General features: G+C 30.7%; 5 protein-coding genes across 9 annotated transcripts in view; 2 read left to right on the top strand and 3 right to left on the bottom strand.

The window, feature by feature from the left end:
• The first annotated feature begins 30,764 nt into the window (after nucleotides 1–30,764).
• Nucleotides 30,765–31,935, top strand: LOC112755843 (protein GLUTAMINE DUMPER 1). Its single transcript, XM_025804144.3, has one exon. It carries the CDS (start codon nucleotides 30,941–30,943, stop codon nucleotides 31,523–31,525), a length of 585 nt encoding a protein of 194 aa, XP_025659929.1. The 5' UTR covers nucleotides 30,765–30,940; the 3' UTR covers nucleotides 31,526–31,935.
• A 9,051-nt stretch (nucleotides 31,936–40,986) lies between these two features.
• Nucleotides 40,987–41,472, bottom strand: LOC112757844 (pectinesterase inhibitor-like). The gene has a single exon (XM_025806395.1). It carries the CDS (start codon nucleotides 41,470–41,472, stop codon nucleotides 40,987–40,989), a length of 486 nt encoding a protein of 161 aa, XP_025662180.1.
• A 2,454-nt stretch (nucleotides 41,473–43,926) lies between these two features.
• On the bottom strand, nucleotides 43,927–48,760 carry LOC112755842 (probable protein phosphatase 2C 59). Of its 5 annotated transcripts, none has more exons than XM_029293727.2 (10): nucleotides 48,651–48,751; nucleotides 48,441–48,535; nucleotides 48,006–48,329; nucleotides 47,297–47,424; nucleotides 46,513–46,611; nucleotides 46,248–46,406; nucleotides 45,739–45,825; nucleotides 45,567–45,658; nucleotides 45,105–45,179; nucleotides 43,927–44,466 (listed from the first exon to the last, which is right to left on the bottom strand). In XM_029293727.2, exons 3-10 carry the CDS (start codon nucleotides 48,086–48,088, stop codon nucleotides 44,308–44,310), a joined length of 882 nt encoding a protein of 293 aa, XP_029149560.1. In that variant the 5' UTR covers nucleotides 48,089–48,329; nucleotides 48,441–48,535; nucleotides 48,651–48,751; the 3' UTR covers nucleotides 43,927–44,307. The 5 variants fall into 5 exon arrangements, with proteins under 5 accessions (XP_029149560.1, XP_029149559.1, XP_029149561.1 ...); XM_029293726.2 differs by having other exon boundaries at nucleotides 48,449–48,535; XM_029293728.2 differs by lacking the exon at nucleotides 48,441–48,535 and having other exon boundaries at nucleotides 48,651–48,760.
• An 18,944-nt stretch (nucleotides 48,761–67,704) lies between these two features.
• On the top strand, nucleotides 67,705–68,836 carry LOC112755841 (probable small nuclear ribonucleoprotein G). Its single transcript, XM_025804142.3, has 4 exons — nucleotides 67,705–67,916; nucleotides 68,047–68,069; nucleotides 68,299–68,420; nucleotides 68,541–68,836. The coding sequence occupies exons 1-4, from the start codon at nucleotides 67,882–67,884 to the stop codon at nucleotides 68,598–68,600; spliced, it is 240 nt and encodes a 79-aa protein (XP_025659927.1). The 5' UTR covers nucleotides 67,705–67,881; the 3' UTR covers nucleotides 68,601–68,836.
• A 2,592-nt stretch (nucleotides 68,837–71,428) lies between these two features.
• The window catches only part of LOC112755840 (uncharacterized), a 3,076-nt gene continuing 2,415 nt past the window's right edge, over nucleotides 71,429–72,089 (bottom strand). The window contains exon 6 of the mRNA XM_025804141.3: nucleotides 71,429–71,642. Within this exon, the coding sequence (XP_025659926.1) occupies nucleotides 71,604–71,642 (39 nt within the window). The 3' untranslated portion in view covers nucleotides 71,429–71,603. The remainder of the gene's footprint in view (nucleotides 71,643–72,089) is intronic.

The raw sequence follows: 72,089 nt of genomic DNA, 5'->3' as shown, positions 1-72,089 counted from the left end.
ACATACATTTAAAATAGTCTTTAGTATTATTTGAAACGCCTCAAATTCATCTTAGTTCATGTCTCCTTATTCTAAGAGTTGCAAGTTACTAATATAAGCAGAACAAAAATTCCTCCTTAATTAGCATACGAAAGTGATTTTTAGAGTAGTTTATTATATCGGTTGAACTCAAAGTTATCGAACTCGCGAGTTAACTCGTAGACTCGTACGAGTTCATTTGTTGTTTATATATATATATATATAATTCTAACCCTTTAAAATTAATAATATCAATCTTAAAATACATAATAAATTAAAATAGTAACATACTTTATAACAAATATTTTAAAATATACATTTAAATTTCCTATAATTATTCTTATACAAATACAACATAGAACACACAAAATTAAAAATTCTAAATCTGTAATAATAAATCTTTAATTGAACATTGGACAATATCAAATAATCAAATTAACTCTAATCAAAATAATTAATTACTAATCAGTCATGAATGGATGAACCATCTGGCCATCTAACATAAACGATAAGTAATAGGCTAAAATTAGAAGTAATAAAATTTAAAAAGAAAAAAAACTAAATCAAGAAGCAAATGCTCAAAAAAGGGCAAAAGACATACAAAAATAGAGGATACAGAAGAAAAGAAGGGGCAAAGTCTCAACAACAGCAGATCGAAGACAAGGGTGCAGCAAACAACGGTGATGAGGGTGCAGCAACAGCACGAAACGACGGCGACAAAGAGTCATGGATTTCACGACGGTGCAAACCATAGCAGAGATAGGACTGTAGGAGAAGTAGTCGAACTCGTGAACGGTGATAGCATGATGGAGTTGCGGATAGTGGAGATGTGAAGAAATACAAAGCAGAGGGCAACATAGGTAAAATTCACAAAGACAATGGCGCAAATCAGAGCAGAGGTAGTAGTTGCAGGCGAACAGCGGCAGCTCGACGGGGAACAGCGACTGCGGCAGAACATGGAGAAAGTGAAACTTGAGAGAAACGACGCAGATAAGTGAGTTGTGAGTGAGTTTTCTTTCATTCTTTGGGAGTTATTATAACCCTAATAAAAAAATATTTTTTTGGTTTCAAAATGACGTTGTTTTGAGCAAAAATGAAGAAAAACAGAAACTCGCTAACCCGATCCTAAATTCACGAGTTTGTTCGAGTTTGACCGAGTCTAGCCGAGTTTACTCATGAGAGAATCTATGTCCGAGTCAACTCGTTTTCATATCTAAACTCGTAAACTCGTACGAGTTTACGAGTTAACTCGAGAGTTTGACAACAATGGTTGAACTTGATCACCTCTTGAATTCGACAAACATTAAAAAGATAATAATAGGTCATTTAATATTAGGGTTATGCTAGGTAACTAATGACTTTCTTAAACAACATGAACAACCACCAATCAAATAAAAATACACTACACTTTTAAATTATCCACCTAAATCTTAATATTAAAATAACTATCCGTACACCTAGTGAAATGAACATCCGATATATCTATTGTTCACATTGTTTATTATTTTCATTGTCTACCTATACTTTTTCTTAATTATTATATAACAACCATGAATTGGTTGTTAGAACATCTCCAATATTAGTTCTAATTTTATTTTATTTTAGGTCCTACAAGAATATTTGTGAGACCATATATGTTATAAATAGTATTTTGAAATTAAAAATAAAAGTTATTTCTCATTATTTTATCAATATAATTATACGAGTAGTAACATTTTATTGATTTTCTATCAAGGTGATATCGTATCTCTAAGGTGATACCGGTTTTATTTCATAAATCAACTCCAAATATAAATTTTAAGGTAGATGCTACCCTATACCCTCTCTAAAATAACACGTAAGTTACCCTCTCTGATGTGTCACATTCTAATTAGATGTTTATTTATTTTAATTTTCTAGTAAATTTTGTTGGATGAGTAATTTATCCAATAAAATAAAAAATAAGAAATTAATTTTGGATAATTAAAATTTGTTGGAAATTTAACAAATATTCTTTGAAAAATAATGTTATATATTATTTTTTTATTTTTCACACAAAATCTCTTATTTTTAACAAAAATTAAATAAAAATCCAGACCTTCATAAAAAAATAATTGCAAATTAGCTATATTAATTTTTTAAAAACAAGATATAAAGTGTTTCCATTTCTTTCTTTTTTTTCATATAATTTGAAACCAAATTGTATAAAATAAATTTCTAAATTTAAAGATCTACTTGATACAATAAACTTTTTAAATTAAAAATTTTTATGATGACACTAATTTGTGTTTTTATTTTTAATTTGTCATATCAATATTTTAGTTTAGAATTTACTTTTAGTTAATATAAGAATATTTTTAAATTAATATTTTAATAAATATATAACAAATATATTAAAATAAATATTTAATTAGAATATGACACATTAAAAAGGATAATTTATATATTATTTTAGAAAAAATAAGATAACATTTACCAAATTTTAATTTTAAATCAATTTATTTTTACAAGTATAAAAAATAATATTTTAAAAATACTCTAGAGATGCTTTTAGAGAAGTGAAAGTTACGTGCTTGACAAAATCATGAAAACACAATATGAATGCATACCCTGTATATAATGGTATACATGAGGTAAAAAAAGAATGGTATTATAGTAAATTAGTAATTTATGAAAATGATATGAGAGATCGACAACAATAACATAATTTCTTACTTTAATCATATTAGCGTGATCATTTCTTTATCATATATAAGTGGAGAAACTAAAACCTTTCAATATGAAAATTTTCGTTTCATGGTTATTATAGAATTTTTATTTTCTATCTCTAGAGAACTATTAACTAATTTTAGTTATACTGAAATAAATTGTATATAATAAAGAGTTACAAGACAGAATTCGCATTTTTCGATGATAATTTCATTTAGCAATTCATTAATTTATTCTAACAATATAAAAAAATTAATTAAAATATATCAATAATTTAAATCTAAAAATTGAAATTATAAAATAATAAAAAAATACTAATATGAATAATGTATTAAATATAAATTGAAATTATATAAAATGAGTAGCTTATGCATAATCAGTGATTATATTTCTAAGGGTTCTCATTTATTTTCTAAGTAGTATTGTATGGATCTAACGTTATTATATATAGTCAAGGAAGAATTTAAGGATTAACACTATATTGTAGAATATTCAGGAAGCCATAAAACTATTATTAGAAGTGTTCTACTATTGAAGGAGCTGAGGAAGCTTGATGCAAAAGAATGAATTTAGTTAAAGCAAAAGCATATATATGTAATAAAATATTATTCTTACAAGTCATTTGTGTTTTCCACTTTGATAAGAAAGGTCGTTTCCAACTTTTTATGCTTTAATAATTTGAGCCTAACTGCTTAATTCTAAGAGCATATATATGTGGCTCTAAATTATTTTCAACATGAAGAGATTCACATACAGATACTTTACTATACGTAACATTGGTTGTGGCCAGAAGTTATATATATCATAAGAAATTAAATTAATTTATATTCACTCTCTCTAACTTGCAATATTAGATTTGCGGATCTATACCTTGCATGATAAATATTTGGGCCCCGAAAATATATGAAACATTATTTATTGATGATATGATTAGTCATCTTGAGCGAGGCATGTGATGCCAAATTAAAGCAACTACGAGTGTTTATAATTTGATGCCTAATTTTTGTTTAATTTATTTTTATATTTTTAAAATTAAATATTAATTTTTTTTTTACTTTTTTACAGCAATTACTTGCACTTACACTACTAACTGAAACAAAAGAAATAAATTTGTCAAACGATGATGTCATGACGAATTGACAATCTCTTTTAAATTATTACTATGCTATTAAATAGAAATATCAAATATGATGGAAATGATTTTATATCTTAAAAATAATAATAACGCTTGTTGACATGGGTATATTTTGAAGTCTGATCATACAACATTAACATTTAATTTTTATATATTTACTTCAATGAATGTTATTTTAAAAATATAAGATAAAAAAATATCACGTCCAACTCAAAATATTAATAAGATAATAAGTTAATGAATTTTTTATCTTATTAATTTTCTACTATTCTTTACTTTTTTTAATGAAAAACTAATTCTTATATACTCCTCACATTTGGTACTTAATAATTTTTTCATAAAAATAAAGAAAAATAAATGACGAGAAATTAAAGAAAATTTGACATATACAAAACTGAGGGGGAAATTTTGAAAAGAGAAAAATAATTGGTTTGACAGCAATAGTTCAGCTGGAATTATAGAGAATAAGAGAGAGACAAGAAGAATTTAAGATCCTTAATTGGTTAATCATTTAAGTGTATGCATGAAAACGACTACACCATGCATGCAGCTTGATTTGCAGCCAAAAGATTCATCAAGGGGAATAAAATAAAGGCAACTACTCAAATGAAGATGCTAAAAACATCTTTTTATGAAGATTCTTGTGTTAAAAGTGTACTTTGTTTGTTTAGCCACACTTTAAAAAAAATAACACTTTTGTAACACATCAAAATCAAACCATACATTTCATCATCTAATGGTAAAAAAGAAGCATCTTCATATAAAGACAATAATAAAATCTTCATGGTAGTATCCACCTAAAATAAATATATGAGGATGCTAGGTTCAAACACCATACAAGTGCCAGGTACTAGTTTTTAAAAAGGTTCTATATCAGAAACTTAGAGATGAAGAAAAGAGAAAAATAACCATAAAAAATAGAAGAGTAGTTTTGTTTACAATAATAACTTGCTAAACAAGAAATAAGTGAAAGAGCATTTTATTGAATGAATATTATTTCAAAGGTAAATGCTACCCAACTCCCTCTAAAATAACATGTAAGTTATCCTTTATTATGTGTCACATTGTAATTGGTCCTTATTTTAACCATAGTTGGGGCGCCAACGTCATCGTCATCTACTGCCCTCCCACACAACCTCTCTTCCTAGTATAGTCAGCGCCTCTTTTTGCCATGGATCACTTCTTACCCACATAATTAATGGTTAATTTGGTTATTAAATTTTTTTATTGAAAAACATATCTTTATTTAATTATGTGATGGAACATATATTTATATGTAAAATATAATATAATAAAATAAATCTATTCAAAGTATTTAAAAGTATAATTAAAATCATGAACATATAAATATAATAATAAAATTTCTACTCCAAACAAATAAACATATTTTTTTATCATACATATATTATTTAAAAAATAAATATATTATTAAAATTAATAACAGAAATTTAAAATGATAAAATTCAACTTTTTTACCGTATTTTTATAGTATTTTTATTTTTTTAATTTTTAATTTATTAGTATTTTATTATTTAATTAATAATTAAACAAATTATTTTTATGAAAATTTATTTTTTGTATTATATTAGAGAAGAGATCAATATAACAATTTAAAAAATAAATTGTATAAATATTTAAGAGATAAATATGAAATACATACCTAAGTAATGTTTAGTTTGGTTATTAAATTTTTTTATTAAAACAAATCTTTATTTAATTACACGATAGAACATATATTCATATGTAAAATATAATATAATAATTCTATTTAGAGTACTTAAAAGTATAATTAAAATCAGAAAAAAATATATTTTTTATCGTACATAAATTATTTAAAAAAAAATAAATTGTTAAAATTAATAACACAAGTTTAAAGTAATAAAATCTAACTTTCTTACAAGTATTTTTTATAGTATTTTTATTTTTTTAATTTTTAATTTATTCGTACTTTATTATTTAATTATATTTTACATATAAATATATGTTCCATCACGTAATTAAATAAAGATATGTTTTTTTAATAAAAAAATTTAATAACCAAATTAACCATTAATTATGTGGGTAAGAAGTGATCCATGGCAAAAAAAAAAAAAAAAAAAGAAGAGAGGTTGTGTGGGAGGGCAGTAGATGGCGATGAAGTTGGCGCCCGAACTATGTGACACATAATGAAGGGTAACTTACATGTTATTTTAGAGGGGGTTGGGTAGCATTCACCTATTTCAAATAATCTTAATTACAATTGAACGAGAGTGTGTAATGCTAGAAATATTTTACTCTAATATATACTAGCTGTCAAAGGTGTGAAATAACTATGTAAGCTACCAAATTTTATTACATTAGTCATAACCAACTCTTGAACTATTATTTATTTTCATTCTCAATTTTGGAGCTGATTTCTACCTTAATACCCCCTCAAGCTCAAATTGGGTTTAGGAATAATTCTGAACTTGAGTTGTACCTTGAGTTGTAATGTAATCAGGTGTTAAAGAATCAATTATACTTTTGATCTTTGTAATATAATCAGATACTATTAATTCATGCTTCTTGATCGTTTTGATTTGTACCTTGAGTTAATTCACTCGATATTTAGTTGATTCTGCAAAATATTCTTCTATCTTACTCTAGATTTCATTCCTAAAGAAAATGCCTACTTTTTTGTTCTTAAAATATGTGTCCATAGATGTCAAGAACCATGATTGTAAATTATAATCATCATGTAGCCACTGTTTGTAGTATTGAGATTCCTGAATATTGAGTTGATCTTGAAGACTCGAGAATCTTAGAGGAATTCGATCTTTGTAGAGATGATCTTTTAAGTCTTGACTTCGAATGAATACAATTGCTTGTTGTTGTCATGTTTTGTAGTTTCATTCATCAAGTTTGTCAGCAATTAGATTAAAAGGGCAGGAGTTGAAGAATTATGGTGGGAAAAAAAAATTTGTTCGAAATAATTATAACATTCTGATTTACTCCTAAATTTTAGATTTGTCAAAATTCGTAAAATTTTCAAAATTTATGTTTTCTATAAAATTATCTATGGTTGAAATAACTATGAGTTTTTGATACTATATAGAGGTTCTATATCAGAACTTTAAAAATAAAGAAAAAAAAGAAAGAACCAGAACAAATAAAAAGATAATTTTGTTTACAACAGTAATTTGCTAAACAAAAAATCAGTGAAAGAACATTTTAGTGAATGAATATTACCTCAAATTATCTCAATTATAATTAAATGAGAGTGTGTAACACCAAAAAGACTCTACTCTAATATATATTAGCTGTCAAAAGTATAAAACAGTTATGCAAACCATCAAATTCTGTTACACTAAGATAACTAACTCTTAAACTATTTTTTATTCTCATTCTCAATCTTGGAGTTGATTTCTGGCTTAATAGTTTTATTGTTAACATAAATAAATCCTTAATCTCTTCAATGTTTGATAGTGCTATAATTTATTACCTTTTATATAGATGGTTTTGATTTATAAAAGTAATTTCTTATTCTAATTGACCATATTTTTTTATAATATCGTATTTGCAATAATAAAAATTTAAATAATATCACATATTAAAATTTAAATATTTAATTTTGTTAGAAACAAAAGACCAAACTAAAGAAAGTGTTTTGTGTATTATTCAGTCTGATCAAAAGTATAATGTACAAGGGGTATATATAGGTGCCAGAAGAATCAAAGTAATAAAAGCATAGAATCCTACAATTAATATACAGATATGATATATAAATATAAACGATACTAACTGATCTAAAATGATTCTAATGATTCTCTAATGATTCTCTAACATCCCCCCTCAAACTCAAGTGGGAGCTAAGGATACCATCTTGAGTTTGGATAACAAAGTCCAGAAACGAGTCGGGTGATGAGCTTTCGTGAAGATATCAGCAGTCTGATCCAGTGTTCCAACAGCAATGAGACGAACAGCATCAATAAGGATACGTTGCCGAACAAAGTGACAATCAATCTCAATATGTTTGGTGCGTTCATGAAAGACATCATTATGTGCAATCTGAATAGCACTGCGGTTGTCACAAAAAACATCAGTAGGGGACGACTGAGGAGTACCCAAATCTTCGAGAAGCCAACGAATCGAGATAACCTCAGCAGTGGTGTCAGCGAGGGCACGGTACTCAGCTTCTGTGCTTGATCGAGCAGTAAATGTTTGCTTCTTAGCACGCCAAGAAATGAGAGCATCGCCAAGAAACAAACAGTAACCAGTAGTAGAACGACGATCAGTGGGATCACCAGCCCAATCAGCATCAGAGTATGCCTGAAGAGACAAAGAGGAATAGACAGAAAAATAAAGGCCATGAAATAAAGTGCCTTTGCTGTAGCGAAGAATGCGAAGAACTGCCACATAGTGAGTAGTACGAGGAGCTGACAAGAACTGGCTAAGTACATGAACTGGATAGGCGATGTCTGGTTGGGTAACAGTTAAGTAGACGAGTCCTCCAACTAGCTGTCGATAGAGAGTAGGATTATCCAAAACAGTGCCATCCATAGGAGTAAATCGAACATTAGGCTCAAGAGGAGTAGACTCAGTGCGACTATCTGTAATTCCGGCTCGAGCAAGAAGATCTGAAGCATATTTAGCTTGAGAGAGATAGATACCATCATTAGTGGATATGACTTCTAGACCAAGAAAATAGCTGAGAGAACCAAGATCTTTCATCTCAAAAGTACGCTAAAGGGACGCCTTGAGATCAGAGATACCATCAGCATCATCTCCAATAATGGTCATGTCATCAACATACAGAAGTAGAAGAACAACTCCACGTTCACTTTTACGAATAAAGAGAGCATTCTCATGAGGACTGCAAGTGAAACCAAGACTGCATATGGTAGTGTTGAACTTGTCAAACCATTCACGAGGAGCTTGCTTAAGCCCATAGAGTGCCTTGCGAAGGAGACAAACTTTGCCAGAAGAACAAGGATAACCTGGAGGGGGTTTCATATATACCTTCTGTTTCAAATCTCCATTAAGAAAAGCATTCTTCACATCCATCTGACTGAGAGACCATTTTTTGACCGCAGCAATGGCAAGAAGAGCTCGAACAGATGTGAGACGAGCAACAGGAGCAAAAGTTTCTTCATAGTCAATACCATACTCTTGCGTACAACCCTGAGAAACCAATCGTGCCTTATAACGGTCAATAGAACCATCAGAGCGAGTCTTGATCTTGTATACCCATCTGCTTCCCACAATTTCCTGATTAGAAGGAGAATCAACCAAGTCCCAAGTGTGTGCTTTTTCAAGTGCCTGTATTTCTTCCTGCATTGCTTGTTGCCAATTTGGATTTGTGGAGGCTTCTTTGAAAGACTTAGGTTCATGTTGATGAAGAATAGTAGAGAAACAATGATAATCAACAAGATGAGGAGGTGGATTTCTCACCTTGGAACAACGAGTGGAAGGAGGAGGCATGACGGTAGGAGTTGGAGCATCGTCCAGTCCAGAATCATCGGGAGATGGAGAAGGCAGAAGAACAGGAGGCTGTGGAGGGTGAATCGAGACAGAACCTGTAGAATCATCACTAGGAAAAAGATCAACATTGAGGTTAGAGAAAAAAGGTGACTGAGTAGGAGGAATAGACTCAAAGGAGGAGAAACGAGAAAACATATGATGCTCCCAGAAGACAACATGATGAGATATACGAATACATTTAGAGAGAGGATCCCAACAACGATAACCCTTGTGTTCAGTGTCATAACTAAGGAAACAACACATACGAGCCCGAGGTTCAAGTTTGCTATTCATGAGGCTGAAGAAGAACAAAACAGACACAACCAAAAACTCGAAGAGAACTATAATCTGGGGAGGTACGATAAAGACGCTCAAAGGGAGTAACATTACCAAGAACAGAAGAAGGGAGTCTATTGATGACATGAACATCAGTAAGAACAGCTTCATCCCAAGTACGCTCAGGACACGAAGATGAAAGAAGCATTGCACGAACAGAGTCAAGAATGTGACGGTGTTTGCGTTCAGCTCGGCCATTTTGTTGAGACGTACCAGGGCAAGAAAACTCAGACAAGGTACCCTGTTCTGCAAGAAAGTTTAAGAGTTTTGAATCACGGTATTCCATAGCATTATCACGGCGAAAGACCTTAATGACCTTGGAAAACTGAGTTTTAATCATAGTGGCAAAGTTAATATAAATCTGAGGTAACTCATGCCGATTGGCCATCAAATAAACCCAAGTAAAGCGTGAATAATCATCAATGAAGACAACAAAGTATCGAGCTCCTCCCATAGAAGCGGTAGGAGCAGGACCCCAAACATTAGAGTGAATTAGATCAAAAGGAGAGCAAGCAAGAGAGGAATTATTGTGAAAAGATAAAGCAAGTTGTTTGGCAGTTTGACAAGAAATGCAATCAAAAGATTCATTAGGAACCTGACCTAAAACACCTTGAGACACAAGAGGACGCAATTTTCCTAAGGAGCTGTGGGCAAGACGTTGATGCCATAAGTGAAGGGTAGATGGAGAAGAAGCAGCACATAGATTTGGTACAGGAGGAATATGAAGATTCTCGACTTCAAACAACCTTCCAACCTTACGTCCAGTCCCGATGACTTGTCCCATCCGACGATTCTGTACACGACAACCAGAGATAGAAAAAGTGACATCAAAATCCAAATCAACAAGTTGACCAACAGAAACAAGATTAAAGTTTAAGTTGGGAATAAAATAAGTATTAGGAAGATTAAGAGTAGACTGGGAGATAGAACCCTTGTGTGTTGCGTGCAAAAGGGAACCATTAGCAGTGTTGACAGAAGGTGCATTTGTAGTGGAAGACAGAGACGAGAAGAGATTACTCAATGGAGACATGTGATTAAAACATCCCGAGTCAAAATACCATTTAGAATCACCTGAAGGAGTCGAAAGAGCAGCAGGGGTATTACCAGAAATGGAGAGAAGGCGCCGAAGAAGAGATGCAATATCAGATAAAGAGACAGAAGACGGGTTGAGAGGTGCAGAGGTGGTAGATTCAAGAGGAGCATCAACAGCAGAAGCAGGCTTAGAACGTGGTGGGCGAGTAGGACAAGTAGTAATCAAATGTCCAGAGAGCTTGCAATAATGGCAGAAAAGTTGTGAACAATAGTAGCTAATATGACCTTTCTGGTGGCATGTGCGACATTCAACAGAGGGATAGACGGAGAAGAGGTGCCCAAAACTGTTACAATTTTGACCGAATATATCCTTTCTGTGTGTGGTAGCAAAAACAGCTGACTTTTCCATAATAGCAGATACAGAGATCACGGAGAGGAGAGAAAATCTGTAACTTGGGAGCCGAAAACGAAAAAACAGAGAGCAGAATCGGAAAGAGCTCACCAAAAAACTTTAGGGAGGGTCCCACAGCGTGCCACGTCAGCAACAAGTCAGTGCCACGTCAGTGCAAAGGGACACGTGGCGCTGCGTGATTGGAGACAGGGAGGCGCTGACCGGGCGGGCGAACACGCGGGTCGAAGGGCGGTTCGGGTCGGGCACGCGGGCGAGCGGGATCCGTCTGGCTGCTTGGTGACACGTGGTGCGTCTGGAGTCGTTGATCTAGGCGCTGATCCAACAGCGCTGGAGGCGTCTTGAGGGAGGGCTGCTTCAACTGGACAGCCAACTTTGACCGGCGCGTGGCGGCGCGTTCGGCGGCGTATGGTGGTGATTCTGGTGGCGTTGGAAACGTCGCAACGAGAAGAAGGCTACGGTAACGGCGGTGACTAAGGCTGGCAATTCATACCCTACCTGCGGGTACCCAACCCGGTCCAACCCGTTCGGGTAGGGTACGGTCCGGGTATGCCTGCAGGTAGGGTAGGGTACGGGTTTAGGGTGTACCCTACCCTACCCTACCCGCACCTCAAATATAACACATATTTTATAAAAATTAAGTATATAGTAAAGGAAGTAAGAGTTAAACTCACAACCTCTCTTATGTAATGACTTATAATAAGTGAACAACCACTAAACTAGTTGGTTAATTTAGTAATTTAGAGCATTAGTTTGTTATTTTTTATGTTATTAATATGTATAAAATTTGAAATGATTGAATTTTATATTTACTTTAAAAAAATTTGATATTTCTGCGGATAGGGTAAGGTAGGGTAGGGTTTAGAACTTTAGGGTGCGGGTAGGGTTAGGGTTGAGAGATTCTCAACCCGTGGGTAGGGTAGACTTTTAATAGAATTTTCAACCCGCGGGTAGGGTTAGAGTAGGGTCCAAACCCTACCCTACCCTACCCATTGCCAGCCCTAGCGGTGACGAACCAAAGCGTCGGGAAGAAGTCGAAAAGTGAGCACAAAGTACTGCCGGAGGAAACAAAATAAAAGGACTAGAAACTAATTGTTTCTGAAAAAAAATAACCTAATCTCTTGATACCATGTTAGAAACAAGAGACCAAACTAAAGAAAGTGTTTTGTGTATTATTCAGTCTAATCAAAAGTATAATGTACAAGGGGTATATATAAGTGACAGAAGAATCAAAGTAATAAAAGTATATAATCCTACAATTAATATACAGATATGGTATATAAATGTAAACGATACTAACTGATCTAAAATGATTCTCTAACAAATTTAATAACAACTTCAACCAATTCATTATTTCACTCCTTGAGGTTTTCGCCTTTGTAAATAATTCTAGCTTATATTCAATTTTTTTCCCCCGTAGTTGAACTAATATGATTTCATTTAGTTTTCTTTAATTTTTGGGAAAAGGTTCTACTTTAATGATTTTTACTAAAAATTGAGCGCAACAATCTTATTATTTAGAGAGACCTGCTACACATACAAGTTTTTTTGGCTTACAAGTCTTATAAGTTGGCACAAGCCCAACAAAAAACACACATTACACTCCCACATTCAAGAGTAAATAAACGCACGTTATTCAACCACTTCCTGTTTCCAAAGCGCGCTACTCACCATGCATTATAAACTACTCTTCTTCTTCTTCCTCGATGAAAACGAGTTTCTTGCCAAATTTGAAGATAATGGAACTTCATAAATACACCCAAACGATTACAGAAATACACTCAAACGATTACAGAAATACACCTAAAGGATTACAGAAATACACCCAAACGGTTACAGGAATTCACCCAAACGATTACAGAAATACACCCAAAGGATTACAAAAACTACACCCAAAGGATTTAAGAAATACACCCAAAACTCGTTAAAGTATACCTTATGCATAATTCAGAATTCTTTCTCTTTCTCCTCCTCATCTTCTGCTGCTTCTTCTTCTTCAAAAACGATTTCAGAGCTTGATGTAAAAAAAAATAGAAATCGAGAATAACGAAGAAAGAAAACAGAGAGAAAAGCACGTAAATGAAGAATGAGAAAGAGAAGACAAGAAATGAAAGAAGAAGAAGAAGAAGAAGAAGAAGAAAAACGTGCAGCAAGAAGAAGAAGAAGGTGCAGTGAAAACGTGCAGTAACGGTTGAAGAAGGAGAAAGAGAAGGCAAGAAACGAAAGAAAAGAAGAAGAAGAAGAAGAAGAAGAAAAAGAAGAAGAAGAAGAAGAAGAAGAAGAAGAAGAAGAAGAAGAAGAAGAACGTGCAGCAAGAAGAAGAAGAAGGTGCAGTGAAAACGTGCAGTAATGGTTGAAGAAGGAGAAAGAGAAAGCAAGAAACGAAAGAAAAGAAGAAGAAAAAGACAAAGAGGAAGAAGAATGTGCACAAGAAGAAGAAGAAGGTGCACTTGTAAAGACTTGTATAAAAAAACACTTGTATGTGGAGAATTTCTCTTATCTAAAATAATGAAGATTTTTGCCGAGTTAGGGTTGAGGCTCAATTTTTTCGATATGGAAGGTTTGTGCGTGTCTTCCCCAGATATGGAGTCCTGGAGTACTAGACCAATCTGTGGGACAATTTTTTTGTAAGTGTCAGGTCGAAGAACTCGGACCGTGCGAGTTCTTTGAATTTTAAATTTGGCTCAACAAATCACAGGGTCCGATTTGGAGCTGGTGAAATTTTGAATTTTCGGAAGATGGAAATCGGACCCTCCGTGTTAGGGCTGGAAGTGAGTCAAGCCAGCTCATAAGCCAGCTCGAGCTCGACTCGTTAACAGCTCGATAAGCTAAGCTCGTGAGCTGGTGAGCCAAGCTTGAGCTTGAAATTGAGCTCATAAATTAAATGAGTCGAGCTTGAGCTTGGATAAGCTCAGCTCATTAGCTCGTGAGCTAGCTCGATTTTATATATATATATATATATATATATATATATATATATATATATATATATATATATATATATATATATATATATATATAACAATCTTAATTATTTAATATTTATATTTATTTTTTACATATAATTTTAATATAGGACATAAATAAAAAATTTATAATTTATTGATAGATAAACAATATATAAAATTGATCTTTTCAAATATTTTTAAAAATATATAAGTTATAATTTATTGATATAAAATTATAGATTATGTATCTATGTTTCTCTTATTTGAGCCAGCTCGTGAACTCGAGCCAGCTCGTGAGCTTTTGGTGAGCCGAGCTTGAGCTTAAGAAATAAGCTCAATTGTTAACGAGTCGAGCCGTGAGCCAAGCTCAATTTTCGTGAGCCGAGCTTGAGCTTGGTCTAGCTCGGCTCACTTTCAGCCCTACTCCGTGTAGTTAGTAGTGTATAATTTTTTTGTGAGATGGGTTATGAAATCGCATGGTGCGATTTGAATAATTTATAATTTTTTTTTGAATGAACTAAACCTAATCGCAGGATCCGTGTTGTTTGTGACTTTATATAAAAGTGTGTGAATGCTGGATCAGAGTAACCCGCATCTTCTTCTCCTTCTTCAACGACTTCTTTCTTCTAGTTTTTTGTTTCTCTATTTCTTCCATGCTTGGCATGATAACTAAAAATCTAGTACTCAAGCTTATGATTTAGTACTCAAATTTTTCTAATATCTAAAATTATAATTTGTAATATTAATTATTTATTTATTATTATTTAAACACATATTTCTAAATTTTAAAAAATACTAATAATCATTCTCATTATATTCCTAAATTCATTTTCTAATAACAATAATAATTAACTTCCTAACCATGATAATTATAATTAACAAAAATTTAAATAATCGAAAAATAAACTTACGTACTTTTAAAAATTAATACTAATCATTCAGTTTTAATTCCTAAATTCAATTACTCACAACAACAATAATATTTAATTGCCTAACAATTATAACTAAAAATTTTAAAAAGATATCAAAAAAATGTTGTATAAAAAAAATAATAATTCGGTTTACACTTTATAATTTATTTTCTAAATATTAATAATTCACTTCCTAATAATAATAATAATTTAGGACGACACTGTTTGGAGAGTGACTTTTGCGTGATGTGTGTCCAGCACTCCACAAAACGGACCGTGTTGCTAGTACTCAAACCATCCGTGTAGGTATTAGAATTTCGCACGGTCCGATTTTTTGCCTGATACCATATTCATGTGAAGCCCCTCTCCTTTCCATAACCGAGTTCAGCACCAGCTCAGCTTCCATATACAAATTAAAAAGCCTAGGGTTGACTTAGTTACTTGATGAGTTTTTTCTATTATTATTATTATTATTATTATTAAAATTAATTGTTTAAAATAGATAAATAATTGCACCACTTAATTAAAGCTGAAGTTGTACTTGAAGTGCTATATAGCTTCCTTATATCTATATATAATGGGAGAAGCATATATGTCCAAGAATACCATTATATTTTGGGTACAAAGAGGAATATATATGATAATTTATATTAGTGAAACTTTACCTCAGAAATCCACCCAAATTTGGGGTTCCAACCAGTACTTAACTCTATCTATATCCATTTCTCTTTCATTTTCTTCATTTGCAACGACATAATAAGATTCCAACACCAAATAAATCTAATCTCTCAGAAATTATAATAAATAGATTACTTTGTACGCTAACTCATTGTTAAAACAAAATATAAATATATTACTCAACTATATTAGTGCTCTATCCACTTTTAATTATTGATGCCGCCGAATATATATATATATACACGCAGTTATAAATATCTATACATTATTATAAATAATTATTAGTACTATAGATGGTGATTCAATGAGGTCATGAACCATTTCTTATGCTCCAAATTAAATTTCAGGCATTCTATAAGTCACTATCCTTTTTGTTCATAATTGAGAGAATGAATAGAAAGAACAATGAGGATAGAGCCACTAATTAAAAACAATAGCTTTCGTTAAATTATAAAATCATCAATTCAATGTGAAATTTTCAAAAGTATTATCATCATAATTTAATTACGGCTACAATATGGTTTTAGTTGTTATAGATGTATAAATCATTTTAATTTTAGTCGCTCTAGCTAAATTTTTTATTTCGTTTTTGGGTCATTGCATCTTTTTCTTATTAATTATTAGGTTTTAATTCTTATCGTTAGTTATATTTAATGTTCAATAATAATAAAGGTGAGAGAAAAATTCATATAAATATTATTTTATATATATATCACTGTAATTTTAATTTTTGTTGTAAAATAATAGTTTGTTTTTTTTTTTCGATAATTAAAACTCACAAAGCTTAAATCACACCATGCAAGTTTTGTTTTTTACTTTTAAATTTTAAAAATTAAAAAATGACATCCTGCAAATTTTTTTTTTAAAAAAAAACAGAAACCACACTCTGCGATTTTTTTCTATGTTTTAAAAATTTAGAAATCACCCTTTAAAATTTTCTTTTCTTAAATTCGCCCCCATACTCTAGTAAAATTTCAAAAAATTCAATTTATAAATTTTACAAAAAAAAAAAACCCATATATAAAAAAAATTAGCCTATGAGCCTATATTGTGTAATTAATATTTTTCTATGAAAATCTATATAGCCAGTTTTTAGTAAAAAATATATGATGATATATAATATAATTATTCAAACTTAAAGAATATATTTAGGTGTTTAGACGTTGAAAATTTGATTTGCACTATATTTCTTAGCTTTGAGCTTGGTATAGTTGTGGAATGTTTAATTTAATAATTTCTTTTTCTTTCGGATATATATAAATATAATAACTATATATAGGAGGCTTTTTGTACCTTGTTAGTTATTATTAATAAATAAATGGGTTAGTGGCTGATGCATGATTAAGAGCATAATCTTAAGAAAAAAAAATAGCAAGTAGAAGAATATAGATATAATTGAGATCCTTTATCCAATTTGGCTTAGGAGTAAACATATATAATAATTAATTGGTCGAGTACAAATCAAAATTAGATATAAAGAATCTTAATTATAGTTTACTAGTGATGATCTAGTAGCTAGGACTATAAAAGATTAAAAGCAACCCTATGAGAAATTAGAAGAATCAATGTTAGTTAGAGAGAATTTCAACTCTTTTAGCTAGGGGAATTAATGGGTACAGAATATAATATATTTTGACGTAACAAAGCTGGGGGAAAATAAAATAAATAAATAAATAAAAAAGCTTGAAGAATCAAGAAATTTAAAATGATGCCTATTAATAAAGGCAAAAAGTTTTCCTATTTCGATCCCAAACTCTTAATTTCCAACTCTATCTTCGCCAAATGAAGGAAACTAATTAAACGATGAAAAGGAAGACAAAATATAGAATCATTTGCGTCACGATTGAGATAAAGAATAATTAGCTAGCTTTGCAATCCTATTATGAAAAGAAAAAAAACACAAATATATGTATAGAGGTTGGTTATTATATATATATATATATATATATATATATAGGTTTAATTACTCTGTTGGTCTTTATAATTTCGTAAAATTTTTAATTAGGTCTCTATATTTTTTTTTTAATTGGGTCCTTACAATAAATTTTTTTTTCAATTAAGTCCCTCTTAGTAATAATTGATTTAATTTTATAGGGACTCAACTAAAAAGAAGAATTGGTACAGAGACCTAAATAAAAGGAGAAAAAAAAAAGTGTAGGGACCCAATTAAAAAAATATTTTGTACAAGGACCACTACAAGAAAAAGGCGTATTTGTAACAAAAAAGGGTCCATTGCAGTAAGTCCCGTTACAAAAAGTTTTTGTAACGAAAAATGGAACTGTTACAATTCAATACCATATTTTGTAACAATTTTTTTTGATACAAAAAACCAGAAGCCGTTACAAAACTAGTAACAAATTTTGATCTTGAAGGTATTTTTCGTGACAGTAAATTTTTTTTCTATCAAAAAAATTTGTTACAAAATGTAACATAATTTGGTAACATTTTTTTTCTTCAGTTACGAAAGTGAATAAGTTATTTTGTAACAACTTTATTTTTATTACAAATTATGTGCATAATTTAGTAAATTAGTTTTTAAATTAACTAATATAATAACGCTTTTAATAAGCTAGTTTACATCTATTTAATATGCAAAAACATACATAAGTCAAACAAGATCCTTCTAGCTAAAATTGTCTTGAAACAAAATAACATTAGCTAGTGAGTACATGGATTAGTTCAACCAAAACATAAAAGTTCTAACATAAAAGTTCAACCAAAACATAAAAGTTCTAACATAGATTAGTGTCTCTATGCATCAAAACATTCTTGAGCCCTCAAGGTTGCATATGGTCACCCTTTCAGCACTCCTGTAAATAAGAAAAACCGAAACCAAAAAGTTAGAAACAAGATATAACACTATCTATAATTTTTCCACTAAGTTTTATCCAAACTGTTTATAAAAAATTCGGCAGAACCTCCCCTAAAAATTGGATATTTCCACCGTTCACGGTTCCAACAAACACAACCAATATGCAACTTATGTCTCAGCCATACCCAACCAAATTTATCAAAGCAATCAATAGGACATTTGTCATTTTTCAACCATGACACAAGTAAAATGTGATAAAGAGATCCATATACAAATTAAAGTATACTAATATAAAATGGGAATCATCTACAAAAATATATTAAAAACATAAGCAACTTTAGGAGTACCTTTAGGGTCTAGTTTGTTTCATTGTCAAAGCGCGCTATGAGAGAGTTGACAACAGCTTGTTGAGCTTCCAATTGAGCTTTCATTTGAGCTAATTCTTTCTCTTGCCGTGTTCGTTGCTCTTCAAATTTTTCTTTGAGCACATCTATTTCCTTTGTTAGCTCCTCACGGTCTTGCATTGCCTCTTGAAGTTGTGCTTGAATCCTTAACTTAGACTTTGAAGCCTTTATGCCATAACTTGCACCACTTTTGTCACCTTTCACAATTAGAAAAGCTTCATTTGGAGTGAGAGGATTTTCTAAATCATAGGAGTCATCAAGCATAGTGCTAATGTCATCCTACACAATCCAATTTGTAATTTGAAAATGGAGATAATATTTAACTTCCATGCAACAAAAAGAGGAAAAGTTTAAGAATGTTACATCAATTTGTTTAGCTTTTTCATTCACCCATTCTCCATTACTCTTTTGATGAGTAATTTGCCATAATTCTTGAATGTCAGGCTCGACACCGGTTCTAGGATGGCGCTGCAAATTTTTTGGAAGTGTAAAATATAGCATGTAGTTAAGTGCAAACATGATATAGCAAAAAATAGAAGACCAAATTAAAACTTTAAGACTATTTACCCGATCACGTCTAACAACTTGAAATGTCCTTCGACCAACAATATGGGGTACAACATGATGCTTTCTATTATCTTTGTTTCTTAAATTTTTTTCCTATAGAAGACCAAACTCACAAAAGACAAAAGGAGGTCAGCTATAATAATCTGCATGGGCTGCCAGAGCTGGGGCAGGGGCTGCCGGGGCTGCAGGAGCTGCCGGGGCTGGGACAGATGCTGCAGGGGCTGCAGGAGCTGGGATAGGTGCTGCAGGGGCTGCCGGGACTGGGGCGGGGGCAGGGGCACGCGCTGCAGGGGCCGTGGCAGGTGCTCGTGGTGTATAACCAGATGCAGCAGCCCTTGTCAATCTCCGTGTAGCCATTATGTTACTCAATCTACAATAAAATTAACAGAGATAAAATTAGAAAAATGAAATAAAAAAATAGCAACATCGTTTAATATACAATTACACAAAGGAAAGCACATCAATAAAAGTTGGTACTTGATTCAAAATATATTATAGTTTTCAAAAAAGTTAAACAAGTGGAATAAAGATTGAAGAACTTAGCAAATACAAATATGATGTAATTCATAAAGTTTAACTACTTTAAAGGCAATCACCATTCCTATACAAAAAGTGGATAAAGTATATTCACAATCCTATACAAAAAATGGATAATTTAGCAATTGCAAATATTTTGTATTCCCCAAAATAAAAATACTAAGAAGTCAATCACTATCATTTGAATCTTCTTCTTCTTCTTCTTCTTCTTCTAAAGATGTTATACAACATCTCATAAGTAGCAGAATCATTCTCCCTTTCACAATCAATTTCATTTAGATCAGACACATCTATAGTGGATGTATCTTGAAGTATCTCACCATGATGCACCCATGTTTTATAAGAGGTCACTATCCCCCATTGGCGTACATGATGATGAACTTCATTTCTAAATTTGAACATAAAATTGTTGCATTTGGGACAAGGACAACGTATTTGATTTTTCACACCGGGTTGAGAGAAGGCAATATCCAAAAATAATTCATCGAGGCACTTCCTAAACTCAGGAGTACGCCTATCAAAATTAACCCAATATTTCTGGTAATTGACCATTGGACTAATTTCTGCAGCAGACGAGAATGGATAGAAGGATATAAAGAGTGAAAACAAAAAGCGGGGCATGACATAACATAGCATCACAGCGGCTATCACTTTCAAAATCACCAAAAAAAGTGCAAACAATAGAATCAAAATAATAAAACCCAGAAATAAAAAATAGAACAAACATATCAACTCTCCAAATAACCTAAAAATCAAATAATCAACCATGTTACACACCAATACTTTCAACCACAACAACATCGGCATAATCAACTAACAATATTTTCAACCACAATAACAGCAGAATCAAGGTTCAATATTTCAGCTAAGATTATCAACTAACAGCATATTTAACAATACTCAAATAAACTGAAGTTACCTTTAGCAGAAACGTAATAGGACCAGACCCGACCAGCAGGAGAAGAAGGACAACCGAATCAGACCAGCAGAGGCAAAGGACAACGCCGGATGAGCAGAGCAGCATAAACTATCCTAGATTAATGCAATGTAAAATACACAAAATTATTAACAGAATTTAAACAATATCTCTATGTTACTAAGGATCAAATAGTTACCTACTTTACTCAATTCACAAACACAAAAGTATAAAAAAAATATTGGAACAGAATAAAAAGAAAGCATAAGCTAATAACACTAATATAGTCAAACAAATATAAAAACTAATATTTTCAGTCACAATATCAGCAGAATCAAGGTTCAATACTACTTTTAACTGGACTTACCTTCAGCAGAGGAGACGAGCAGAGCAGACCGCCAGCAGACCAACGAAACACGGCTGAACCAGAAGAAATTGAAGACTGCAACACAACACCAGAAGAAGACCCTTTTTTAAAAATTCATCATTTCACTATCAAGCTAGAAGACAAACTTTTTAGTGCTAATAGAGGTCTCTTCTGTTTTATTATGTAACTCAGGTTTTCCAACTTTAGTATACAACCCTCAAGAAAGAAAAAAGAACAAACAGAACAACATATTAAATCATTTATTTTTACATAATTAGCATCAATTTTTCTCTTCTAAACCTACAATAAAACAGCAAGAATTACGTCCACAAAATTAATTTACAACAACTACATATTAGAAAAAATCATCACCTCTAGACTGAAGAATGGCAGAAGCAGATCCAAGTTCAGTTCTCAGCGACGGGTTGGGGCCGTTCCACCGTCGAAGACGCAGGCCACCGGCGAAGAGATGTGACCGCACGATCAGAGCTTCGGCACGAGCAAAGCTTCGGCAGGAACAGCGCACATCCAGCAGAGGACTCACCCACCAAGACGACCACAGATACGGTGGTAGCAGAAACAGAAGAGGCTAGACGTAGAGGCAGAGAAGGCGGAAGGCAGCGGAGCCAAGACGGCCACGCCGACAGAGACGGAGGTGAGGAGTGGCACCCACGAACCAGATTCGACCAGCGACTTGAGGACCACGACGCAGCCGGAGACGTCTCCGAGGGCTACGCTGGTAACTCTTTCTCCCGCAAGCAGCTCCTTTTTCCCTCGCATATAGGGTTTGTTGACGGCGCCATGGGTTGAGAGTTACTGAGTGTGAGGCTTCGAGTGAGGTGGGGGAATGGGGGAACCTTAGGGTTTTTTTTACCATTTTACCTTCACTAGCTATTAGCCCTTGGTTTTTTTAACATTGCATTTAATTTTTTACATTTTCTTGAAATATTTTTAACTCTTTGTTATTTATATTTATAAATTAATAAAAAAATTTAAATTTTACAAATTAGTTTTAAGTTATCTTAAAATTTTGATTATTATAAATTATATACTAATTTTTTAAAGGAATATAAATTAATATTTACATCATTTAAAAATTAATGAATATGTAAAAAATAATCTATACAATATATTTTAAAAGAATTATATAAAAAAAAATTTTTATTTCTGTAAAAATAAAATTATTTTAAAAAAATATAAAGACAATTTTTTTAATTCTTAAAGTTTTTAACATTTTGAAAAAAAAATGTATAAATTATACACATATTTTGTGACACAAAATAAAATTTGTTACAAACAATATTAAATTTCGTGACAAATTAATTTTTTGTTACAAATTAATTTAAGTTTTTCAGACAAAAAAATATTTTGTTACAAAACATTTGATTTTTTGAAACAAAAAAATTATTTTGTTACAAAATACTACGAATTTTTGCAACTACTTTATGTTTTGTTACAAAACATTTCAATATTTTGTAACAAAACACCGGCGCGTTACAAAAACTACCATCATTTGTAACAAAATAAAATGTATTGTTGCAAAATATCTGGATGTTTTGTAACAACTTGTAATGTTGTTACAAAACATACTTTTTTTGTAACAATCAGCAACTATTAATACAAAGAAGGGTTTTTTGTAACAACTTTTAATTTGATACAAATTTTTTGTTACAAATGTTCCATTTTTTTATAGTGGACTCAATTAAAAAAAAATATAAAAACTTAATTAAAAATTTTGTAAAACTATAGAGACCAGTAGATTAATTAAACATTATATATATATAGACTATAGAGCTTGCATGAACATATATATAGATTAACTTTTTGTATATATATGTTAAATGAAAAAGGACTAGGTGCCAATATGCTGAAAAGACACAACTCAATTGAAATCCATGCATGATGAATTTAAGAAAAGATTATATTCCATAGAGATAAGGAAATGAAATTGAAGGAGTCTAAGGGAGAGATAGATCAAGTAGTTAATTAAGGAACCACACCAAAGATCCAATTGCTACCATCACTATATATAAGATTTTAATGATCTGTTAGTTTGGTATGAGGATATTATATATAAAGTGGGTTTTTTTTTTTTTTGTGTGTGATGAAAATAATATTATATATATATGTATCCAGATTCACATGAATCCTATTTTTACATGACACTATTATTCAATTCATTGAAAAGATTTTATAACTAAGAATATATAAACACATGGAGTTCATATGTATTAGTATCATTAGATTGTTATTATTTTTTATATTTTATTTACAAAATTATAAATAAAAATTAAAATAAAACAAATGTTTTAAAAAACTAATAAATATGCCTTTATAATAATTAGTTTGTTGATGTCACTAATATATAGTAGTTACTTTGATGAGACATGAAGCATTTTTGGGTTTGAGCAAGATTGAGATTGAAGCAAGTACCTGCTAGCCAAAAAAAAGGAGCATCTAACATGACATTATATAATAAGGTTAAAGTGGTGGTCACTCTTAGGAATAATTGAAACATCATTTTCAAGTTCATCCTAACTTTGGATTCAATATGGAATTTGATATTGCTGCAGGAATCATATAATTAAACCAATTCTGATGAAATATTTATTAGCCGTATTTGATTGATATATGAGAGTTCAAGAGAAAATCTTCTAAGAGTAAAAATAACAAAACCACGTCAAATAATCAATAATTATCATTAAATGATGTGTAACAAAAAGGTTCATTATTTTGCCCACTATAGATAATCAAATTATTTAGAGATTTTTTCCAAGAATTAAGATTATTCATGAGGAATAACTCATTTATAAATAATTTAGGTTATGTTTAGAAAAGAGAGATTATAATTGAAAGATAAAGATTGAAAAATAGAAATGGAGAGATAAAAATTAAATAAGTCTAAATATTATATTTATTATAAAATATATTAAACTAAATTATATGTCAGTATTTTAATTATTTGATTTAAAATAAATATAGAAACTGAAATAAATAAAATTATTTAAATAATTTTATTAATTAAAAAAAAGTATATTATTATTAAAGTTGATAGGTGTGAATCGTTAAATGATTCGATATATTTAATTAAATTGTTATCTAACAAATTATTTCATTACAACTTTACATGAAGTTAACTGCACTTGAATTTTTAAATTTTTTAATTGTATATTTTTTAAAGAATACTACTACATATACAAGTCTTTTTTGCTTACAAGTCATACAAGTCACTTACATAACGCACGCGTAAAATCACGTTGTTTCTCTTTGTATCCCGCGTTCCTCCTCCTCCTCCTCTTCCTCCTTCTTCTCCTTCTTCTTTGCGTTTCTCCTCCTTTTTTTTCGTGTGTTTCATCTTCATCGTCGTTTTTTATTACTGTTGTTGCTGCATTTTTTTCCCTCCTCCTCTTTCTATTGATTTTGCAACATTATGTATTTTTTTTCTTCGTTGTTTGATTTTTTTTTCTCCTAATAAGAATTATGAGAATATGAAATAAGAAGATGAAGAAGAAGAAGCAGCAGAAGATGAGCAAGAGGAAAAGTTTTGAATTATGCAAAACTTATCAGCTCACATATACCGAAAATTCTTAAACAATACACTTGAATATCTTTGTGTTACACCCAAATTTACTGCAAATACAGAAAAATATTTCCTCTAATGCTGCATTTTTTTCTTCTTCTTTTTTTTTTTATTTCTTTCTTTCTTTTAGTTGAATGAATGTAAGTTCATCCTCTAATTTTGTAGCATTATGTGTTTATTCTTTTTCTTTGTTTGTTTTTTTTTATTCTTGTTAAAAGAGTAAAATAAAAAAAATTTGATAAGGTAAAATATAAAGGAAAAGATTACTACGAAAAAAAAAAGAGAAGAAGATGGTGACGATGATGAAAAAAAGAAGAAATAGCAGAAGATGAGGAGGAAAAAGAGGAAGGGTTTTGAACTATGCAGAACTTATCAGCACACATACACCGAAAATTCTTAAACAATACACTCTAATATCTTCGTGTTACACCCCAATATCTCTCTGTTACACCCAAATTTACTATAAATATAGAAAAATATTTTCTCTAATGTTACATTTTTTTCTTTTTTTTAGTTGAATGAATGTAAGTATGAATAAAAAAAAGATGACGATGATGATGAAAAAGAAGAAAAAGCAGCAGAAGATGAGGAGGAGGAAGAAGAAGAGTTTTGAATAATACATAACTTATCAGTTATCAGCACATATATACCGAAAATTCTTAAATAATACACTCAAATATTTTCATCTTATACCCAAATATCTTCATGTTACACCCAAATTTGCTACAAATACAGAAAAATATTTTCTTTAATACATAACTTTTACATTACATTCAATTCAAATAATCAACAATGAAACATTATTCACCTACAGAATCATAAACTACTAACGAAAAAATCAACTAGAATCGAACCACATCTCAGCCACTTGATTAGATTAAAAACAATAATTAATTTTGTTCTGCTTCAATTGACAATCTGAACTTGAATTATTCATTATTTTCAACAACGAGATAATTAATGAAGAAGGAGAAGGAGAAGAAGAAAGGAGAAGAAGAAATTCCAATTAAAAAAGAAGGAGAAAGGAGATATATGGAGAAGAAAGTGGTGTTGGTGACAACGATAATGAAAGAAAAAAATAACGAAGAAGAAGAATGTGCAGTAACAGCACGAAGAAGAACGTGCATACATGAATATAAATAATTTGTATCAAAAAATGACTTGTATGTAGAGAATAATTATTTTTTAAAAGAATATTATTAAAATTTTAGTCTCCGATTTTAGAAATTTTAATTCCATATATCTTATTTTTTTAAATACTGAAAGCACTAAAATTATATATTTTCAAATTAAAATTTTAGTTTAAATACAATACTCGGTCACAGTTTAATTTCAATCTCTTAAAATAAATATTATCTTAAAATTTTTATTCTTGAGCGATTTAAAACTTGTAAATTGTAATATACCCCCTTTATTTACGCTGAAGACGATCATCATCATAACTCCTCAACTGAATTACTATAAAACTTTACCCAAAATTAAAAAAACAGACACAAACACATGTATCATTTATGAACGATGTTGTGAGTCATTATTATACTACTACTTATGTGAACCCTAATTTGGCAATGGATAACTATAGTTTGAACTTTGAAGATCAAATGCAGCACCCAAATGATGAGAAAACAAGTGGAAAACGAAAACCCCGCAAATAGCTTTGTTTCCACTTTGCCCACATTGTTTATTCTATTTTATCCTTATTCGATGGTTGTGGTTACTTTCATTATACAAAATATCAATTCGTGCTTTCATTGTGCGCATTCACTATGCCATTGGATAGGGACCTAAACAACCCAGGTGGCTCTCCTGAAATCAAATTATTTTTCTTTATTTTACTAAAATTCAAAAAAATATTACATCATCCCACAAAAAACATTCCTTTATATGTGCATGATTATTGTTGTTATTAATAGTGGACAAGATTGGAAAATATTTCCATGACCTCACACTTGAATTGTAAATTATTTTCTAAGAAAGAATGGTTACAATGAATTGATTTTATAATTTTTTTTGGAAACTCCATTTTAAAATTTAAAATGTATAAATTTTACGTGTCTAACTCCCAATGATATCACAATGAATCAATAATGCCTCCACCCAATGAATTTGGTATCGTACTGTTGTTGCTTTTCAAAAAGTTGGTTTTTCTTTTCTTTGTGAAGATTATATATATTAATTAAAAGTACTCCTAACCTTTAATATCCAAAATCACAAATAATATAGGTATATATATCAACTTTTAAATTTATCAAACAGTTACTAGTATTTTTTAAAAGAAAAAACAATGTTCTGTGTTGGTGGAGGCGGCGGTTCGCCAAAAATTAGTGAAGGCAATGCTAACTGGTACTCAAATCTCTTTTGTAACAATTAAAAACTAAATATTGATATTCTAGTAAAAAATATAATTAAAAAATTGAGTTTTATAATTAACCTTTGCATGTTAATTACTATTTTGGTAAAAATTGTATGTGGATAAATATATTTATTCTTTAATTTATTTTCAATATATATTTTGTATTAGTTTAATTTTGATGAAAGTGTAAACAATCGTGCAATTACATTCATTATTTTAAATGATCATTTACGCGATCAATAAAATAGTCGTTATATTTTATAACATGATATTATGTAATTAAATGCACATGTAAAATTGTTTTATACTATTAATACATTAAAATTAAATTTTATTTTATATTTTAATATATATATATATATATATATATATATATATATATAATATGATTGCATTTTAAAATATCTTTATTTTCTATTTGCAATTTTAATTTTAATGTGTTGGGAAGAAAACAGGACCTTGCCTGAAGAATCATCAGTCTTAAGTTATTGACTTAAATAAGTCAATTCATGTAGTAAGTGTACTATGGCAATTTTCCGTACTTAATTAAGGATTCATATTAAATTACTCTTTTATTTTAATCTATGACAATTATAAAGAAGTTTTACAACCCATCAATTCATTCTAAAATATATAAATTTAGTTATAATTTTAGTCTTTATTATTATCTTATCTTTATTTATTTTTATTTTTTAGAAGCCAATACTATATATATATATTCCGTTTTTTAATTCATAAAGAAAACCTAGCTCTTCTAACTTATATGTTATTAATTCACAATTAATATTAAACTATTCTTCTACCCTAACTCATGACAACAATAAAAAAAAATCTTGCAGCTCACAAATTCATAAAAAATAATAGTAATGTTATAATACTAACTTGCTGGTTCTTTATCAATATGCTGCAATCCATTGATAGTTAGCCATTAACGAAGTATTTTTTTATTTTTTTGGACTCTTCGTCGTCTTTCTTATTATTGCTACAGCGTATACGAAAACAAGCACACCTAGCATGGCAATTAATTTTTGCAACCTTGTAGGAACAACTTCTGGCAATACAGTCTGTATAAACAACAGAACTTGGTTCTCCCGATTGGATAATTCCAATTTGCACATTTTGAAGAATGGCAATAACAATTTTAAAGAGGATGACGAATCGTCTCAACAAAGACAAAAAAAACACTTCATCTTCTACATTAATTATTATTTTTATTAATTAATATTTTTAATTATAATTTTTATCATAAGTGGAATCCATATCATCGTCACCATTCTAAAAGGAAGTCATGAGAATATATTGATGATGTTGGAGTTTCTTCCTCCAATAATATATTATAATGATGAATTATGTTCTATTAGAATTAAAGACATTATTCACATCACAGAACATTTATCAGATCTCATTGCTACTAATTTACAACTAAAATGAAATATCATAAAAAAAAATACAAACATCTTTTATATAATACACGTACAAAAAATTGACAAAATTACTTGTATTTATTTTTTATTTTTTTATCATATATTATTTTATCATCATAATAAATAAATAATAACAAAATTCTAGACCAATTTAAATATACATATGCGGCTCAAGGTTGGCGGGGAGTACTTGAGAGTACGACAAATTTTATAAAAATAACAAAATTTGCTGAGAATGCGACAAACTTAATCTAAATGTCAACAAAAAATTGAATCTCAGAAATTAAAATTTCAATATTTTTTATATTTTATAATAAAAAAAATCTCATTAAAATATTCTTCTTTGAAGTTTTAATTGATTTGATTACCTATGTTTTATAGGAATAGAACTAAAATATTTACGCAGTAGAGATAAAAATCATACATAAATATAATATAAAACTTGACAATATATATCCATGATAAAATTTACATATTAATTAGTCAAATTATTTAATAATTTTTAATTATTATCTTTATATGACATAATTAAATATGCATGTTTATTTTTATATTTATTTAAAAATAAAAAATTATATATAATTATTTAGTTAAATATGTTAAATTATTTAATTATTAAAAAAATTTATATCTTAAACTATTTAATTTATGATATTAATAGTTTGACAAACTAAAAAAAGAGAAAAATAAAATAAAAATAAAAAAAATTAAAAGTAAGGGTCAGTAGAATGAAAAAGATGAAGAAGAATAGTAGAAGGATTTGTGCCTTCTAAGCATAGGAAAAAAAATGAGAAAAGGATAAATAGGTCCTTGACCTTTTGTCTCGCTGACATTTTTGTCTCTGACCATTGAAAAATACTTTTAAGTTCCTGACCTTCACAAAACTTGGACAGATCAATTCCTGACAGAGACATTTGGACGGATCAGTCCCTGACGGAGACATTTAGACGGATAGACTAATCCGTCCAAATTTTGTGAAGGTCAGGGACTTAAAAGTATTTTTCAATGGTTAGGGACAAAAATGTCCACGGGACAAAAGGTTAGAGACCTATCTGTCCTTTTCTCAAAAAAAATTAAACGATAGAAAAATCCGATCCTCTTTTTTTTTTTGTGTCATCTTCTTCCTCTTTACCCTTACTTTTGATTCTTTTTCTTTCATTTTTTTTTTCTTTTGTCTTTTGATTCGTCAAACCATTAAGATTAAGTTTAAATAGGTTAGGACATGAAATTATTTTCATGGTGCGATAAGCGTAAACAACAATCGAATTAAAAAGTTGTGAATTGCCAATAGTTACTAATGACGTCGTTTTCTTTCTTTTTCTTGTTTTTCCTAACATTTTATAATCTCCTTTTTTATTTCTTTTTTAAACTCATCCAATAGAGTTTGATGAGAGGATATTTCTCAAGATTCATTGATTTCTCAAAATATCTTCGAGTGGTGATTTTGAGCATTGCCAATCTCCTCCATCAACTCACTAATCTTCAATAGCAAATTTCGAAGAGCAATGTGATTCAAGATCAATACCTTAGAAAAAATCTAAGTAGTAGAAGTCGTGGAGTTACAATAGCATGCTCTCATTGTAACAAGCAAGGTCACACATAAGATGTGTGCTACCAAAAGCATGGTATTCTCCCATTTCTATCCACGGCAGCAACGACAGCAACATAACACCACAATCAATCACGTGATTATTTGGGAGTATGATGATATATTCAGTGACAAAACAATCACTATAAAATAACATTGGAATATCAAGACCTGAGTTCAAAAATTTGCTTTGTTAGAGTTGATCAAAGATAAAATTGTGCAACAATTTTATAATACAAACCAAATTTTGACTAATTCCATTTAAATTTTTACTTTAAATAAAATTATTGTATTGCATTTTAATACGAGAATTATGAGTATTATTATTGTATTGCATTTATGTACTTCTATTATAATTAATTATCATCAATATTAAACTAATAAAAAAATAATTTAGATAACAATTATTATAACTATTAACTTTTTATAAAAATAAGTGTTCGCAAATTTACTCTAAATTTTCCGTGTTGCAGGCACTGGAATAATTTACCTTGTTGCAACTTGCAAGTACAACAACAAAAGAGGGCCAAGTACGTGACCCCGGTTCCAAGTTAAAAGCAAAGAGATTAAGAGAAAATTAAACCACTTCTTTCTCTCCCTTCAATTCTTTTCTTTTTTTTTTTTATTTTCTCTGCTCCTATCTTACTTGAACCATTATAAATACCCACCTCCACCATTCCCTCGTTTTCCAAGCTAACACACAAAATAATCCCACATCAAACACAAACCCAATTTTCCAAACACAAAAGGAGAAAAAAAATGAGACCTATTTCCAAAACAAGCACCACCAGCACTACTACTACTACTACTAAATTAGCACCTATGGCAACACCAACAAAAATTGGTAACACTAATAATTACTCATCACCATGGCACACACCAATTCCTTACCTCTTTGGAGGCCTTGCTGCCGTGTTTGGCCTCATGTTCTTTGCTCTATTGGTGCTTGCTTGCTCTTATTATTGCAAACTCTTTGCTCAACAACAACAAAATGGTGATAACAATAACAACAATGTTGGAGAGTTGGAGAAAGAGTGTGATGAAACTCGAAGGAACGAAACCTTTAAGGCCTATGAGGAGAAGGTGTTGGTGATCATGGCTGGCAATGAAAAACCAACCTTCTTGGCCACCCCAGTTTTTCCAAACTATGGAAAACAACTTATTTGTCAGGATTGTGGCTCAAAGATTGAAGCTTTTGATGAGGTTTCTGATAATGTGTCTGAAAAAGACCACATCATCAACAAGGACAACCGTGTCGACAACGTTGTTGTCCATGTTCCTGCAGCTGCTACTACTACTCTGCCACAAGAGAATCAAGAACATGAACAAGAAGAAAATCAGTGAGAAATTGAAATTAATATATAATTTGCTACTTTCTTTTTCCTTTTTATTTGATAGTAGAATTAAGAAAGAGGTGGTAGTGATGATGGGGAATAAGATTCTTCTCTGTTTCTCATCATATATTCACTCTTTCTTCTTGGTGGACCATTTTCTTTTTCAATTTTAATTTTCTGGGTTTTGGGGTTTTAGGCCTTATTATTATGGCACTTCTAAGTATTCCGGAACCAGAAGTGTAAATTTAAGGTGAGCGAAATTGAGAATTGAGGGAGTATAGTTAAAGTTTCATTTTGATCTAAGTGCCCAATTTTCTCATATCTTTTGTGTTAATCAATTGTAGTTTGTAGATTTTAGTTACTGTAACTTGGCCATTGCCACATTATTGAGTTTGAGAATCAAGAAATTATTCCCCACTAGTATTGGACTTGGTATTAAATACATGTATAATGAGTAGGAAGGAGTATTTGGTACAACTATAAAAATGATTCTATGAACAATTTTGTAAATAACGCCATTCATGAAATCTTACTTCCAACTTTTGTTCTGTGCCCGACACGATGCTGGGTTGGGAATAAGGTTCATTCGAGGGGAGTTTGTGATTTTAAAACGGTGAAAACTCACGTATGAAATTTATAGTTGAAAATTGCTGAATGAATAGTTGATGTTTTAGTTTTCACCACTTTTAAAATACTAATAAGTCCAGAGCCGGAGATAGTCCAAGAAGCCAACAGTTTAGTGCGTGAAGTCAATAGTTATATTATATCTGATGAATGCTAATAATTTCTATTTATTCTTACTTTACTCTTTCTTAAACTATTTGTCTTTCAATCACATTTGGTGATAATTGAGAATATCCAACTTCTTTTATACTTCCTTATGGAAACATTATTATTTTATAATAATAAAATAATATCTATCTTTGAAAAAAAATACATAAGTTAATTAAAAAGTTTATACACTTATACTTTTAGTTTTAAAAATTAAAAAAAGACTAAAGTTTTATAATGGTACCATTTAAATTTTTTAGATTCAAAATTTATTGTACGAATTTTTCATATCCAAGTCTAACTATCGTATTAATCTCTAGACTTTTTTCAATGCTAAATCAACGAATGAAATGCTAAACTAAATCTGATTTGTAAATATCTTTTAAATTAATTTATACATTTAAAAAAATTAATATAAATATATTCGTCATATTTGTATTTATTATAGTTATTTTAAGAATTTAATTTTAATTCATTTAAATGATATTTTAAATAGTGAGTTTGAAAATTAGTACCTGTAATAATATAATAATATACGATTAAATATTTATATAAAATATTTTCATAATGTTAATCCATAAAAATAAAATTATTATGTTAACTATTAAAATTATGGGAACATATGTGGTGACCTAATGAAGCAGTGACTAAGGTGGTCAATGATGAATATCCAATTGGATTGTCATAAGTAGTTAACACGGTCAATAACAGTGAAATTCTTAATAAATTATATATTTTATTTATAAAAAAAATCAATCAATATAATTTAAATATAGTGGAAATTAATTAATTATTTAATTATTACTATTAATATTTAAATATATAAAATATTTAATTATATATTTTGTTAATTTTTTTAGTTTTATTAAATTTATAATTAGATTTTTATATTATTTTTTAATTAGATTCTTATACTATTTTTAATTTTGTAATTAGATCATTTTCGCGTTAAAATATTAAAATTAATAAAATATTTTTTTGGTAAAAATGTGGTCAAAGATATACTATGGATTCCCTAGTTTGCGAAAAAATATTCTATTAATTCTAATATTTTTTACATTAATAATGACCTAATTGCAAAATTAAAAGCAATGTAAAAATCTAATTATAAATTTAGTAAAACTATAGAGACCGATATAGTAATTAAATCTATGTAAAATTGATGAGTGAAAAGAATGATAATGGCCACATTTTTGTGCAAGTATTTGGATCATTTTTTTTATATATCTATTTAAAAAATAATCAATAAAAAAATTAAATTAAAAAAATAAAATATACTCAATTACAAATTTTAATTATAAAAAATTAATTAAGAGATATAACTAATATATAATAGAAACCAAATTATCAATATAAATATTTGAATAGAAAAAACTAAACTTAAAACTTCGTGACATGACAAATTTTGATTTTAAAATTTCAGCTTAGTTCCTTTTTATGTTATCTATTTAAAGAAAGAATCAATAATTATTAATAGATATATAATAAAAAAATAATTTAAAAAATCAAAATATAATGCAATTAAATTAAGTTTTACTCAATTTATTGGTTTAGAATTCAATTACAGAAATTTAAATATAATAAAAAATAATAAGATTCTTTTATAAACTTTAAATTTCTTTCATAAACTTTAAATTAATGTCGTAGTTTCTTATTTTTTATTTTATTACTTGGTTTCTCATTTTTATTAACTGCACAGCTTTTTTGTTTATGTCCTTTTTTTTCCTTCGATGTATTTATAATTTTATAGTTTTTTTGTCCCTTATAATTTAACTTTTTTCCCATTTTTTGTCTACATTGTGAAGGCCCAAAAAACTTTTTTTAGAAATGTGTGGAAATTATGGCCCGCTTGCTTTAATATAATTCACAAAAGCATATTCTTAAAATAATTCTCATTATAATCAACTATTTCAAATGTCAACTTTTTATTTGTGAGTCAATTTTTTGTCATCTTTAATTACTACTGTTTTAAAACTTTTCTAAAATTATTTTATCGAATAGTATTATTTTGAGATATTTGATAACTCTTAGAGTAGCTTGATGGTGGAGCAATCTAAACCGGTAATAATATTAATTTGAGTATATATATACACAAATTTTGTGTTGGATGATTTTGTCTCTAAATAAATTTGATTAAGTTAAAATTATTGAATTTTATAAAATAAAATATATAAATTTTTTGTTATATTTTTAAAAATTTATTTATTCAAATAAAATAATAAATTTACCTAATATATGAATCTATATATCTTATTTTTATAAAATTTAAAGATTTTGACATAATAATTTTTTTAAAAATAAAAACGTTTAACCTAAAATTTTTAGGGACGTATTTAAATATATAGTCCGTTAAATTTTCCAAAGCAAACTAAAGGATATGTGCAATGTTGTGTTGGCCAATTAGAGTAATAATAATAATAAAGTGGAAACTCAGGTGCAGTTGATAGATGAAAATTTAGTCAAATCAGTTAAATCATCTAACAACCCTCAGTTATCAACTTTACGTAAAGTCGAGTGCACTTGAGTTTTCACCTAATAATAATCTTCCAACCAATTATCTCAACAGGGAAAATGGAGATTGAAACTTGAAAGAGATAAGTAAAGAGAATTGGCCGACACTTATTCTCTCTCCTAAGTCAGTTAAAAGCTTAACTGCCTTTTCTTTTGTTTGTTTTCCTCTGTACTCTCTAAGGCTAAATATGGTCCCATCTTCCTTCCTAGGTCTATCTCCACAACTATAAAAAAATTTAGATCAAATTTTTTAAAGTAAAAAATTAATATAATATAAAAAAAATTAATTATTCTTAAATTAAAATAATAAAATATATTTTATAAAAATTATAAATTTAATGATAATTATTTTTTATTTTATCATTTTAACAATTTCTTTATGTTAAAGAATCTAAATTTAAAAGTTTTATATTAGTACATAACATTGGATATATAGATCAAAGATTGTTATTTGTATTGTGCCACTTTTATGCTTAAATTTTTTTAATCACTTTCATTTAAATTCGTTTCAGGTTTTCTTCTATTTTTAACAATCAAGTTATTTTAAATCTGATTTGTTTTTTTATCAGGTAATCTTGTTCTTGTAGTTTCTTTCAACATGTTTAAGTGTATCCAAAAAGTACAAGAGTAAAAGATCAGAAGCTAAAAGAACTGGAATAATCAGGGTAGTAGATTGTAGCCCAAGTTATTAGCCAATTCGATTGTTTGTTATTTCTGTTAATCTAGTTATAATAAAATTCTAATCTTTTCTTGTCACAAACTTGCTTAGTATTGTATATAAATAAACAGATTTATATAAAAGAATGTTGATTTAGTTGCATTATTAATTATTTTTGAGTAAATGTTGTTTTTGGTCCCTAACCATTAATTAGATGGACATTGCACTCCCTAACAATTATAAAAACGCAAACTATAAAAAATGGTAAATACCGATGGATTTATCGGCAAATTTACTAAAAAAATCCGCCAGTAATATGTTTACCATCGGAATAAATTCGACGGTATAAACCTCGCTGGTAATTATTTACCGGCGAATTTTTTCATCTGCCGCTAATTACCGTCGAAAAATTTTCATTGGTAATTTTTACAGCCAGATTTTTCTCCCGCTAAATCCTACGGTAATATATTATTAATTAATAATTACCGGTGGATTTATCCGACAATAAATCTGATGGTAAACTTAAATTTTAAATCTTTTAAACAAATTGTAAATATCATGTATTAAAATATGCTCATCAGCTAAGAGCAAGGTAGTGAACTCGCAGTTTTTATTTCGACTCAAAAAGCTAGTTCAAAATCGTAAAGTCATTGAATCATAAGACGGAATATAAACGCGACTCGTAAAACATACACAATAAAAAATATAAGAAATCTGATAACAAAAAATTAATTTCACAAATAATGAAATAAATTCCAAATAAACCAAATTACCATGGCTAATATAAACTATAACAAGTCAAAAGTCACAACTCATAACATAAATTCACTGTTCAACTCACAAATCAAAATACAAATTCACAGCTCACAAATTTATACGGCATTAAAATAAATTCAAGTAGTAAATAAAATAACTAAACTACTGCAATAAACAACCAATTAACTAAAATCTAAACAAGTCATTTAATAATCATCATATTATTCACAAATTTCACAAATTTCACAAATTTTCACATTACTATCTTCATTATTATGAGGGAGAGGAGGAGGTTCTTGGAGAAAGTTCACTTGATGTCATTTCTATTAAAAAAAAGTATAACAACAAAAATTTCAACAATTACATTCAATACAATAGCAAAATTTAAATATTGTAGTTCAGGAAAAAAATATGAGCTTAAGGCCACAACAATTTGATTCGGAAAAATTCAACAACAAAAATTCAATCATTCAAATCATATATACAAATTTGGTTGTTGTGGATTACCTAATTAAACAAATCTCTATATATACAAGTTTTTTGGCCATTGTTTTTGTTTGGTGAGAGTCACAAAAATGTATAACAGTTATCACTAAGCTTATATATATATTTATTTAACAGTGAATCAGACACATTTAAAGATCAAAGATTTAAGCCTAACTTTGACAAAACAATTAAAAAAAAGTGAATTCTACCCAACCCCCTCTAAAATAACATGTAAGTTATCCTTCATGATGTGTCGCATTTTAATTGGTCATTATTTAACTATAGTTGGGTTATTTTGTAATTTATTATTTGAGATGGGTAATTGTATAATTTCTTAAAATATTAAAATTCTACCCCATTAATTGAAGCACGTTCTCACGCAATCTCATTCTACAGTGCATCATTCCTTAACGAGTCGTTAAATTTCCATGGTTTGTAACTTCTTTGTTCTTCCCAGTATAGTCAGCACCGACTTCCAGTATAGTCAGCACCGACTTCATTGCTATCTCATGTCCTCTCACTCAATCTCTTTTTTTTTTTTTACCATGGATCATTCCTTACCAATATAATTAATGGTTAGTTTGGTTATTAAATTTTTTTCATTAAAAATAATATATGGAATATATATTCATATGTAAAATATAATATAATATAATAAAATAAATCTATTAAGAGTACTTAAAAGTATAATTAAAATCAGAAATATACAAATATAATAATAAAATTTGTACTCTAAACAAGTAAACATATCTTTTATCATACATAAATTATTTAAAAAAAATATAAATTGTTAAAATTAATAACACAAATTTAAAATGATAAAATTCAACTTTCTTACAAGTAATTTTTATAGTATTTTTATTCTTTTAATTTTTAATTTATTAATATTTTATTATTTAATTAATGATTAAACAAATTATTTTCATGAGAAATATTTTTTGTATAATCTTAAAGAAGAGACCAATATACCAATTTAAAAATTAACGTAAAAATGATATTTTAAATAAAAAATAGTTAATATTAAAATTTTTAAATACAAAAGCAAATTATATAGATATTCAGGATATAAATATAAAATACATGTTTAAAATAAATAAAGGAGACAAAAATAATTATTTATTTCTCATGAGTACTTTCATTTTATCTGTTTTATTTATTTTATGCATATATTTTATATTTATCTTTTAAATATTTATACAAATTATTTTTATATTTAAAAATTTTAATATTAAATATTTTTTATTTAAAATTTTATTTTTACTTTATTTTTTAAACTAATATATTGGTCTCTTCTATAAGATAATACAAAACATAATTTTTTATAAAAATAATTTGTTTAATCATTAATTAAATAATAAAGTACTAATAAATTGTAAATTAAAAGAATAAAAATATTATAACAAATACAGTAAAAAATTGGATTTTATTATTTTAAATTTGTATTATTAATCATAGGGCACCTAATTGAATAATCATATTTATATTAGTCTTTATTTCTCATGTCCCTAAGTTATTGTATAAAAGAATGAAAATTCACATCTAATTTATGCTTTCATATAGCGGAACAAAATTTAATCAGTCTAAAACAAAATATACAAGAGTAAAATTCAATTAAATTAATTCAATTCAATTTGACAAAAAAAATTCAATCATTATATTAAATTTTAATAATCCAGCACTCAGCAGAATCATCATTTTTACATTTATAAATCAAAAAACAAAATAAAGAAAAAAGTAACATAGCACAAGTGTAAAACAGATTCATTGAACAATATTAAAAAATTTAATAGAGAAAAAAAAAAAAGAAGAAAGGGACTGAAGTCACAATTAGAGAAAAAAAGATGAGGTCTTACTTAAACTGGAGACAAAAATGAAGTCTCACAGAGTCACACACAGTCTCACCCAGTCACGTCCAGCCACCACAGTTTAGTTCGACAACATTCACAAAAAGCAATCCTCATAGGTGATAACAACACTCCAAACAAAAATCAAGAACAAACTAAAAATCATAACAAAAATAAGAACAGAAAAAATTAAAAATAAATCAAAACAAAAATCATAAAGAAAATAATGAATTCAAAAATCACAAAATTTTAAAATTAAAATAAAATAATGAACTCAGAATAAACAAAAAAAACAACAAATTAAAACAAATCCTAAAATCTAATAAAAATAGAACAAAATCAAAATAAATCAGAAATATAGGCATATACCATAAATTAGGATTTAGGGTTAGAGTTTAAAAAAAGGTTAGGGTTTTTTAATTAAAATGAAGTAAAGAAGGGGATGGAATAGCAAGAGGGATGAGGACAACCTACCTGAAAGAAGAAGGAGAGACATAGATCGGCAATTAAAGGAGAAACGACGGCGGCAGTAGTGGCAGAAGGACGAAAACGGCGACGACATAGCAACCAACGTGTCGCAAGGAGCACTTAACAAAGTTCACGCAGTCTTTGGACGCAGTTGGTGGTGGCCGACGCTGGCGAAGGAGCTGGCAGAGGTGGTTTCGAGGGGAGAGAGAGAGAGAGAGGGGGGAAAAGGTTAGAGAGAGTACGTAGTTCGAAAATGAGGGGAGAGAGTTCGCGGTTCGAACTTAGGACAAGAATACCATCGGATTTATCGGCGAAAAAATCCGACGGCGACCAAAACGCAGTGTTGCACTAATCAAGGATTACTGGCAGATAAATCCGACAGTAATCTTGGCGCCAATTTTTTTGTTTTTCCTCCAATTATTACTAGCAAATTTACCGTCGGAAAATCAAATCCGGCAGAAACTTTTTAATCTTATGAATTTATTTCCAATTCTGTCGGTATACCCGCCGCTAATCTCCGACGCTAAATTCAAAAGTATTCAGCGTTTTTCTTGTAGTGACATATCGGTCCCCACCCACCTTCGTATTTGTTCAATACAGTCCCTGCAAACCGGTTGACAACAAGTCATGCACTAACGTGTCAGGTAACCTGTCCACGTGGCGCCTTCCTTTTCTCTTGGTCAAGAAGAAGAAGAAGAAGCCCTCTCCCAACTCTTCTGTTGCACCCTTTGACGTCGCCATTCTCTAGCGCAGCAAGTCCACCACCACATAGAGAATATCACGCTCTCTTCTCGATCCCGACGGGTTACTCATCCATGATTTCACTCTCAGGAAGAGGAATCACGACTCTAGTCCTTTCTCTATCATTCTTCTAAGTCCTCCTTGTCTTCCAAGAGCTTCAAGGACACCACCGCCACCCCAACCATCTCAGAAAAACTTCCAAACCAAAGAAAAATAGCAAGTGCTTATTCTATTCTTCTCTCAGGGCCAAAGGAAAAATTCGCATGCTTTCTCTCGTCAGCAGTTGCGTGGGTTGGTTTTGCTGTAATTACAAGTTCGGCAAAGCAAGGATTTTCGGTGGCGATTGGAGTGTGAATTCGGAGGCGGCAATGGAACCGAGTTTGTGGCAGAACGAGAAAGGTGAATTTTGTTGGGAGGATTGAGAAATTGGAGGAGGAATTGAGGAATTGATGAATTTTGCTACTGTGTGGAGGGATGCAAAGGAGTCCATGATCTTGACAGCGAGGGGTTTCTCGACGAGGGAGGCGGAGAAGACAGGGCTGAAGCCTCCATGGCCGAGGGTAGTGGAGAAGTAGTTGGTGGCGCCGCAGAAGATGGAGTTTTTTTGTTCTTCTTCTTTGTTGGGTTTCGAAGGCAGGAAAAGAAGATGAGGAAGACAAAAAAGGCGAAGGATAAAACATGATTTTGGGGTTACTCAGAGGACGGTTTGTCCCTAAGAAGGAGACAAAATCATGTGGACAGGTTATCTGACACGTCAGGTGTGATTTTGTCAACCGATTGCAGGAATTGAATTGAACAAATACAAAAGTAGATGGGGATCGATTTGTATTTTTATAATTATTAAGAAGCACAATGTCCATCGAATAAATTGTTAGAAACCAGAAAAGATATTTACTCATAATTTTTTTATTTAGGTAAAAATCCCTAAAAATTGAACTTGAGGATCTCCTTCATATTATTTGATTCCCTCACCATTAAATCACTCCTAATAGCATTATTTTATTATATATATTAAATAATTAAAAATAATAACAGAAAATAGTTTATTAAGTTCTAAATTTTCTCTTTTACGAGAAACAAGCGTAACCTAATTATATATATAAAAAAAAAATAATTCCCCGCTAGAACCCTAATTTCACCAAAATACACAAAATCTCATCATAAATCTACTCTCTCTCTTTTTTTGTCTAAAAAATTAAACAAAAGGCGTACATATAAATGATCGAGAAAAACCTACTAATAAACCCCAGCTAGAAAATCAGCAAGAACTATAATAATATTGATAACATCTTCCAAATACTTGTTCTTATTAGGTAGATCCGATTGATCATTGCCTGGCTTCCAATCACAGTCTTGAACATCCTTCAAAGCCGTTTGACCATTTGACTTCATGCCCTTGTAATCTCCATTGACAAAAGATTGTTGAGCTTGTGTTAGAGAAAGCAAGACATCATCATAGTCCATGGAACAAGCTTGGTAACGTTGTTTCAATTGTTTGTCATTAATACTCCTAGTGAGATTATGAACTAGGGTTATGGTATCAAAGGCATAAACATGTGCTGAGGTTATTATATATCTTGAAAGGCTATTAAGATCAGCACCTAATGAAGCACCTGGTACGGAATTCAAGATGTTGTTACAGTTATAAGGGTTTGGGTGTTTGGAACAAACGTCAGAGATTTTAACTGTTCTTGCTGAACATAGTAATGATGATGAAAACATAGTGAAAGAGAGAAATAATAGTGGAAGGGTAATAATGGGATGTGCCATTTTTTTTTCTCTCTAATTTTCCAATGGGTTGTGAAATTGTAATATCATGCACCTGTTTTTATAGACTATGAATTGATATGCTTGTCCACGCACGCGTTCATATGTTGAGATTATTGCAAATCTTAAAGATATTTTGTATAATAATTAATAAGTTTCCTTATTTAGATATGATTATGTATGATTGAGGCTGAAAAAAAAAAGAAATATACAACAGATTTTTTTTTTTTTTATTGATCAATGAGATCTTTAATTTTTACACCATGCAAATTAGGGAGAAAGATTTATATTGTATTGAGCATAATAAAATAATAAAAGAGATTCGTCGTTGATGTATATGTAATAAATAATAGATAATTAATATATATAAATAGGCAAATATTGTGATTTGAGTAATTTTTCTATTTAAAATTTTTTTCTTTTTCTAAAAAAACATCTCTCCCTCCCTCTTGATTCTTCCTTAATAATTCTCTTCTTATTGATTAATTCTTTCTCTTTTTTTTCCCTTTACATTACAAAGAGAGAAAAATTCCAAAGAAAAAAAAATAATTTACTAATTTCATTAATTGCTAATTATATTTTTTATATCTATTTATAATAAATTAATTACTAATAAAACTATCTTAATTGACCTTGACCCTATTTTTTACTCATTACATGCACCTAGTATCATGAACTTCAATGTAATAATCATAATAAATGATATTTTCAATTTTTCATATATATATATATATATATTCATGGATTGGAAAGAAAATTAAATAATCTTTCTTCTTGCTAGGTTGAGAAAGTAAATTTCTCATAAACAACTCAAATTTGTGATATTGTTTAAGGTAAACAAGAGGCAAACCACTTAAATCAACCAAATTAAATATCGGTTTTCCGGAGAGGTGCTTCAACGTGATCCATGCATAGTTAGCAATTTAGCATTATGTATTTCTTATATCATACAAAATTAAAAACATTTTCCCTTACACACTGTCCAAAAATAATATATTATAAGTAAACATTATTTTAGCATATAGTGACCCCATAGCATACATGATTCTGTTCCCACTTCATCTTCTTGAATAACTGAATTGCACTAATATGGAAATGAACTTGAATATGGCTATGGCGTTGGTGGCTGACTATACTTTTGAATATTTTAAATTTGGATAAATTATACTTTTCATCTTTTGAAATTTATCAAAAATACCCTTAAATTTTATTTTGTTTTAATTTTGTCCAAAAAATTTTCAATTTCATGAAATATACTCCTGTTAGATATAATTGTCATGCATTATTTTTTAATTAGTCCTAAACTTTTTGAAAATTTAGTTGTCAGGAGTATATTTGATATAAATTTAAAAATTTTTTAGACAAAAATAAAACAACATAAAATTTAAAAGTAGTTTTTAAAACTTTTGATAAACTTTAACTACTTTACCCAAAAATTTAATAATTGATAGCCAACTAACCTTGCTTTGTTAAATATATTCACTCAATTTTCAAGTTCATATGGGACCCATAACTTGGCAAGCAAGGCATGAAAGTTTTGTCTTTATGGGTCCAAGTTGGACTAATTAGAATTTAGTATATACACCTTGACCCTTTTGCAAGTAAAACTATTGTGTTCCAAATTAGAGTTAGAAGAGAGGAATTCTCCTATATAAAGGTCTAGCTTGCGTTGCCATTTTGTTCATCCACCTTCAATAATGCACTCAAAGTTCCACACCCCTCTCTCGCTCTTCCGTGTCTTCAATCTTCATCCATTAGTGCCACCTTTTGCTTCCCCTTCTTTATATTTGTGGTATACTTTTTAGAATTCTATTTAGTTTTATTTACTTACAGTATAAATTTCTTTTACCTTGATAATTAGTCAAGTATTATATAAATAAACGTATTTTTTTTCCTCGAGAATACATATAAAAAATTAACTAATATTGCCAAAATGACAGTAGTAATGTAATTCAGTTTTTTTTAGTTTAATAAATTAATTTATTATATAAGCATAAGTGAAAATTAAAATTAAAAATTTTACTGATATGATAGCATGTAACTTTTTTTAGTATTTTGGGTATACAATGGACAATGAAGAACAAATTGTTCGCTCGCGGGCGTAAGAGCAATAGCTGCCTTGCCGACAATGATATCTTCTTTTCTGAGTCCATCACTCAAATTATTCCTTTTCAATTTTCATGGACATGCATAATTAATAACTGCTAGTACTTCATATGTTGTGTTCTGAAGAATAATAATACAAACCACCGAACTATAGTTCAAATGGCATAGTCTTCCCCTTCACCTAAAAGTCTCATGTTCGAATCCCACCGGTTGCAACTGATCGAAAAAATCTCTTAGCTGTTGAGTTGCAATGGTAACTAATAAGTTATGACTGGGAAAACCCAACGCACAAACAAATGAAAGGATTCTTAACATGATATTTTTCTTTATATGTTTGAGAATAAAGGGGATCAGCAGCAAGATCAGACACCAAATTTACATACAACGCGTGTGTTTGTGTGTGCGTGTGTGCAATTAAAACTCTGTCCACACTTTTTACACAACAATCTCTCCTAGCTACAAATACGAACCAATTGTGGAAGTAAGAAATTCTGAAATAAAATATCTATGCTAGAGGACCATAGTAGGTGAGTCTTCAAATTAATTTTTCTAATTCTTGCATGGCACACAGCTAAAATGGAATATGCCTATGATCAAAATATGATAGAACAGATTTTGCCATTTGTCACATCTCCACTGCACCAACTACCAACTATGCACTACCCTTTGTGTCCAAGAGACGCTTTAGCCGGAGCTAGTACCAGAAGCAGCGCCTTGGTTCGTCAAGAAACGAACCACAACACAAGTAATGTTGTCGGAACTACCTCTCTGATATGCTTCTTGCATCAACTTCTTTGCCGCCTCCTCTGCATCATCTATTTTCTTTATCATTGCAACAGCTTCCTGAATCATGGGTTTGAATTCTTGGTGTTATATCAAAGTCTTTATCAGATACAATTGTGTTAATTGAACATGGTGGTTTAAACACCCATTTGAGACAAATTGAAAAAAATAAAAAACTGGTATTCAGTTATACAGATATGCGATGATCACAGTTCAAGTAAGTGCGAATTTCAGTTATGTAACGTTGCATCGACATATTGGCATCACTGTGTGTCTGTTTTCAATTAAGTCATGCTAACACATAACAAAAATTTACACCTATTTATTCACACTTTGTATTGTTCTTTACTCGAACTGACAACTAATTTTCCTGAACATTAGGTTTTGTAAGTCAACCTACCTTTACAGCAGAGAGAACTCAATAGCAATAAAACCAAGAGTAGATAGAGATAGATTCAGACCTTTCTCTCCAATTTAAATAGTAGTTTTTAACATGAAATCATTTCTGGTAGGTTCTCATCTAATTGGTGTAGGTATTTGATTCTTTGGAAGAGAAGATATTAACCTTCCCCACAACATGGCACCAAAAACTAATTATGTAGCTTCTTGATATAACTCATTTATATGTTTTAGAACATATGGAAATGTGCTAGTAATCAAAGAGAGTTAAGGTAGAAGAAATGAAAATCACTTCAAACCTCGTTGGAGACAACATCCCATAGCCCGTCACTGGCCAAGATAAGAAACTCGAGAGAGCTATCAACTTTTTCTTCCTGCAATATCACAAACAAATTAGTAACCAGAATATAGAGAGGCAAACAGAGGTCAAGGTTTAAAAGCCAGGTAGCGATGATAAAGACCAGTCGGGAGACAATTTTTTTATGCAGAGATCTGTATTACACGATTCTTATTGTTAGTAGCACTTTTCCTTAAAGAACTATAAAAATGTTTGCATATTTACATTGATTGAAAGATTCACAACACTCTTTTCAGAAACATCAAATCTTGTTCGAAACAGAATTTTCTTTATTCAATCTACAGGCAGGATGCTTTTCGATGTGAACCGTATATATAATATATTACACTAAGTTATGCACTGTATATGGATACGAACAGAGATAAAACTATGAATATAAGAAATACTGGAATTCGAAGCACACCTGGATTTCTGGATCAGCAACAACATACTGTTTCAGAAGTCTATCACCGAAAGCACGAGAAACGGCAAGAACGCCACCAACTCTCCAGGTTCCTGTAAGTGAAGTTTTCAAAGATATAAACAATATGAATCTATAAATCAATTCATGAATGCTAACTATAATAAGACCTTACCAGCCCACATAACAAAGCCACCAGCATTTTCAATCCTTTGCCTCTCGTCCGTTTGGTCCGGCTTGTGATCTCGGGAAACAGCTATGGCTAAAGGGAAAAATGAGAGAAGTAAAACAAGTAAAATATTTTAATTAATCATTTAATATAAGAAGGTTGGAGTGATTCTCTCTTGCACAAAAAATTACGACAAGCAAATGAAGAGCCCACACACCATACAAATGTTACCACAAAGGTGCACTATTGCATGTAATCTTGTAATCTAGTGTCTCAGGATAGAAATACAGAGAAGCTCAGACACATCAATTTGGAGAACGGTAGATACAAAAACACAAGCAAATTGTTTCTTTCCTAAGACAAAATTTGTCATATTTTCTATCCATCCCAAAACTCGAGACAATAGAAAGGGACATAGTATTTCTGTATCTTACATCTGAGACACTTACCAAACACATCCTAAAAGAACATATATACATGAATATGGAGCTAATACCTATTATTATTACTCTTACCATTTCCACCCCTGCATATAACAGCTCTAGAGTCCCCGACATTAGCAACGAGCAAACGGTCACCAACTAGAATGGCAGTGGAAGCAGTTGATCCAGCATCTCTGTTTTGGTTATTTTCTGATTTCAGAAATTCAGAGTCTGTGTGGTTATATGCATCAGCTGCAAACAAGAACAATTTTGCAAGTGAACACAACAGTTATTCTCAGGATTTAGCAAACTTTAAGAAAACACCAGAAGAAGGCTATGCTGATTTTTTTCCTCTGACCTATTGCAGATTTAGTGTCGGAAATGAATTTTGGATGTCTGAGCAAATTACTAAATAGATGTTGTTTGACATACTCGGCAGCACGAGCACCACCGTGACCTGAAAGTTATAAACACCAGAGTTAAAGCTACCTTCTAAAGTTTTTAGTAGATAAAGAATGGTAGCATCATATGTTATAACTTGTATATTTAGTCTCTAGGAAATAAATGCTACATTCTTTAAATGTTAGAAAAGAAATAATATCCATCGTCAAAAAATGAAACATTTTGGACTCTGTAATTGCTCCTATAACAAATAAACAAGTGTTCTACAGTCACAATAAAGAATACAAGAACAAGTAAAAGACATCGGTGAAGGATCAAGAAATTATGCACAAAGACAGATAGAAGAGAAACTTTGATAGAGATTTCCATCAGAGGGTGTGATATCAGTAACTTATGTACAGAAGGACCCAAGAGATTAGAACAAAACCAAGAAATTATATGCATAAAGATAAAGATGATATGGCTTAAAATAAAGGACAGAAAAACGACAAGAAACGGCTATGAATTTTGTACGAATGCACAAGCACAGAAGAATCTGTATAGTGCACCATTAAGTTACATGGAACAGTTAATTTCCCAATATTTTGAAGAGGGAAAATCCAGGGACTGAAACACTAAACACAAAGCAAAATTAATTTCGACTGAAACAAACTTTTGAGGGGGAAAATGGTAATAGGAATGAAGACAGCAAGGTTAGAACTTAGAATGAAATGAATATGAGAGAACAAGGTTAAACATACCATCAAAAACTCCGAAAAGGCCAACGATTTCACCATCCACACCATCAATTCTAGTCTCATAAAAATCTTCCATCGAAGATCTCTTGCCCGGAGAGCTAGCATACCCGTAGCTGAATTTTCCATTCTGACTGCAGATACAAATCATAACAGATTACATCAAAATCATTGAAACCAACTATGACCATTGAGCTATAGTGATATAGTAAACATATCCATTATTATTGATTACTGTAACAATAACAATCTCCACAGAACAACAACTGTAACATTATCCCCCTAAAAAATTCGTTGATGATAAGATACACAAAATCAAGTTCAAGAACATGAACCAATAGTAATTATTAAAGCAAAAAAGCAAGAAGTGGACAATCAGTATTCAAGAGAAATAAATATTGACCAGTACTTTATCAACTAAGGCTAATAAATTTGCTTAGTGAGACATGATTATAACAGTTACGAATCTTCATAGCACCACAAGAAGGAGTACTAGAAAAACCAAGGACACACATAACATTAACCAAAAACAAAAAAATTCATCAGAGACTACCAAAATATCATTAAATACCAGTCAAGCAGCAACAACAATAACAACAAAAAAAATTATAACTAAACATTAAAACCAACCAATGAAAAGTTACAAAAAAAAAAAAAGAATAGTGACCTAATTCTTAAATTCTAGAAAGATCTAAACAAAAGATGAGGTATTCACCTGAGTCCTCCACCACTCACGGGTGAATCTTCTGCTGCATGAACCTGACTTGAAGATGTCAAAACTGAATTGAGGTACCCCATGTGTTCCAGGTTGAATTTTTCAGGGCCCTTAGAAACTAATCCCCTTTCTGAAGCCGATGCACAAACAAAAAATGGAAAACCAAAATAGAAATAGAAATAAAAAATAATAATAATGAAGGAACAATAACAGTATAGCGTGTGACAGCTTTTTTCTTGCGTGCCAAAGGTTCCAGATTATCATAACATTAGTGGGGTAGGGTCATTTTTTTTTTTTTGGGAATCACTGACTTCCAAGTTTAACCTGCACACAAAACCCCACAAAGAAGAAATGTGAAATTAATTTCACATTTTTTTTAAATTGAAAAAAATATATATATAATAAATAAGTGAATTTTCTAAAAAAGGCACAAACTTTGTTACCCATGAGACGGGGGAAAATGGAAAAGAGTTGAGAGTTTGTGTAGATAGATCTTGCGATTTTTGTTGGGTGAAGGTAGTGGAATGAAGCTAGTAATGAATCAAAAGTTGAAAAGAAGAGAGAAAGGTTGGGAATTTGGAGAAAATTATTGAAGATTGGAAAAGGACGCAATAATTGATATTTAGAGAGAGAAAATAGCAGTACCTGAGGAAGGAGGAGAGAGAGAGAGAGATTAAAGGGAGAAAACGACGAGAAAAGGAGGTAGAGTGGATTCTGTTTCATATTTAGTTGGAGCTACTTCATTTAACAAATTCAGTTACACTTATACTGGATAATTACTACGTCATAATTTTCTTTAAAATTCTTTCTTTTCTTTTTATATATATAATTTTATAAGTACTTTTAGTATTTTATCTTGAAAAAATGCTATAAGTATATTTTTTTTAATAAAGTTAAACAATAAAATTTGAGTGAGGAGATAAATAAAAATGATAAAAATAATTTTTGTTGATATTAAACTAATTTAATTGATAAAAAAATTTATAAGTGTAGTATTTTTTATTTTTTGTCATTATAAATTTTAGAATTTTGTATTTAATCATATTCGTATAAAAATTAAACAAATTCTAGAGTGTTTGAGATGATTCTATATAATTTTGGAAATATGTTTGATATACATACAAGTCTTTTTGGTATAAAAGTTCATATAAGTTGGTTCAAATCCAACAAAAATAACTCTCAATTTAGATTGCGTGTAAATATGCGCTTCCCCAACTCTTGAATAGCGCAAACGGTTCTTCTCCTTCAATAAAAAACGCAACGCTCAAAATTCAAACAAGGATCAAAATCTCTCAAAAATCTCTCAAAATCATCGCGAAAGTGAAGGAAGTTGCGAAAAGGTGAATTTGAAAAGAATTATGAGAAAATAAAATAAAAAGATGATAATGAAGAAGAAGCAGCAGAAGATGAGGAAGAGGAAGAGGAAGAGTTTTGAATTATGCAGAATTTATCAGTATACATACACCGAAAATTCATAAACAATACATTTAAATATCTTCGTGTAACACCAAAATTTACTGCAAATATAAAAAAATGTTTCCTCTAATGCTGCATTTTTTCTTCTTTTTTTTTTTCCTTATTTCTTTCATTCTTTTAGTTGAATGAATGTAAGTTCATCATCTTCCAAGTGATTTTGCAGCATTATGTGTTTCTTCTTCTTTTTTGTTTGATTTTTTTGTTTTTATTCTTGTTAAGAGAGTAAAACAAAAAGAAACTTGAGAAGGTAAAACAAAAAGGAAAAGATGAATAAGAAAAAAAGAAGAAGATGGTGATGATAATGAAAAAAAAGAAGAAGCAGCAGAAGATGGGGAGGAGAGAGAAGAAGAGTTTTGAATTATGCAAAACTTATCAGTACACATACACCGAAAATTCATAAACAATGCACTTAAATATCTTCGTATTATACCGAAATTTGCTGTAAATATAGAAAAATATTTCCTCTAATGCTACATGTTTTTTCTTCTTCTTTTTCTTATTTCTTTCTTTCTTTTAGTTGAATGAATGTAAGTTTATCTTCTTCCAAGTAATTTTGCAGCATTATGTATTTCTTCTTCTTTGTTTGATTTTTTTTGTTTTTATTATTGTTAAGAGAGTATAACAAGAAGAAACTTGAAAAGGTAAAAAAAAAAGAAGATGGTGATGATGATGAAAAAGAAGAAGAAGAAGCAATAGACGATGAGGAGGAGGGAGAAGAAGAGTTTTGAATTATGCAGAATTTATCAGTACACATACACCGAAAATTTTTAAACAATACACTTAAATATCTTCGTGTTACACCAAAATTTGCTGCAAATACAGAAAAAATATTTTCTTTAATGCAGAACTCTTACATTATATTCAATTCAAACCATCAACGATGAACAACAATTTTCACAAACAAAAACAATATTATTCATCTACAGAATCATAAACTACTAACAAAAACATTAATTAGAATCGAACCACACCTCAACCACTTAATTAGATTCAAAACAATAATCAATTTCGTTATGATTCAATTGACAATCTGAACTTGAATCATTCATTATCTCCAACAACGAGATAATTGTTCAAAATTGATTTTAGAGCTTGATTTCAAAAACTTAGAGAACGAATGAAGAGAAATGCAGAAAACGCAGAGATAGAAGAGAACGTAGATCGAAAACGTTAAGATTACTTGTTTTTTTTTTTGGTGACTTGAAGATTACTTGTTTAATTCTACTAATAAGGGACGAGAATAACAATAAGTTTCATAAATTAATTGTTTTCTCTCTACTAAATAAAACCTCACTAAATTGTTTGTCACTGGATGTTTCTTTATTGATGATAGAAGAATTATTGGAGCAGCATTTGATGGTTTTATCTTCTCAATTGCAGATAGTTTTAATTTTGAGTTTTGTGTATATAAGTAACCACTAGCAAGATATTCGCGATGTATGCGGATAATACAGATGCAGACTATAATGACATAAATATATATTTATATTTTATATTTTATTTGGTATAGAAAATAAAAGAGATTTTGTATAGTCTAAAAAATTTTATTTAAATTTTGAAAAAAAATGGAAAGAACTTCTAAAAAAAAAACTAATAAAGTTTATGCAATGTTTTTGTTCATAACTGAAAATGTGATGAATTGAATATTAGGTAAAAATAATTGGTATATATTTTTATCAGTTTGATTGATTAAGATTTGATTTGTATTAAATATAAACATTTAGAATGAGTCTAAAGAAATAGGTAACAAAAAATGAAATGAATTTCTAACCGTGTAAAAACTACAAAAATGATATAGGTTTGTTGTAATAGAGGTAAAAAAAATAGTTAGAATGATATAACTAGAATAAACCATGTAAGTCTTAATCTTCTGTGATGATAGGATATGTTATGTGGCAAGATTGGTCGTATTTAATATTCATGATATGGATGTTCTTGCTGGATCTGCAAGATTGAGAATAATATAAGAAAATTACTGATTATTATATAAATTCTGTAAAAAAAAATTTGGTCAAAAGTATTATCATGGTCGACAATAAATTAAAGTTGGAGCAATATTAGATGAGGGAAAAGAATAGGTTTGTATAGGGACCATGGATGTATATAGAAATGAGATGATAAAGAAAAAAATACTTCAAGTTGAATCCATTGTCATATATTTCTGAAGACTTCGAGATAAACAACATTCTCTGTGTTGTTAGTGTTTTCATCATGAGCAATTAAAATTTTCAAACTTTTTTTATTTGTGACTCTTGAGATGGCAACATAAAGTTGGCCATGTGTAAACACTGGTTTTTTCAATAGCAATCTAACGTAGTCCAACGATTGTCCTTGACTTTTGTTTATTGTCATTGCGTAAGATAGCATAAAAGGAAATTGTTTCCTTTGGAATCTAAATGGTATCCTTACATTTGATGGTGTGAGTGTTATTCTAGAAATCAAGACCTTATCGAGACAGTGGTTAGAATTCAATAACTTTGCCTCGATAACTTTATCCCCAAGTCTTGTAATTATCAACCTGGTACCGTTGCAAAACCCTAATTAGTGATCAATGTTTCTGATAAGCATAACAGGACAACCGACCTTTAGCTTGAATTCATGATTTGGAAGCCCTGAGCACTTAAGTGTTGCTAAAAATTCTAGTGTGTGGATGCCTTCAATTTCATTGCTACCTCCTTCGGACAGAGACTTATTGGAACTAACATAGGTTCTACACTGATTGTGTTTATTGCAATCATGTAATCATTTACCTCATCTACAACATGAATTGTAGGAGCTAAAATAGCTCAACCTTTCAAGTGACTTTTGTTAGCCATGTCAGCAATGTAATAAAAATAGATTGCTTTAATCATTGCTTGTACAGGATCATTATAATTAATGATAAGCAATTCATAAGATATGTTAATCATGTTTCATCCACCACATGTTCCTTCAGATGTTCCGTCGCCGAACTGAAAAATCCATTCAGCAAATTGCTTTAAATCTTCTACTGGAGTATTTGTTGTCATACCTTGCAGTCGCATGTTTACAGTGAGCTTTAATATTTCACAATGCTACCATAGATATGATGATTTTAAAGACGCATATGATGTCTTGTCTTGTTCCTTTTGGGATCATTGGTAAGATTTGTCTAAAATCCCCACCAAAAATAATTCTTTTTCCCCTAAAAGGCAATTTTGGGTTCTGATCATCTTTGAACCTCATCAAATCTCTCATCGTCTCATCCAGTGCCTTGAAGCAAAATTTGCTCATCATAGGAGCTTTGTCCCAAATTATAAGTTTAGTTGTTACAATTAATTATGCTAATAGACTTTCTTGCTTGATGTTGCAAGTTGAGAACTCATCTGGAGTTAATGTATGGCAAACTTAGAACGTGCAGTCCGACCTCTAGGTAGCAACAGAGAGGCAATGCCTCTAGATGCAACAGTTAAGACTAGTTGTCCCTTTGATCTTAGTGCTGAAACTAAAGTTTTCCAAAGAAAATTCTTTTCTTGTACCTCCATGGCCATACAAAAAGAATACACGTCCATGTTGACTTTCTGTAGCGTTGATGATCTTATCATAAACCCTTCTTTGCTCTACAGTTAATTTGGAGAGGCACTCGTTGTGTTGCTTTGCTAATGTAAGACGATCATAATTTAACTCATCAAAGATCATTTTGTTTCACGTTCTGAGATGATTAGTATCTCTCGATGGAAATGGCATGGTCAAAAAATTTCGCAAGATTTTTCCATTACTGTTCAAGATTTGCTCGATCTCAATCAACGTTAAATTCTTTAATTCTTCATCACTCAAAGCTAGATCTGAAATGTTGAGACGGTAAAAATATCATTTACTATTTTATACGAAAATTAATGGTAGATAAAAGAAAGACAACAAAAACATGTAAGCAACATTTTAAAGATTTTAAATTTAATTAAAAAGTTATTTATTGCAATCGTTTTCTTACCATATAGGCCAAACATGACTCTATGATCATGCAAAATTCCATCGCTTAATAGCATGGCTGTTTTTTCCCAAACAGCTTCAGGTCGCACCATTGAGTTAGACCACAATAGAGTCGCAAACAACCTTTGCAAATAATGGCCCGAGCCCCAATGACTTGCTTCCTCAATAGCATCGATGTATTCTTTGTCGTCATCATGCAAGCCACGTGCATAGCATGCATCTCAAATTATGAGTAAATAACACCATTGTAAGTCCGAATGTCTGCATAGCTTGTTGGTCCCTTTACAATATTTAACAACAACCTTAAATAATATATAGCTCACCAGATGATGGTGGAATAAAGATCATCCTTCCAACGATGATTTCCAGACAAACTTGCTTGGAAACTCATTGTAGGTTAGTTCTCTAGCTATAGCATATTCTTTGTTAGTTGTAAACCAAGCTAAAAACATGGACTCTTTAGCAGTCGCCTTTGCAACAGCTCCAAGTAATGATTCGTCATATGTAAACACAACAGGTTGTTGATCTAGCAAATGAAAGCTAAGCCTTTCCACAGATGGATTCCTGCAGTGAATGTCATAGGAAAATATCCTCCAAGCAGCTTTACAGGGAGATATATATCGGTAATCGTAAAACATTTTCACTTTATCAACTTCTTAAGTTGGTTTTTCACCAGTGGAGTTTGTGCAAAAAGAGGTTGTGACACGATCACTCCCTTTGTTTATATATTTGAATAAATACTTGATAGATCTTGACTGGTTACACCATTCGACGTTAATGTGAGCACAATACTTCAGTAACAACAATCTATTATGTGGCACGACATACCTGTTGTCAAGATAAATTCCTGATACTTCGACTGTGCATCCATTATTTTGACGCCTATAAACTGGGTAACCATCTTCGTCTACCATGGTAACTTCATTAAACTTCTAAGGGAAATGATGTATGCAATGCCCTTCCTCCATGCAAGGCGAAGTTGACCTGCTAATACCACATGGACCATGGAGCATAAAACTCTTCACAGCTTCATAATATGCATCGTTCACATTAGGATCCAGAATTTTAGCACAAATAATTTTGTCTATATCTGCTAGGGTTAGATATTTATCTTGTTCATGCAAGAATAGTAATATATGTGCGTACGGGAGTCCCTGCTTTTGAGATTCTATTGTATAGATAACTGAAAAAAATGGAAGAAATTCAATCTTATTAACATCACTAATTTCAAATGATGAAGTGTTTTCACACATGGTAGCAATAAAAATCCGAAAGATGTATTTAAGTTGCATACCTGCTTTTGTCGCACCGAATAATTTGTTGTATCTATGGTTCTTAATCATCTTTCCCAATTTTACTTTGAATAGTCTACAAACCATATCTGGTCTGTCCTCTGGTTTGACTTTATGCTTAGCACAGTACCATTGTATTTCGTCCCATTGTCAATTGCAAGTAAAAGTCACGAATAAATCTGGATAACCAACGCATCTGTATATTGCCATGGCGTCTTGATAATTTTGTATCATGTATCTTGACCCACTAGTAAATGTTGCTGACAGTATAATTCTCTTTCCTTTTGATTATTTTAATCCACTGACCTCTGGATATTTATTTTCACATTTGTGTGTGATAAAGCAGACTTGATGAAGTTGTAATTGTGATTAATTGACATCAAATGAGAAGTGAAGTCACACTGTGCAAAAATAGCTTTATCAGGCTTCTATGCATAGTGTCATAGCCATCCTTCTCTTATTTGGCATTTAAAGTGATGTTAAACAAATAGAAATATAATAGAAAATGGCCAGTTAAAACCAATCTTTGTTTTTTTAGAGAGAAAAGTAGTTGCTAATTTGTTTTTCTGATGCCACCAGGTTAGTACCAAAAGTTTATATTAAATTTAAGACTTTTTTCATGGTCTTTGTTTGGTAACAAATTCAATCTCAGTAAAAAAGTTAACATTATCCCATTTTAATTGTTAATGAAAATGTTGTCTCAAAGTGGTGTGTCATAAGTTGCTTGTTGTATATACCCTACATCCCTTGCAACTACTTCATTCAATTATTTTGATCACCAACTACTGTTAAAAGTCAACTGCTTTTACAAAATGCTGATACAAAAATAATAAACGTTTTCTATGTAGCCATTATGTTACATGAAGTTTCTTTGTTAACTTATAACTAAAGAACATAATTGGTCGGATAGTCAAGTAATTTAATGCAATAATCATGCATATTATAAGAATTCTTTGTTTCCCATTCGTGCTTCCAAAGGTATGGTTAATTCACTCTTTTGTCACATTGATGCCTAAGGCAATCAGTAGCCCATTAACAAAAAAAAAAAATTGAGAGGATTCTTTGAATAAATACTAAAGCATTTCATAATTTGAACTAATTCATGTATATTGTTAACTTTATTCTCTTACAAAGGGAGCTGGATAAATAGTAAACTAATGGAAGCATGTTATAAAAATTAGAGGGACATTAGTCCAACCAAGATGTAAATCTCATTTATGCATGTGGTGAAAAAGTAGTCATTCATGGGCTCATATACAAATAATATATTGTTTGCTAGTAAACTGTAGCAACCACAAAATCTGAAACTAATTTAACACTTTCTTTACAGACATGTCTTGTTTAGTAGCTTTAGTGTTTCCTCTGCATTCTATTTTTGCCACTTATTACAGAGCCATGTTCTAAATAAACCTCGCATTAAATTAATTCTGTATCAAAATTTATGGTGAGTGGCATATAAGGAGAAATCCAGTTTCTATGAGCCTTTCCAGAAAAATGACAGATTCTATGACATGAAGTTCCCTTTATTATGTTGCATTTTGCCTCAAATTTACTTCAACAAACAATCTATGACATTGACTAAAGCATCCATTTTTTAACCCATCTTCATGTGTTATGATTCAAGCATAAAGTGAGTGACTTTAAGTGACAATGCTGAGTAATTCATTTAAGGCGAGTGCAACAACATTAATTCATATTAGTTCATAGCAACCAAAGCATTAAATTACATGATATTGTAGTAGATGTATAATAGGAAAGATGCATTAACATGCCACTACATAATTAGCTTTAATATATACCTTGTACTACTAATAAGGATGCCTAGACCATGTGATTAATCACTAACGACATAAACTAAAGACTAATATGAGACATGCACCATGCTTAGTGAAAGAGTATCTTATGCAGAAGATGCCATTTTCAACGCCAATAATTTGGAACCAACCTTCATATGTCAGCAAAAAAGGAAAGTGAAAGAGAATAGTGTAACCACTCGAAGAATCCATCCTCATGACCCAATCAAGTGACTTTAGCAGAGAGGATGGATATTAAAAATGAAACATTAGTGAGCAGCTATGATGTTTCCACCTTTCAGCAACGATTGATACAAATTCATAGCTGCTAAGCTTTGCTCTCCAGTAGCGAGATGTGCAGCGGACATTCAAGATGGTTGAAGCATCAGCAAGGTGGAATATGTCTAAGAGAACCTCGTTAAGGAGTTTTGGTAGGGGAAGAGAAACTGGAAGAATATTACTCATCCTTTTTGAAATATAGGGATCGTACAAATTAGATTTGTGGGAGTGGAAAGATATGAGAGTTTGGGATAGAAGTTTTAGTTGAGTATGAGATGTGTTCCTCTACTGTGAGGACTGGTCTTCATTTATAAAGGAGTATATAGGAGTTTTGCTTTAATGACATGATTGGATTTTTTATATGCATTTACCCAATTCAATTTTCTTTAAATTCAAGTATACATATATTGATGAGTCTTTTTTAGGTAATATTGGAGGTTGACAAATAAACTATATCTCACATCAAATAGTGAGAATAGCTTTCAGCTTTACTATTGTCAGTGGAGTCAGAGTTTGTGAAGCAAATTTAAGTGAGGCAAGGAATCCCTTAAAGATCTTCTAATGCTCATTCAGTAAATAGTGTTTTGGCATGTTCCATTTTTAGCAATCAATGCACTTTTCATACACTGTTGACATCTTGTATTTTATGCTCACACTGATCTTGAAATGATGATGGTAAAATACATGGAGAGTAAGTAGAGGTTTATTATTTGCAAAAGCAAGAAGATGAAATCTCAGCATTTTCAGGGCATATCTTGATACAATAAAGAGAAGTTTTAATTTTAGCTACAAATATAATTAAAGATAATCTCAGTGAAGGTTCATAATTAATGGTGACATGACTAACAAATCAAGCTTAAGTGTGTGTATTCTCTATTCTATCCCTCTGCTTGGTTTGTTTACTTTCTAATGAGTTCTACTTTGCAAAGAGGATAGTGTGTTTTTCATTTTGATTTTCCCTTGCCATCTAGTTCCTCTAACATAAACAGGCAAGCCCTCGATTACTTTAAAAATGTCAGACTTCCATAATAAATAGGTGAATGAACTTCTTAGAAATGACAACACATTATGAGGTAAAAATTTAAAAATCTGATTATAGGATATATAGATAATTATCTGCGTAATTAGAATGACATAAATGAAGCAACCAAAATATGATACAATTTGGCAGAGGTGTGAGTTCTTCATCCCATTCCAATGTATTTAAATTAAGTTGCATCAGTAATTGATTGAGGCATCATGCTGCTAAATTCAACTAGACTAATTGTCGAAGGTTCGAGTTTAAATTAAACAATGAAACCACAATGAAAAATCTAAAACTTAATTTGAAGTGTATTTAATTGACTCTGCACTATTGTGTCCAGGGCATTTGCTCAAAGAGTTTTTTATCAGATGAAATTGAACCACCTAAGAAATTGAACGGAATGTACAAAGTTGTTAGTTATGCAGAAGACTAGCCTAATTAACTTAGTTGAGGTACTATGAATAGCACTATTGTATATGTGGTTTAATGTATATAACAATCATACATTAAATGGAAATCCATATAGCATTACTTATATGTATTGTCCCAAGGAGCAACGTATTATTATATATTATGGATGATGAAAGTATAATGTGCTAAGAAATAATTTATTACCTGCAGTGGATATTCATGATATATGAGATGACCATAAATAATTAATGATTGAAATAATTTAGCAAAAGTAGCGCTTGCATAATCACAAAGTATAGTATGTTCTTTAAGTAGCGGTTACAGTTATTCTTATGTTTGGTATGATATTAGATTCGTCTCCTGATCAACATATGCCAAAATTAATTAAATTAGTTCCACCTATTGCCAGTTAAAACGAAATGACAATTTTGTTAAGCTAACTGTGTTCGGCAGTTGCACACCTCAACGGAAGACTTCCATCCTTGATTTTCACTAATTGATCGAAGTGTTGGATAGGGGTTAATGAGCAGTGGTTGCTATAGCTAGATTTGTGCACTTTGTTGCAGGTAATTATCTAGAACTTTGACTATCCAGAGCTGTGATTTTTTTTGGTAACTGCTACAACAATTGGTCAAATTCTAGCACATCAGTCTATTACATAATTGACTCAAAACAGAACCATATAATAATAATATTCAAACAATGTAAAAGATGCCAATAACTACATTTCAATGTCAGTTAATTCCTTTTATTTATGTAACCACAATGTCTCTAACTTCTGCAATAAGTGAATTATCCTATTCCTATTGATACTAATACTTCAGTTTTGAAGGCTAAAAAGCTTTAGTGTGTGGCAAAAATTTTCTGCAAGAACTTATTTAGTTATGATGGATCAGTTAGGCATCCTTTGAATCAAGTAACATTGCAATCATGTTAATGAACAATAAGTGCAAAGAATTTTCTGCCACATAGTAAAATAGAAAATTTAACTTGTAAGGTTGAAAGGCTTTGACAACCATAATATCTGTCGGGACATGCAGACCTTAAACCCTAACAACCGAATTAATAAAGCAAACTAATTAACCATACTGAATACATGAATCACTACTAAATTGCAGTTACTACATATACTAAGCTAGAATGCTAAGAAAACATTTGTCTCATCACAACTTCTTAAACATACAAACACTGTAACTAACATCAAAAGTTTTCAATCCAGCTTTTTTTTCCCACAATTCCTCTTAAAACTCTTGTTAGCTAATGCTTGCACATCTACAGACACACCTGCTTTTGCTGTGGACCCATCACCTGTATTAGGGGAGGACCTCTTGTCACCGTTGCTCTCAACTTCTGAATCCTATTGTTGACAAAAACTCAACAATTAGCAACTAAAACATTAGCAACCTCTTGATTAGACCCAATTATCTCTATATAAGGTGGATATCAATAAAAAAAGACATAAAAACTTCTTACCCTGGACAGAGAAACTGCCTTATGTCTATTGCTATTATCACCTGTTTCAGTTGTAGGGGTATTAGGTACATGTTGAGAACACTGCAGGAACCAAGATCATTTGAAGGTAACATATTAATTTCAACAATATACTAATCAACACAGCTCAGTTCTAGTTCCAATCGCAACATTCTATACTTACAGAAGCATCGAAAGAAGAGTTGGCAGAACCAAAACTAGACATGAGGCACTCATCATCTAAAATCTTTAAAATGCTGTATACCCCTTCCACGACATTAATATTCATGTAGGTGATGTTGAGCTTGAATAAGAACCTTTTGTCAACAATATTATCCAATTATTTAGGATACGACTCTCTTTTTTCCCACTTCTTTACATGCACATAATAATTTTTTTATCAATCCGAGAAACATACATTACAGGAGCAAAGTATTTTAAACTCCCATGAATTAGACTTACACATAACTCCTTAATTTTCTCAGCAGCCTTTCCCACCATTTGCCCTGCTTCTTTGTTCAACAAAAAGAGCTTCATACAATCGGTTCCATCAGTTACGATTACTTGCAGCCTATACCTGGAACAACATCTCACCAGCACATCACTGCTAACAATAAAAATATGGCCATATGCAACTGCATTGAATTTCATAGTTCATGATATTAAGCAGACATTAAAAAAAGCAAACAAAGATTGGACACAAAACAACTAACCTTAGCGTAGCCTTGAAGCCTACACGCCTACAATGATCACACCAATACCTATCTTTGCTCTCTAGAACTTTCTTTGGACATGTCTTACACGATGTATATGACCAGTCATCTTTACCAACCTTTAAAGACACAATGTTCCCCACAATCTAGCAGGAAGTTTCCTAAAAAAATGTTTCAAAATTAGTAACAAAACTTTACCGGCTTAAGTGATCAGTTACAAACTTCACCTGTGTCATATTAAGAACCTCCTCTATGGTGCGTATTGGGACAATGCCTGCGTTGATCTCATCTGCCACAGAGTATTGAGGCTGCGATTGAAGATGATTTATTCATTGTGAACAGGGTCCTCCTTTGCCAATCTGTAGAGATTCCAAGAAAACTCATATAACTTAATATGGTTTTTAAGTTATGTTTTATGAACTCATAACAGAGCAGCAATTTGGGCACTCTAGAGACACACATTTTTTTTGAAATCAATAACTTCGAAAAGGTTTGGAGTGAAGTAACATTTGGAGACATAGTAAGTACTTTGAACATTCACAGAATTTAAGTATACATTCAACTTAAAGAGCTGAACAACCATTATGAAAGGCTCCCCATCATCTCGTTCGAGGTGTGGAAGCACTTGGTCCACCAATTCCCTAAACAATGTACATTTATTCTTATGCTTCCTAGAATGAAAGGCATAATACAACTCTAACAGTATTTTTGGACACTTAATATCCAGCATATGCCTGAATTAAATGACTGCAAAACAGAAACAAAATGTACAACTAAAAGAAGAGAGAAAATAGTAAATATTACTTTAGGTCTTCCAACTGTAGTGCAATATGCTTGCTTTCTTCACCCGTGCGTGTAATCATCCCTATAGCCTCTTCTTTTCCAACAACCTCTCCTATGTAATCTGCATGTCACAATAAGGCTATTTAAATCTAAACATGTAATAAAATTCACGATCATATCTTAACAAAATAAGAAGTATGTCGATGTAACGTACCAAACAACATATTTCCATCCATTGGAGAATTTGCCTCAAGTTCAGCAAATGGGCGAAATTTGAACGGGTTAAAAGCAAAAGTCTCGATGGGGAGAACTTCCACCTTTGTCTTTGTATAGAAGCTAAGCTTGTACTTATGAGCAGTTGTCCTTGCCTTCCCATTGTTAATTTTCACAATAAAATTCCGCATACTATACACGGCATGCTCTTTTATCCTCTCCCTTAACAAATCCAACCGAGGCTTACATATCGTTGCATGAATTCTATCACCCTGCAAAACATTTTGAAACCCAAGGAACCAAAACTTGTTAGAAAGGCATTAAAAAAGAACATGCAACGTATAACAATAACTCATCCAATACCTGCTCATCTTGCAAAACCATCTCCAAGCTAAACACCTCATTTTGGTTCCATTAGCTGGGAAACTCATACAATTGGGCAACACCCACGACCAACGACCAAGAAAGCTTGGTTGGATTGATGTCTCTGATCAATTCTGTTTTTGCAGCCATTCTTTGCACCCTAAAATAGCTTCAAGCAAAAGTTCTACCAGGTATAATTAACAATAGATTTATATTTTCTATATAACATGTACCCGTCTAATATTTATATAGAGTTGTTCCTCTATTAATGAATGGAATGAGCAGGAAAAATTGGGATTTTTAAAGAGCTCCGGTGAGCGCCAAAGTGGGATGTCCCAAATCCAATCATTTATTAACTGCAGGTCCTTACACATGGGTGGGGAGATATGTTACTTGTATCTGGAATTCAATTTTGTCAGGACCTTTGACCAACGAAGCCGTCACCTTTGCACTTCTTTTGGAGAGAACCCTGTAGCTATCTCGTCCACTGGGATGTTACTTTGGCGTCCATCCCTGCTGAAAGGACGGCAATTTTTTTTGGATGGTAAGACCGTTGGTGGACAATTTCTAGAGGCTTCTTTATGTATAAGCTGACGCGTTGTAGTAGGTTTGTATTTTCATCCTAATGGAGGGAACACTATCCATGGCGGGTGACGTGTCATCACCTCCGAAGCTTCAGAGTTTGGTGTTTTTGGTGGGAACACTGTTCAAACCTCGTGTACTGAACTACTTAACCATTATATTATAAATAGATATTGTTGTGTTGTTATTTTTCATCAAATATACAAGGGGTAAATGATAAGTGCGCGATGATATTTAAAGGTAGTACATGAAATCTGCTCATTTTAAATAACATAAAAAAGACCCCATTGATAAAGAAAACTAATTTTCTATTTGAAGTGTGCATAACTTAAGGGAAGATAGGCCCGACCTGTTGAAGGACAATGAATAAGCAAGGTTAACTATAAGCCTCAGTCGAGACTATGTGGCCAAGATATTCCACCGAATTTATTACAAATGTGCACTTCTTTGTGTTTAACACAATTTGATTGGTGATGAGAATGCAAAAATTTTGCTGTAAGTGATCGGTGTGACTCTCGATGTCCTAACTGTAGATCAAGATGTCATACAAAATATTAAAACAAACTTCTATAACAACGGCTTAAGGATGTGATTCATCAATACTTGAAAAAATCCAGTGCGTTGGTGAGGTCAAAAAGATATTACCAATAACTCATATTGTCCTTAATGTATTTGGAAGACAATTTTGTGAATATCCCAACTACAAATCTAGCTTGGAAAAAATTATCGCTCCTACCAACTCGTCTAAAAGTTCATCAACGACTGAAATTAAAAATTTATCCAGCACGGTGATCCTATTTAGAGCACGATAATCCACACAAAACCTCCAATTCCGTCTTTCTTCTTGACCAGCAAGATAGGACTAGCATAGGGGCTCATACTAGGCTAGATTATTCCTGAAACCAACATCTTCACAACTATATCCTCAATCACTGCTTTTTGGTGTTGTGAAAAGTGGTAAGGCCTAATATTAGGGACAACAACTCTTTCCTTTAGAGGAATAGCATGATCATGAGATTGATGCGGCGATAAACCTAATAGTGGTTGAAATACTACCTCATCATGAGCGTCTAACACCGTTTTATATCAACTGTGGCATACTTCTGACCAAACTGAGTGTAAACTTAACCCATCATAACACAATCCAGTGTCACCCTTCAAGGTTAAAGCCTCTCTACCCTTGAGGATCTCGATCCAAGAGTCCTTAAAATTTGCCCAAATAACCCCGAGTTTATCCAGCCATGCTAGTCCCAAAACAAACTTAGCCTCATTGCACGGCTGCCTGTTTGTCTCTGTCTCAACAGCGATTGATAGGCGCTCTCCAACCATTCAGGTTGCAAGTGATGCAGTAATACCATGTGGAAGGACTACCACTGTAGCGTGTGTGAGGTTGTCTCCCACCACCAGAATCACGTGAATGTGCGGCCTTCTATGGCAAGTGTCGCCACCATGAGCCACTCCTCCTCCAGCATCGCTCTAAGCAAGAAAAACTGCTTCATCTGCTCAATCTATGTCATCGTGTCCTCACTGCAAAAAATCAAGAGCTCAAGTTTCCTCCATTGCTTCGGCGCGCTTCTACTCCCCTGTGAGCCACCGACAGCCTAGTGCGTTGCTGGAGAACTTCACTTGTGACAAACAAGAGCACTCTACTGCATAGAGTTCACATGTGCATTGATCCACTGCAGCATCTCCTACAGCGCGCGACACTGATCCTCAAAGCGATCAAATCATGATTCCATGATATCCATTCTCCCTTCCATTTTTCGCGATCATGGTTGCACGATTCACCACGAGCTAGCAAGATCCGTAGAATTTTGATACCAGTTGATGGGATCAGGAATTAGAAGAATCAGTAAGATTTATTGATGAATTTGGGACTACAAATCACAATCCCTTATTGGAGTACACTGTTGGAATTACCAACTGTAGAGGGAGTACTTCTTCTCCTAAACCAATGGATTTAACAGAATTTTGACTGAAATGAAAAACTAACTAACCACTAGTGTTTATAGGCAGCAACTAGGACTAGCAAACCTGGTAAACTAGCTCAAAAAGAATTAACAAACAACCAACCAATAATAATTAGGCTACGTTTGGAAGGGAGACTGAGATTAAAAGACTGAAAAATGTACTGGCTGAGTTATATCTCAATATTATGTTTAGCTTAAGATAAATATAGAGATTAAGAGGGTAGATTTAGAATTTAAAAAGTTAAATAAGAATATTTTTTAGAAGAAATGTTATTAAAGTTTTAATCTCCATCCCCAAAAATTTTAGTCTGATGTATCCCCACTTTCTGGAGGTACTAAAGGGACAAAAATTTTGTGCTCCAGGACTGAAATTTTAGTTCCAACCCTAAACCACCAAACACAATACTGAGTCTCAGTCTCTTAATCTCTAAAAACAAATGCTACCTTAGTGACTAAGCAGTTAAAAGTTAGAAGTCAGTTAGTCAACTCCTTACCTCTTCTTGTAAACTAAGCCAAACCTATTCCTATGAAAGCCTTTGCCTTCCTTCATGCTTCAAGCTGACTTATCAATGCTGCTCTTAACTTCATTTCATTTCATTATCAAAATGCAAACACATCCAATGACTAGAATGCATAACGATGCAGATATATGAATAACCTAAGTTTTGTAGGCTTTTTCATCAACCGGTCCCCATGACATACTTTCTTGGTATGATGATTACACGCTCCTGCAAAGCATAAGTCATTAATTCATATGATATTATACAACAAGATAGTGGCTAAACTAATAGAGGAAAAGAGTTATCACTTACTATATTTTACATTTGGCTGTGGAGGGCATCGTGCGTCAGTGCGTGGCTATGGACTATGGCTGTAGAAGGAATCCTAAACGTCAAAGAAAAAAGGTAATCTAGTCACTAGTGTTTCTGTTAGCCAATTTAGGGATTTAAAAAATTTAAAAATTATTACAGTTTATGGATTGGGCTTAAATTTTACTACTAATGTTTTTTTTTTTTAAAAAGCTGGGGGGCCCAGGCCTCCACTTGCCCCCCATGTATCCATCCCTGTATTTGGGTAATGCTAGGTAGAAAAAAAAAAACAACCAAAACTTGCCTTATTTAGTATTAATTAATTATCGCAACAATTAATGAATGCTAAATAAAGCAAGTTATGACTGTTTTTGCCTGATTTTCTTTGGTTACCAAATATTTTCGTTTACATTTAAAGATACTTTTGAAATTTTAAAAGTAGTGTTATACATAGGACCAAATATAAAGAAAGTAACTCTGTCTGAAAACTTTACCAAAAGAAGTCTCTTTAAATTTAAGAAGAAAGAACAATGTAATATTGCTAGTGGCTTAGGTAAGCTCAGGTTTCTTTTGAAAGTTTTCAACACTTTGATAAGTAAGCGTCGATTACTTATCAAGACATATACCAAACAAACAAAGGCAAGTGACCTAAAAATTTGATGTATGTGAAATTTTTTTTTAACAAATAATTGGTATAATGTATGCACAACTAACTTGTATTGTGTCCTGGTATTCTATTGTATTTGTATTGTGCCTTGGTCCATTTTGGAGCTTATAGTGACTAGAATATTTTTTTTCTAACAACTAATTTGTATGTCCTTAGGTGTGCATTTTCTTGAAACAAAACAAATAAATAAAAGATAGAAAGTAAGATCTGATCCATGATAAAAAAAAAAAAAAGGGTTTATCATTCAATAAACCTGGAAAGTATATAGTATACTTCATCGTTTAAAAACATCGATAAGAATTAGAAAAGGTTATGGCTTTAATTGAATTGAATTTTGATGAATATGAAAAAGTTTATTTTCTATTTGTAGCTTAAATATGTGATGAGTTGATGAGATGGTTTCATTGTGATTTTAGAATTTTTATATGTGAAAACTTATTATATTTTTTCTTTGTATATTTTTTATTATTTGATCTCAAAAAAATTGAGGTCATTAAGTTTGGAAGATTTGTTAGATCATTGAGTTTAGTTTTTCTAAATGCACTTACGAAAAACAATCAAATGTAAGATACAACTCACAAAGACATTATTGTTTGCACTACTTTTATAAGAATGATTAGCTATATAATTTTTTCTTTATACATTAATTTTTATTTGTTTTTTTTTATAGAAGAGTTTATTTATTTTGTGTTCTAAGAACACATACTAAGTTTATAAATTAAAAAAAATTTATTCAAAATATAAAAAATTTAAGTTTTTAATGTATTGTGTTTTGTATTTATTAAATAAAAATATTTAAAATTTTTTATTAATGGTAAGCTTATCATATGTTCTAAAGACATACGTTAGCTAAACCTTTTAAAAAAAATCAATAGGGTATTTTTTCAATATGTGAAAGTGAATTTGAATATTTATATTAATAGTATTTTAAATTTTAAATTTTTTTAGTTATAGTAATTGAAAAAGTTTCTGGATCTTTTAGTTTATAGCAACTAAGGTGACACAGCCATTACATTTGTCACAGATACTTCCCAATGCCGCTCTAGAATGCTACATCCCAATTGCTTTGATCCCTAGAAAATTTGTTTAATTAAATTCATCTTTAAAGATTTTTAAATTAATTATGTTAGTTTTTCTGTCATTTTATTTATTAATAGTGTCAAAATTTGTTAATGTGATATATTAAGTGATATTCCAATATACACCTAAAAATCTTAATTGACTATTAACATGATTAGTTTATAAAATTAGATAAATCAACCTTAAATTGAGGAATTTCAATGTCTCAAGTTCTCCTCACAATTAGATTTTAATTTGATATAATTTTATAAATTTATTATATTAATAATCAATTAAGACTCTTATGTGTATATTAGAGTGTTACTTAATATATCACATTAACAAATTTTAACACCATCAACAAACAAAATAATAGAAGAACTAACATAAATAATTTAAAATTTTTATAAGATAAATCTTTCGAAAACCAATTTAAAAAACAAATGATCTTTTAAAAACTAATTTAACCACTTACTCCCCATTAGCTATTACATTGTCAACAAACATCAACTTATAAACTTCGTGATAGACTTTCACTTTTAAGTTTTGTGCTTTTTTACCTTCTACCACTAAGACACAGTTATATATAGACTTCTTCTAAGTATTATTTATATCAGAAAATAAAATTTACACAAATATCTCTATTAATGTGATTTTTTTTATCAAATTAAATATTAATATTACAAAAGAAATTAACTACTAAATATGCATGTATATTAAATAAATTAACTCTTTTAAATACATATAGATTTTTTTATAAGCAAACCATACATAAATATAACAAAATGGATTAATTATCCATAAACTAGTAAATTTTACAACAAAGCTCAACGATTCATCAATTTTCGTGATTTGGGAAGTTCGAACTTAGGACCTTAGTTATGGGCTTGGGTTATATTTTATTGGGCTTAGTAGTGGCTAAAAACTGAAGGTGAAACAGTCACTAGGGTTTCGGAGTGCAGCAACATCTTGTACTCCAAAATTTGTTCTTCGTCTTTGTCGCTTCTCTACTCAACTCTTCACTATGAGCAGATCAGGGCAGCCACCGGATTTGAAGAAGTAAGCATTACTAAATCATATTCACTTCATTTCATCTTTCAATTTCTTAATTTTCTTCAGAATCTGATGCAATGAGCAATATTAACCTAAATTTATTTTTCCTTCTTTATCCCTCTTTGCGATGCTGCAGGTACATGGACAAGAAGCTTCAGAGTAAGTTGGATTCTCTCTTATTCTTAATTTTCTGAAGTTTGGTTTTTTTCCCTTAATAATGTTGTATATCAATAATAACTGTGCATACATCATATGAGATAGACATTTGAATTTTGAACCTTATAGTTTTTAGGGTTTTTTTTTTGTTTATGTTTGAAAACAAGTGTTAGCTGTTGTAGGAGAGAAGCAATAATACTGAAAATTAATAGTTTTTATTATCTGCTTGCAGTTAAGCTTAATGCAAACAGGATGATTGTTGGTACCCTCAGGGGTTTTGACCAGTTTATGAACTTAGTTGTTGACAACACTGTTGAAGTCAATGGCAATGAAAAGAATGAAATAGGGATGGTGGTGAGTTCTGTCTTCCATTTCATTTTCTATAATTTAATTTGCCAACCAGGAACATGAACATTTTTAGAGGGAATAGAGTACAAGTTAACCCAGATTTTGTTTTTAAAATTGATGATGCAGGTAATTAGAGGAAACAGTGTGGTTACTGTTGAAGCACTTGAACCTGTCAACAGGGGCTGACTTCTGTTTTATTGTAATATTTCTCAGTATATTTCAATGTTTGAATTGGTGTGTATTTTGAACATTCTAGATGGTTTAGTTCTGAGAGTAACATGGAATTGTGGATCTTAAGGTCATTTGGCCATTACTTTGGGGTTCATTTCCTTTCTTCCTGGTCCATTTGTTAGTGTAGCTTACTGTGCATACCACTATGGTTTTTTAATGGGATGGCACTGACCTTGCCAAATTGAAATTATGTCGATAGAATTATAATCTTTTCTCCCGTTATATGTATTGTTATGATTTAATAATACTTTGATGGTTCTCTGTGCTCAAAACTTGCTTTTGGGATAAATAAGGGGGCAAAATGCCTAACCACCGCACAAGGATGCCATTAAAGAAAGATTACGTGTTACAGAAAATAAAGCAGTGTAGAAAGAGAATTAGCTGTAGGGGGCAAATGATGAAACCTCAGGAAGTGAGGGACCATGCTTACCGAGCTCTGAACACGGGGATTATTAGGTACTTGAGTCATGTATTTGTTTTGTTTCATTCCGTATGTTTGAGAGGTTTTTGTTGTTGCTGAACTAATAAGCCAATTTTTTGGTAATCTGGTTTTGTCTATCTAGGGTACCCCACTTGGCTTATGTTCTCTTGCTACTTGTCCATAAATGATAGAACTGAGATTCTAAGTCATAAGATGAGATGTGTTGTATTCAAACCTCAATGACGTTGTAAAAAGGGATGGGATTAAAAAAAATCAAACAGATTTAATCATGAATGGAATGAAGTTTAAGGAAAAGAATAGCAGGTCTAGAATAAGATAAGAGTGTGATTTGATGTGAAGAAGAAATAAAACTGAGATGTCAGTATATTAAGATATATAGCACTTGTTTTTGTTGGCCGAGCCTCTAATTGCTTTTGAAAGAACTTTGATTGCATCCAAGACCTCCTCATGACTTGATATGACTATGGGATCCACTTGGTTTTGTGGTTATTGGTTAATATACAAGTATGATACACTGCTATTCCTTAATGGGGTGATATGAAATAAGGCAGTAATTTACACATGAGAAGTAAGTGCTATTAGGTAGATGGTTATCATGGGATACGTTTTCTGTTCCTTTAGCAATGAGTTAATAGTCAAATTAGTCTCTAAAAGATGAGACATTCTTTAAATTTATTTCTAAAACATTTTTTTAATCAAATTGATTTTTCAAAGATTATGAATTAATCATATTTATCCTGCGGTGACTTCATTAACAAATTTTGTCAACAATTGATGATATGAAACGTTAATTGACAACATATATAATACTTGACATGTCTAATTGGACATTGACTAGATATATTCATGAAAATTTATTAATTTAATTCTTTTTTTTCCAATTACACAAACTGTATTTGCAATGACCTAGCAACTAAATTGATAGATTTTCAAAAACAGATTTGTTCAACATCTAATTGGACATGTTAGGTATTATGTATGTTATCAGTTAATATTCTACGTCATTAATTCTTGACAAATATTATTAATGAAGTCACTGAAGAACAAATATAATTATTTCGTAAATTTTGAAAGATCAATTTAATTGAAATATATCTTTTAAAAACAAATCTAAAAAAAGTCCCATATTTTAAAGATTAATTTCACTATTAACCTTTTAATCAATATGAGCTCATGTATTCTCTTTTCTATCTAGAATAATTTTTTTTCTCAATAGGCTTTTTTTTCATCATCTCAATAGACTTTTTCTTTAGAGTTTTTTTTTTTAATGATATTCTTTAGAGGTTTTGATGAGACATTTTTTTGGACAAGAGATGAGATTTTTGAATCTTGATAATATTTTTTTTTCTTATTAGCTTACCCAATTTGACTTTAAGCCGATCGTTATTTTATTAAAACATATCTCATATCAATATATACTTCTTTTTTTTTTTTGGTCAAAATATCTATATATTCTTCTAAACATAATAATAATCAATATCAAATTTAAGAACTACATAATTAACAAATGGAATAAAAGTAATAATAATATTCAGATGCAATATTGACAACTTGATATTAATTTTCGTTAATTTAAAAATATAAACAAATGAGATAAGCACTTTGGAGTTTAGATCCGATACTAGGGTCCAGTTTGGGTAACCAACTTAATTAAACTCTTTTTGATAAAATAACTTAAACAATAAATGACTCTGTTAAAAGTAACTTATAAATAAGTTATTTTGTATTTGAATTTTTAACTCTAAAAGTGCTTATTTTATAGAAATGTAATGAAAAATAGAAGTATTATGAAAAAAGTCATTTTTTTTAACTTCTCTATAAGTTCCAAAATAGCTTCTTAGAAAGTTACAATTTGATTTTGAAATTTGCACCAGACATTAATACTACTACTTTTCATAAGTCAAATTAAAAAAAACTACTTCTAGAGTTTCCAAACGGCCCTAGGTGATTGTCTCCTCAAGCTTATGTAAACGAGAGAGGAGATATTATAATCATATTAGCTCTTTTATAACATACAGTATACAAGACAACAATCTTATTTATAGCTATGCTAAGATTGTGATGCATCATATTGCTGCCGTGATGAAATATAAATCAAAAGAAATGCAACCTCACGGGAAAATCTCACGAGCTTGTCATGTTTTAATTTTTTAAACTACCCGCAAGGTCATATGAGACTTTTAGCATCTGAGGATCCATGTCCATGAATGTACTCAAAGCTTATAAACCAAGTCAATTACCACAATGCTTCATAATATCTAAATTAAAATGAAAACGAGAGAGAATTGACATGTAAATATTGGAATCCTAGGCAAAAATAGAAGTTTATCCAAAAACAAGATAAAAGAGAAACATTTTTTTCTTAATTATTCAGACTACTATAGCCTCCTACAAACCTTGGCCAATCCAGGTGATTCCAAGAGTATGTTACATTTATCGTAAATAACAAAGCAAGCCTCGTCCTTCTCTATTTAAATTTCATCCAAAACACACTAGGATGAACAAGAGATTTCTCATCAACGCAAATTAAGACCCCCACCTGAATACTCCACTTCCTGTAGATAAGCAAAAGCAAGGTTATAATAGGCACACAGAACAAAGAATACTGAATACATAGAATAGCATCACAACGATGAACATGACGCAACTAAATCACCAGGTCCTTAAATCACAAAAGATTGGAATCAGGAGAGTATCAATCATCATAGATCTATTTTCAACATCAATAATCACATTTTAAATTGAAAAAATATCAATATCCAGTTTTACAAAGTGAATTTAAAAGAGCATGTAGAATCTAATAGCATTGTGATTCGCAACAACCCTTTCATCATAGAATCTGTTTCGTTTCATCTTTTGTTTTTTTAAATCCAATCTACAGTTTTTGTATAATGATGATGTTAATATCGACACCACAGAAAGACTTGGAAGAATAACTTAGTTAATCCTGATAACAGTTTCAGCCTATAAAAGGAAAACTGACTGAATTTGTAGAATCAAGA

This window comes from Arachis hypogaea, chromosome 6 (genome assembly GCF_003086295.3).
Source record: "Arachis hypogaea cultivar Tifrunner chromosome 6, arahy.Tifrunner.gnm2.J5K5, whole genome shotgun sequence".
Taxonomy (NCBI): Eukaryota; Viridiplantae; Streptophyta; class Magnoliopsida; order Fabales; family Fabaceae; genus Arachis; species Arachis hypogaea.
The sequence above is the reverse complement of the archived record's forward strand: the minus strand, read 5'-3'. Positions and strand labels throughout refer to the sequence as shown.

What these genes read in the sequence shown, in the direction of transcription:
- LOC112755843 (XM_025804144.3), top strand. Translation starts at nt 30,941, where the DNA reads ATGAGACCTATTTCCAAAACAAGCACCACCAGCACTACTACTACTACT.
- LOC112757844 (XM_025806395.1), bottom strand. Translation starts at nt 41,472, where the DNA reads ATGTTTTCATCATCATTACTATGTTCAGCAAGAACAGTTAAAATCTCT.
- LOC112755842 (XM_029293728.2), bottom strand. Translation starts at nt 48,088, where the DNA reads ATGGGGTACCTCAATTCAGTTTTGACATCTTCAAGTCAGGTTCATGCA. An exon ending in TGGCTTTGTTATGTGGGCTG is followed by an intron (nt 45,659 to 45,738) that starts GTAAGGTCTTAT and finishes CTTCACTTACAG; the next exon opens with GAACCTGGAGAGTTGGTGGC. An exon ending in TTGCTGATCCAGAAATCCAG is followed by an intron (nt 45,180 to 45,566) that starts GTGTGCTTCGAA and finishes GTGATATTGCAG; the next exon opens with GAAGAAAAAGTTGATAGCTC.
- LOC112755841 (XM_025804142.3), top strand. Translation starts at nt 67,882, where the DNA reads ATGAGCAGATCAGGGCAGCCACCGGATTTGAAGAA. An exon ending in CATGGACAAGAAGCTTCAGA is followed by an intron (nt 68,070 to 68,298) that starts GTAAGTTGGATT and finishes ATCTGCTTGCAG; the next exon opens with TTAAGCTTAATGCAAACAGG. An exon ending in AGAATGAAATAGGGATGGTG is followed by an intron (nt 68,421 to 68,540) that starts GTGAGTTCTGTC and finishes TTGATGATGCAG; the next exon opens with GTAATTAGAGGAAACAGTGT.